The sequence below is a fragment of the Salmo trutta genome, chromosome 18 (genome assembly GCF_901001165.1).
Source record: "Salmo trutta chromosome 18, fSalTru1.1, whole genome shotgun sequence".
Classification (NCBI taxonomy): domain Eukaryota; kingdom Metazoa; phylum Chordata; class Actinopteri; order Salmoniformes; family Salmonidae; genus Salmo; species Salmo trutta.
The window spans coordinates 12,247,351-12,309,056 of record NC_042974.1 but is presented as its reverse complement, the minus strand read 5'-3'; the positions used below and the strand labels follow the sequence as shown (position 1 = coordinate 12,309,056).

The 61,706-nt window shown below is 41.4% G+C and overlaps 2 protein-coding genes across 3 annotated transcripts; one reads left to right on the top strand and one right to left on the bottom strand.

The window, feature by feature from the left end:
* Positions 1 to 18,615: 18,615 nt before the first annotated feature.
* On the bottom strand, positions 18,616 to 33,295 carry LOC115152837 (cation channel sperm-associated protein subunit epsilon). Of its 2 annotated transcripts, XM_029697704.1 has the most exons (22): positions 33,020 to 33,294; positions 32,781 to 32,829; positions 32,410 to 32,483; positions 32,191 to 32,254; positions 31,993 to 32,078; positions 31,879 to 31,903; positions 31,698 to 31,775; positions 31,503 to 31,603; positions 30,926 to 31,421; positions 30,274 to 30,742; positions 23,984 to 24,423; positions 23,722 to 23,780; positions 23,541 to 23,619; positions 23,399 to 23,451; positions 23,102 to 23,155; positions 22,989 to 23,022; positions 22,688 to 22,767; positions 22,471 to 22,570; positions 22,245 to 22,325; positions 21,980 to 22,137; positions 19,131 to 19,184; positions 18,616 to 19,010 (listed from the first exon to the last, which is right to left on the bottom strand). In XM_029697704.1, the coding sequence occupies exons 1-22, from the start codon at positions 33,088 to 33,090 to the stop codon at positions 18,875 to 18,877; spliced, it is 2,841 nt and encodes a 946-aa protein (XP_029553564.1). In that variant the 5' UTR covers positions 33,091 to 33,294; the 3' UTR covers positions 18,616 to 18,874. The 2 variants fall into 2 exon arrangements, with proteins under 2 accessions (XP_029553564.1, XP_029553565.1); XM_029697705.1 differs by lacking the exons at positions 18,616 to 19,010; positions 21,980 to 22,137 and having other exon boundaries at positions 33,020 to 33,295.
* A 533-nt stretch (positions 33,296 to 33,828) lies between these two features.
* On the top strand, positions 33,829 to 54,172 carry LOC115152838 (adenylosuccinate synthetase isozyme 2). Its single transcript, XM_029697706.1, has 13 exons — positions 33,829 to 34,134; positions 40,041 to 40,143; positions 43,610 to 43,678; positions 43,778 to 43,828; positions 46,485 to 46,551; positions 47,858 to 47,965; positions 48,081 to 48,162; positions 48,265 to 48,391; positions 50,588 to 50,742; positions 51,171 to 51,295; positions 51,463 to 51,560; positions 52,645 to 52,794; positions 52,945 to 54,172. The coding sequence occupies exons 1-13, from the start codon at positions 33,943 to 33,945 to the stop codon at positions 52,995 to 52,997; spliced, it is 1,380 nt and encodes a 459-aa protein (XP_029553566.1). The 5' UTR covers positions 33,829 to 33,942; the 3' UTR covers positions 52,998 to 54,172.
* The last annotated feature ends 7,534 nt before the right edge of the window (positions 54,173 to 61,706 follow it).

Here is a 61,706-nt window from a genome sequence, read left to right as displayed (position 1 = left end):
AACCACCTACTGGGTTGTGCTCAGTAGGGCACACCAAAGCAAAAATCTGTGTTCTTATTGGACAAGTTCAGGTTCCAGTAGCTCCCTGTTTCAAAACGTTTTCTCCCTCCAGAACACAACCCTGGTCTCTGTGTGGCTGGCTCCTCTGCTGTGGCGTGCTGGCTGTGCTGTAGTGGTGTGTCATTGCTGACTACCTCAATGCCTCTGACCCAGTCTACTCTACTCCCACCACATGCTCTGCTGCTCGTGCAGCCCGCCCAAGGCCCCCGGAGGCCTCCACAGACCTCATTTCCTTTTGTCTGCTCTGAGCAACAAGCACATAGTGTGTGTGGAGAGAGAGAGTGATCCCCCCCAAAGAAAGGGAGTTTTAGCTGTATGATATTGTTTTTCCTGAAGCGAGCTCAGAGTTAGCCAAGTTAATAGGCTAATAAAAAGTTAAATAGCACCCCAAAAGACAATTTCCCAAAGCAGCAGTTAAGGCCAGTCTCTCTCTTCCAATTAGATACAGCAGCCTGATCTGTGTCAATGAAGACAGGGAATCCTCAATCTAAACTCAGCAAAAAAAGAAGCATGCCTTTTTCAGGACCCTGTCTTTCACAGATAATTCATAAAAATCCAAATAACTTCACAGATCTTCATTGTAAAGGATTTAAACACCGTTTCCCATGCTTGTTCAACAATTAATGAACATGCACCTGTGGAACGGTCATTAAGACACTAACAGCTTACAGACGGTAGGCAATTAAGGTCACAGTTATGAAAACTTAGGACACTAAAGAGGCCTTTCTACTGACACTGAAAAACACCAAAAGAAAGATGCCCAGTGTCCCTGCTCATCTGCGTGAACGTGCCTTAGGCATGCTGCAAAGAGGCATGAGGACTGCAGATGTGGCCAGGGCAATAAATTGCAATGTCCGTACTGTGAGACGCCTAAGACAACGCTACAGGGAGACAGGACGGACAACTGATCGTTCTCGCAGTTGCAGACCACGTGTAACAACACCTGCACAGGATCGGTACATTCAAACCTCACACCTGCGGGACAGGTATAGGATGGCAACAACAACTGCCCGAGTTATACCAGGAAGGCACAATCCCTCCATCAGTGCTTAGACCAGGGGTGTCAAACTCATTTTAGCTCAGGGGCCACATGGAGGAAAATCTATTCCCAAGTGGGCCGGACCGGTAAAATCATGATAGATATATTATATATATATATATATATATATTATATATAATTTAAAAACAACAACTTCAGACTATTAATCATAAAACACCTCAAGTTTATTTGAAAATTGTAAAGAAAAAGAACACACAAACACACAATGCCTCAGTGATTCACAGAAGTATATCACAGATCACAGAACTATATCAGGGTGTCTCATGCAGCACTTTAAGTGGGGTTGCATAGTTTATTTGACTCCTAATACCTGGCATCTTTTAGCTTTCACCAGCGCATCAATATCAGGCGTCACATCCTGAGTGGCAGCCAACTTCAGGATGTGATTCAAGTGCTTGTGCGTGAGCCTTGAGCGCAGCTTTGTTTTATTTATGCTCATTACAGAGAAAACTTTCTCACAAAGATATGTGGTTCCAAACATGCACAACAGTTTTGCAGCGAGGGCTGTCAAGTTGGGGTAACCTGGCAAGAGATTCTGATAAAATGTGTCCAAGCCAGCTGCAGCAAATTTGCTCTTCATATCCGAGTCACACTGCAAGTCTATTATTTCAAGTTGGATACTGACGGGCAGATCAGAGGGATTCACGGTGAATGGCGAGCAAAAAACGTTGAAGTCTTTCTCCAGTTCACCAAAAATCTGAAAGCGTTGCTCAAACTCCCGTAACAGTCCCGTTATTTTATCTTTGAACCGCTTCATGTCTGCCACGTGTTGGGTCGCGCACACATTTTTCAGACAGGGGAAGTGAGCTGCATCACCACCGGCGAGTTGCGTCTCCCACAATGACAGCTTCAACTTGAAAGAACGTATGCTGTCATAATACTGCGTGACGACTTTGTTGCGCCCTTGCAGCTGTTTGTTCAAGTTATTCAGGTGCTCTGTAACATCCACCATAAATGCAAGGCCCTGCATCCATTCTGCGGAATGAAATTCTAACACTGGTTTGCCCTTTTCTTCCATGAACTGTTCAATTTCTTCTCGTAAATCAAAGAAACGCCTAAGCACAGCACCTCGGCTTAACCATCTTACCTCAGTGTGGTATGGCAGGCCATAGATGTGGTCTTTCTCTCTGAGAAGGCTGTCAAACTGACGGTGATTCAGGCTTCTGGATCGGATGAAATTAACAGTCATGACGTTATCCATCTTTAATGACTTGCAACACAAAGCCTCCTGGTGCAAAATACATTGAAAAGTCCAAAAATCACGTCCTCCATTTGCAGATTGCACTTTCTCTCTGAACTTTGTCACAACGCCTGCTTTTTTCCCGATCATTGAGGGCGCACCATCTATAGCCAGGCTGACAGCGCGGGACCAGTCCACTCCGACCCTGTCCAGCGCGCCAACAAGTGCGGTGAAAATATCAGCTGCTGTCATTGTATCTGTCATCGGCACCAACTCCACGAACTCCTCGGTGACGGTCAATGTGTCATCAACTCCGCGGATGAAAATGGCCAGTTGTGCAACATCTGTAATGTCCGTGCTTTCATCAATTGCAACTGAAAACCCAATAAAATGACTTTACTTTTTGCTTCAACTGGCTGTCCAAATCCACTGAAAGATCGGAAATCCTGTCTGCAACTGTGTTTCTTGTCAGGCTGATATTTGCAAAAGCCTGGCGCTTTTCAGGGCACACAATCTCCGCTGCCTTCATAATGAATGTTTTTATAAATTCACCCTCACTAAATGGTTTTGAAGCCACTGCGATTTCATTAGCAATGAGGTAGCTAGCTTTCACTGCAGCGTCACTGATGTCTCGGCTGTGAGTAAACACAGACTGCTGTTTCTTCAGACCCGCCAACAGTTCATTCACCTTCTCTCTTCTCCGCTGTCCTTGAAAGTTGTCATATTTGTCGGCATGAAGACTCACATAGTGGCGACGAAGGTTATACTCTTTCAGCACTGCAACATGCTGTGAACACACCAAACATACAGCTTTCCCATTCAATTCCGTGAATAAATAGGAGGATGACCATTTTTCTTGGAACACTCTGCGTCCACTTTTCTCTTTTTTGACAGAGACATATTGGGGCAATGAGGGTGCCAAAGCACATAATGTTAAAAGTAGAAGCCGTAATAAATATCGCGGGCAAAACAAAGTAGCTCATCCGGACTGGCTGCACTTGCTTGACCTACTTGCTCTGCTCCGGTACAAACAGTTTGCTTGCTTAACACAATTGCTATTGCGCCATCTAGTGGATGCAATTGGAACAGCAGTTTCTTTTATTGAAAAATTGCAGCTCATTTTTATACTTTACAAAATCATCTTGCGGGCCGGATTAAACCCCTTTGCGGGCCTGATCCGGCCCGCGGGCCGGACGTTTGACACCCCTGGCTTAGACTGTCCACAATAGGCTGAGAGAGTCTGGACTAAGGGCTTATAGGCTTGTTGTAAGGCAGGTCCGCAACAACGTTGCCTATGGGCATAAACCCACCGTCGCTGGACCAGACAGAACTGGCAAAAAGTGCTCTTCACTGACGAGTCGCGGTTTTGTCTCACCAGGGGTGATGGTCGGATTCGCGTTTATCGTCGAAGGAATGAGCGTTGCACCGAGGCCTGTACTCTGGAGCGGGATTGATTTGGAGGTGGAGGGTCCATCAGGGTCTGGGGCGGTGTGTCACAGGATCATCGGACTGAGCTTGTTGTCATTCAGGCAATCTCAACTCTGTGTATTACAGGGAAGACCTCCTCCTCCCTCATGTGGTACCCTTCCTGCAGGCTCATCCTGACATGACCCTCCAGCATGACAATGCCACCAGCCATACTGCTCGTTCTGTGCGTGATTTCCTGCAAGACAGGAATGTCAGTGTTCTGCTTTGGACAGCGAAGAGCCTGGATCTCAATCCCATTGAGCACGTCTGAGACCTGTTGGATCGGAGGGTGAGGGCTAGGGCCATTCCCCCCAGAAATGTCCAGGAACTTGCAGGTGCCTTGGTGGAAGAGTGGGGTAACATCTCACAGCAAGAACTGGCAAATCTGGTGCAGTCCATGAGGAGGAGATGCTGCAGTACTTAATGCAGCTGGTTGCCACACAAGATACTTACTGTTACTTTTTGACCCCCCCCCTTTGTTCAGGGACACATTATTCCATTTCTGTTAGTCACATGTCTGTGGAACTTGTTCAGTTTATGTCTCAGTTGTTGAATTTTGTTATGTTCATACAAATATTTACACATGTTAAGTTTGCTGAAAATAAATGCAGTTGACAGTGAGAGGATGTTTCTTTTTTTGCTTTGTTTACATGAACAGACAGACCAACAATATCATCACCATATTAAATGATTCCCAATGGTACATTCCTGTTTGTAGCACAGGATATTCAAATCTATTAGACTACCCAGGGTCTCCTGTTTTAATGTACCAAGTTTACTGCAGTGACGACTGCAGACGGAGGGAGAAAAAAGGCTATTTGAAAGAAAAGATACCATTTTAGAGGGTGTTCTCTCCTACTTACACATATTTTCGCCATTCCCTCATGAGCACTTGAAAAGCAACATTGCGATGCACTGATGACCAAATGCGTAAACAGAGGCACTCATGAAACTAACCAGCAGTGAGCAATTATACAATGCTATGTTTTCATACATAAGTTTACATTGCAAAACCCTCAAGATTTGGTTCAACTTGAGAACAACAATATTTATGTTATGCTTGACATCATTTGTTATGTAAATTGAGTACAGGCTCATTTGAAGTGCTAGTATTATCGCTGATCTGCAATCTTCATTGTAAATTATCTCTGTGACATTAGAATAATCTGATGTTACCCTTTGTGCTATCTCCTAATTTCCACCGTTGCTGAAGTAGACAGACATGAATAGTGATACCGGATGCAGGTCGACTCAGTCACTGCCTGGTAGGGATGAATATTTTCCCGAATATGTACTAAGTTTCAATACGGGGAATAATTCATATTTATCCTGAGTCCCAGAAAACATGCCCATTGGGGGCACAGGGACACGTACCCCCTCAGATTAAAAAATATATATTTTTTTTTTTACATTTTTGTCATTTCTCTGTAATACTACTAGCCACCTAGCAAGTTTATGAAGTTGGCTTTAGCTATCCCAGATAGGTTCACAAAATCTTTCCCAAAATCTCTCCCAATATCTACCAAGAAGCTATTTCAGACCATCAATGAAGCTTGTCTAACTATCTTACCTGCATGCCTGCTGGCAAGGTTGGTAGACTTTAGAAAAGCAGGCAATTAATAAATGTACTGAATAAGACATCTTCAATCTTTTACCCAGATAGCAGAGAAGTATATTTAGTTTCTTAAAAAAAAAAGAACCACCAGTTAGGAGGATAGAGACAGCTCAAGAGATATGCAGTAAAATAAACATTTTAGACAGAATTAAGCATAATGATTATGGCTCTAGATTGCAGGGAAAAGGTGTTTGAAAAATGGCAAATTTTCGATTTTACAGATGGGCCTAGCCCCACTCTGGATCATCCCCAAACCATCATCACTTACTTTGTGCCCCCTAAGATTTTGGGGTGCATCACGCCCCTGCCGGGAAATACCGAAACAATTGGAAGTTCACTGTGCCAGGGTTCTCCCCAAATAAGGGGGGGCACTGCACCACCTTGTTGGCTGTGGCACCATGTAAAGATTTCATAGCAATTAATATGATATTTAGTAAAGATAGTTACTCTGTGATCGCCATTGACATTGTTGTGAATTGCGAAACAGGCCGATCATAAATTCAGAGCAATATCATGTTTCTCAATTAATTCAGCACATTTCAGCAGTACGCCATCTCGACACCGAGCGCGCTCAGGACGCACCCCGTGTAAAGCGTTGTCGAATCATAAAAACAAACAAAAGTCAAATTGACCAAAGTTGCTAAGCTTGCTAGACCTGCTAACCCCCAACGAATGACAGAATATCTCCTATATTTGGCAGAATGTTGTTGATTACACAAATAGCAGATCAGCAAATGAATAACAGGGAGATGAAGAGTGGAAATATCTTAACGGGGACCAACTCCGTAAAAAATAAAATCCATATCTACTCTCATACCATTTTTTAGTATGAGAAGGTCTCATATAGGCAGCAAGTACGAGAAAGCTCAAAGAAGCGAGGAAAAGGCTATAGCGGTATTTTGACATGCATAGGCGAGAGACGTTGCTTTAATAATGCAACCTATGGATTACAGAATAAAATTAGGAATTGTCATGCGAGACAGGATTCAGGATTTTGCGTTTCAGTGGTATTGGGACTGGATAGGAAAATAGCCTAGGATCTAGGCTAAAGGGAGAATCTTCTCTTTGAGAAAGTGTACAACTAGGCATTTGGTTTGAATAGGGTGAACAACTAGACATCTCAGTACATCAGTATAGTGTTCTTCCCCAAAACAGCAAAGACTTGAGGTGACGTCACACACACACAAAAACGAACCTAACGTAGCAGGTGTAAAATAAAAGCCTTAAGAGGCGGGTCCCCACATCCGGTTTTCAAGGGGAAATTAAGCTAGGTTGAAGATACCGTATCTGAGCTCCTGCTGAGGGTGTAAAAAACAGGAAAATAGCCTACAACCACCACAACTAAATAGGAAATGTGTAGTGCGTTAGATGCTGTGGTCAGTCAGCCTTGCCCACTGAAATACAGATGAACGCTAATGTTTCCCTTTGCATTTCTCACAATTCCCACAGCAGAAATCAGATGACTGAAAGAGCAATTGAGTTCTCCACTTCTACCCACAACCCAAATTGAATCTAACAGCTATTGTCCTGGCCTGAAAGGTGAAAATGAAACAAAGTAACTTCTACTGCCAACTATGTAAAAATAGCCTACAGTATAATGTCAACAACAAAAAAACATTGCAGCTTGCAGGTAGAAAATGTCCTTCTAAAAAAAGTATCCTATAAATCACAATGGCAAATTTTACAGTCCCCATTATTTTTTCCCGTAAACTGACGTCCCCATAGAATTTAGTACAGCCATGGTGTTATGGAGCTGTCTCGGAAGAGCTGTCCGTCTATAAACAGAAAGGCAGCTTACCCCTCTCCCTCGGTTGCCTCTGTACCGGATACAGCCTCTTGCGACGTTCATTTATCTCCCGGTGAAATTGGTCATTGAGACCAAATTTGGTCCCTTTCAGCTCCCTTCCTCTGCTTTTGATCAGCTCCTTTTGTTGAGTGTTCAAATATTTGCAATGATCAGTCGGGGACCCTTGGTCTTTCCACTCCGAGCACCAAGTCTGTGCACTCAGTGGAAAGCCAACTTGTTTACAGTCTCAAGAGGAAGTTTCAAGGCGGATTGCACAAACTCTGATTGCCCCTTCTGGATTATTGGATGCATCTTCAGGAATCCCAGAAAATGTTAGATTTTGACACGTGCTTCGGGTTTTATATCTAGTAGCGACTCCCTCATCCCCCTGTTTTCCCTGAGCATACAATCCATATTGGAATCGTTGCTTTCAAAGGCAGTTTGGAACTCGGTAGTGAGTGTTGCAACGTTGCTCCTACACGTTTCCACTTCAGTTGACGGGGAAGCTCTAGCAGGGCAGAAAATTGACGAACTGACTTGTTGGAAAGGTGGCATCCTATGACTGTGCCACATTGAAAGTCACTGAGCTCTTCAGTAAGGCCATTCTACTGCCAATGTTTGTCTATGGAGATTGCATGGCGGTGTGCTTGATTTTATACAATTGAAATAGCCAAATCCACTCATTTGAAGGGGTGACCACATAGACATATATACACACACACCTCAAATACCTTGTACCCCTGCACATTGATGTGGTACTGGTACTCCCGGTATATAGCTCCACATTGATGTGGTACTGGTACTTCCTGTATATAGCTCCACATTGGTCTGGTACTGGTACTCCCTGTATATAGCTGCACATTGATCTGGTACTGGTACTCCCTGTATATAGCTCCACATTGATCTGGTACTGGTACTCCCTGTATATAGCTCCACATTGATGTGGTACTGGTACTTCCTGTATATAGCTCCACATTGGTCTGGTATTGGTACTCCCTGTATATAGCTGCACATTGATCTGGTACTGGTACTCCCTGTATATAGCTCCACATTGATCTGGTACTGGTACTCCCTGTATATAGCTCCACATTGGTCTGGTACTGGTATTCCCTGTATATAGCTCCACATTGGTCTGGTACTGGTACTCCCTGTATATAGCTCCACATTGGTCTGGTATTGGTACTCCCTGTATATAGCTCCACATTGGTCTGGTACTGGTACTCCCTGTATATAGCTCCACATTGATGTGGTACTGGTACTTCCTGTATATAGCTCCACATTGGTCTGGTATTGGTACTCCCTGTATATAGCTCCACATTGGTCTGGTATTGGTACTCCCTGTATATAGCTCCACATTGGTCTGGTACTCCCTGTATATAGCTCCACATTGGTCTGGTATTGGTACTCCCTGTATATAGCTCCACATTGGTCTGGTACTCCCTGTATATAGCTGCACATTGATCTGGTACTCCATGTATATAGCTCCACATTGGTCTGGTATTGGTACTCCATGTATATAGCTTCATTCTTGTGCATTTTATTCCTCATGTTAACATTATTATTTATTCTGATGAACAGGGCCAGTCACAGCAGCAGGTTACGCTTCATCTCCAAATCCTTCAGTACTTTGTTTTGACACCAGAAGGTAAGTGCCTAGGTTTGGAGAGACCCACACTCTCATCCTGCACAGCTCCTAATATGGAAATTCAACTCAGGATGTTCATTCACAGGATAACCAGCCAACTTCATGGTACATTATTCAATGTCTTTCATTTGCATAAATGAGTGTTTTCAATCAATGTGCCATTTCTTTTTTTATAAACAAGTACAGAAATGGCATTTTTAAAGAAAATTGACGCCACTATTTCTACATATTTTCCTGTCCTTGAGAGGAAATGCACTTTTAGGTTCGACCTCCGAAGAATGACGATGGCTACTTATACATATTCACAAATTGGGTGTGGGAATTTACACGTGGAGTTGATAAACATCAACAAATAGGGCACTGACAGCTGTCAGTGTAGCCAGCTAACACGCTAACCTTATCTATAGTACATGTAGCTAGCTTGCCATCAAGCTAACCATATCTAGCTAGCTAATCTGTTGTTGCTGGGTTCTTTTTAAACTACAATGTATTCAACAGATTAGCCAGCTGGCTCTATGGCTGGTTCTGGATTTCTCATAAGCATTGATTTAGGGAAAACTTAGCCCAGTGATTTCCATCTGTGGCGATCTTTGACATCTATTGTTTTCTCCAAAGTTTTGGCATTGCATCGTCCATAAATTGCGGCCGCGAATCCACCATAGAAATAGTTCAAAAGAATAAGATGACGCTCCGGTAATATCAGTAACTATGGAAAGATAGCTGATGACTTTTTCTACATTGTAATGGACACTGCAACTTTTGGTAGGTAGGCTGCTGGCAGGCAATGAAGTGAAATGATAGGCCACAATTACTGCTCATGATCATGCACGCTGCAAATTACATGAAACTATAAGCAGTGAACTACACTGTAAAAAACGTTTTTGCGATTAAGTCAAAATAACTTATTTAATCTATTCAAGTCAACTAAATGTGCAAAATGTGTTGATTTGACAAATATTAAGTTGTCTTCAACTCAACAAAAGCTGTAAAAATGTAAAATCTAGTTCAGTTAGCAGAGAACAATTTGCTCAGTCAACTTTCAAATCAGAACTAATAAGTCAAATAAACTAAAACAAGATCCTAGTTGTGTTGACAAAAAATGACATGTTATATTAACTACAAGTCATTACATTGTCTTAACTTATAGAATCATGTTGAATCAGCTATGAACTATGTGTTCACTCAACATTCAAATTAGATCCACTAAGTCAAATGAACTAAATGAAAACAACAGTTGTCTTGACTTTAAATGTCAAGTCAAGATAACTACAAATCTGTACATTAAATCTGTACATTAACTTAATTTTGTAAGTTAAGTTAAATTGGCTAAGACCTATGTTTTCATTTAACTTTTAAGTCAGAACCAAGAAGTAAAATCAGTGGTCTGTGCATCTGCCTCCAGTGCACATGTACTGTTGTGTGGGTTTGAACTTCTTCATTACTGCCCTAATAGTGTACCTATTTTTTTAATAGTGGAAAACATTTTTTTTTTTTTTTTTTATTTGTGAGTGTTCTTGCCTTTCCACATTGTGATTGATGAAAAATGCATATTCCATGCTATTACCTTATTTTTATACCTAGTTAAAAAGGGAGCCATGGAAGGCCACAATACAGCTCCTTTTTCATCAGTAAGAATCCCTATGGGGTGCCAACAATTGTCATTTTGTTGATTGTTTTGTTTTAAATGGAATTTGATTAATGCAACTTTGCTGGAGTGATTTCCCCCATATTCCTTGCAGCCAATATATTCATTTTTTTGTCTGTGAGGGCAAAAGTCACATGCAATATCTAATTTCTGACACCAATGCAGCAAATGTTAAAGAATATGGAGCCACATAGCATGAACTGTGTCAATTGTATGGGCTATGGGTTCATATTGTCTTAGCTGAGGGTTACAGGTTTTTACTGCTTGGCCTTAGTTACACATTTAATAACCTGCATAATAGTACAAATGCTTCTATTTAGTATTGGGTTTTAAACCCTTCTTTTACCAAAATATGATTTAAAAACCTAAGAATATTCAATGATTAATTAGCCTACTCTTGCAAGTAGTAATGTTAGTATATACTTTGTTATTTACAATTGTTAGTTTGGGTGTAATGAGATGTTATGTTAAGCAAACCATGTTATAAAAATAAATTTTGCATTATAGCTTGAATCGATCAATTTCAGAATAATTTGTTAATAATTAACATATTAACTAAAGTAAATAAAGAATGTTTATGTACATTCTTTTTTAGATTCTTGGAAATCCAAAAGCATTATTCCTTCAATGGATGAAGTGGAACTGTAAGTATTGCAGATTTGACACATCAAATCAACGCATCCTTATTAGACATTACAAATTGAAGCATGGACATTATGCAAGAACCTCCCCATTACTATGTATGCATCAAGCCTGTCCGTGCACCTTTAAAACAGAAATGGCACTCAAGAAGCATTTGACTCAACACCAAAGAAATAAATGAAACAGTTACTGCTTGTATAAAATGTGACCTCTGTAATTTTTCTGAGCCCTCCTGACTGGGTAACTGTTGATGCAGCAATGATGACTACTTTCTCATTATAAAATTGAGTAAATTAATGTTTTTCCCTCATCAATCTGCACACAATACCCCATAATGACAAAGCGAAAACAGGTTTAATTTTTGTGAAAATGTTAGAAAAATATTAATAAAAAATACCTTATTTACATAAGTATTCAGACCCTTTGCTATGAGACTTGAAATGTAGCTCAGGTGCATCCTGGTTCCATTGATCATCCTTGAGATGTTTCTACATTGGATTCCACCTGTGGTCAATTCAATTGATTGGAAAATATATGGAAAGGCACACACCCGTCTATATAAGGTCCCACAGTTGACAGTGCATGTCAGAGCAAAAAGCAAGCCATGAGGTCGAAGGAATTGTCCGTAGAGCTCCAAGACAGGATTGTGTCAAGGCACAGATCTGGCGAAGGGTACAAACAAAATTCTGCAGAATTGAAGGTACCCAACAACAGTGGCCTCCATCATTCTTAAATGGAAGAAGTTCGGAACCATGAAGACTCTTTCTAGAGCTGGCTGCCAAACTGAGCAATCGGGGCAGAAGGGCCTTGGTCAGGGAGGTAACCAAGAACCCAATGGTCACTCTGACAGAGCTCCAGAGTTCTTCTGTGGAGATGGGAGAAACTTCCAGAAGGACAGCCATCTCTGCAGCACTCCACCAATCAGGCTTTTATGGTAGAGTGGCCAGATGGAAGCCACTCCTCAGTAAAAAGCACATGACAGCCCGCTTGGAGTTTACCAAAAGGCACCTAAAGACTCTCAGACCATGAGAAACAAGATTCTCTGGTCTGATGAAACCAAGATTGGACTCTTTGGCCTGAATGCCAAGTGTGCCATTCATGAATGCTGAATGGCACACATACACAATCCATGTCTCAATTGTCTTAAGACTTAAAAATCCTTCTTTAACCCGTCACCTCCCCTTCATCTACACCAGGGGTTCTTAAACTTTTTCAGCCTGGGACCCAAATGAGAAATTCTGTGTTTTCCTGGGACCCAAGCTTAGGAAAATATACAACTATACATAAATATTGGTACATTTCATTGCCCTTATGCCTAAAAGAAATGCAATATAGACAAACATAACAATAAAATATCCATATAAATATCTGTTAATGTTATTTTCCCCCATTAAAAATACATTCTTACATATGTCTAGGGTGGAACTGTTGATGTTAAAATACAATACATCATTTTCATTCCGAACTGGAATCAACAGATTGATCACATCACACAGATGAACAACTGAAAACACACGCAGGCTTTTTGATAGTACAACCCTAAATAACAGTACAGATTAAAAATAATGATCAGGCCTACTGTACCTCTGACTTTAGAATTATTGTTGAAAAAAGTATAGGTTGGAACTGTTGTTCTGAACTGGAATAAACTGATTGATCACAGCACACAGGTGTAGACCAGAAAACAAACACACACACACACACACACACCCAATGAGAGCATATCTATTTTCAGTGCTTTGTTTTTGATAGTGCAACACTGAGGTTATGCTCAGCCTTGAAACTGTTTGTGTACTTGTTTAAGTATGTCAGAGTTGAGAACCGTGACACGCATGTGGTGCCAGAACGTCTACTGCTTTCTCAGTCAGGCAGGAGACTGCTTCCTCCTGTAGATGAGCAACCCAGAACTGTGTGTTTGACTCAAAAAGCATCTTGCTTCAATCAGTTTATTCCAGTTAAGAATAAAAATGATTGTATTTTAACAGCAAAAGTTCCAACCTAGACTAGTTTTCAACAATCATTTATACAGTAAATGTAGTGGGCCTGATCACTTTTCATGTTAATCTGTACTGTTACTAGGGTTGCACTATTAGTAGCTTGCTTTGGCGAATGTTAGCTATTAGCTGTGTACAAGGCCAGGGGATTGTTTGAAAGAGAAACTCACATCTACTACTGAGAGTTAGTTCGTACTCCCTTATTTCTGCTTATCATCACCAACAATGCCTTGCTGACTTACTTTTCTGCTGTCTAAGCACTGTTTCCTGAGGGATTCTGCCCTGTTTTGAAAGAACTCCCTGGGTTTACCATCATATTAATTTGTTCGTTGAGACTCATTAGTAAGCACTTCCCCGCACAAAACACATTGTGCTCCTCGTTATAAGTTTGTATGAAAGAGAAAGAAACTCATCGCTGTATATACGTTTCATGACAATTGAGCTGTCAGAACTTGTGGCTAGCATGAGCCAATTTATGACAGCGGTGAGTGATGGTGAGTGATGGTGAGTGAGAATGACAAGTCAGTGGCAGAGCGCATCATCTGCTGCTGAACGACAGCGCTGCATCGTGTGTCGCGGAGTGATCTTCAAGAAAACTGCAGAAAAAAGATCCGGTAAACCGCGAAGCACAAGGGCATCTCCCTCACACTACCGCAGCTGCCAAACTGAGCAGAGACCGCTGCGCAAATGCACTTGGCCAAATCAATTCAAGTAATTCATGAAATAATTATACATTTACTCTGACACATACTTTGAAGCTGATCTATACTGACTGAACAGTGAAGTGGATTTAACAGGTGACATCAATAAGAGATCATTGCTTTCACCTGGCCAGTTGGTAATGGAAGGGGCAGGTGTTCCTAATGTTTTGTACACTGTGTGTATATAGATTTTTTTAATACAGACTAGTTAAAAGTGAAAATTGACAAATTATCCAATGGATTAAGCCCATTTTCTGTAAAAAAAAATATATATATATATACAATTGGTGCAAAAAAAATCATACGTTTGCACTCCATATTTTACTTGTATCCATGGCTCAGGGAATAAAGTGGACACAAGGCTGTTTGGCTCATCTCATTCAGGAAGCGGGATACATTTGCAGCGGTTTCTGATTAATAAACAATTAGCGGGTGATAACATTTAAATAAAACCCAGCCCAGAAGCATATGTTGAAAATAATTTGTACATGTCACAGGCAAAGTCACTGCATTCACACGGATTTGCACTTCAAGCCCAACTTGAAGTTCGGATGTCACTTCAAGCCCAACTAGTTATATCATTGACTAAAACGATTACCATTTATTGACTTAAATCGTTGTGCAACATCATGGGTAAACTCTGGCCAACGTATTTCAGGTCGAAAAAGTGGATTTCTATTAATGTGGACGTTTAAATTGTTTGGTCAGCCTTAGTAACGTTAGGATTTATCCCACACTTAGATTACTAGCTAAGTGTAGGATAAGTGTAGGATAACCACTGCTGATCCAGCCAGGGTCCTATGAGCGTCCCACTCTCCCCCATGACCGAGGTAAAGAGAGTTTTATGTTGGATATTCGACAGATATTCACGCTTTCAAACCACTTGAGCCAGACTCCAAATAAGTGTCAAGATGTTGGAAAAATTGTGCACAACATTGCACAGGTCTAATTTTCACGATTTGGACATTCATTCACTTTCCAAAGCTAATAAACATGTGTAAATGTGTGCAGCATTTGGTATTCCTAATTGAATGTTAGGGAGCGTAAACAAAGTACAAACCTTTTTTTACATTCAAATTTTATTAGCTCCTGGGTCGTGAGACCTACTTGACTCAAACAAGGTTCAGAATGTCCACTGACCACCCTTCTATATTGCACACCCTTCAGTTTGTTCATTTTCATCTCACATGTTTTTATATACATTTTTAAAACTTTCACATTTCAATAGCTCCTTGGTCATGTTACCTACTGACTTCAAACAAGGTTCAGAATGTCCAGTCAGTGGGCCTACACATTGCACACCCTTTAGTTTGTCCATTTTCATCTCGATTTTACATGAATTTTTATTTATTTAAAATGTCAATAGCTCCTTGGTCATGTGACCTATTGACTTCAAACAAGGTCCAGAATGTCCACTGACTACCCTTATATAATGCACACCCTTTAGTTTGTCCATTTTCATCTCACTCGATTTTACATTATTTTTTTTCTTTCTTCGAGGCACTCAATGTCTTTAGACACGTGTGTGCTTTTCAAATCACAACTAAAAGTAATCTTGTGGATGAATCACAAAAGCATTTAGATGAGAGTATTATGAAGTCAGAGAAAGTGGAGGACATGATGAGAGATGAGTTATGAAGAAAGTGCAATGTCAGCAAAAAAGAAAACATGTGGACAATCTTCCTTCACACGTGAATTCATGTCAGTTCTTAAACATTTGCAGAGTCTTCTGGAGGAAAATTGGTTTTTCTGCCCTGGGATAATCGATGTTCTAATGGACACTTACATGGCCATTTTCCCCCTATGGAGTGGGATACTGCTGGGTGACCTTACAAGATATTGTAATGTGACCAACACAACATCGCAATCAGTGAAATCACAGGACACCAACTGCTATGTGGAACAGTGGTTCTGGATAATGAAGCATTCCATTTTGCAAAAGAAGAAATTCCTCCATCCAGCTGAATTCATTTTGAAAATGCATGCCACCCTCCAAGGAAGGTAAAGGGAGCACATAATAAAACATGATCTGCCAGAATCCCTGTTCACTAAATCCTCCTACCGCAACAAGTCGTTGGACCAGGAAGAGGAGCAGTGGGCCAAGAGACAAAGAAAATACTCACCTCACAAATCCAAGTCAAAGTATTTCCAGCCCCCAGACAATTACCTGAGCCAAAGAAGAAGGGCAAAAAGAAACCAGCAGGGAAGGCAAACCACAAGAAATATGAGAGCAGGGATGAGGAAACATCACTCCAACACAACGAGGCTGCAGGCCAGGTATGTTTTTTTTTTATGTTAAAAGATTGTGATAGTTTGTTTTCAGTTCATGTTTAAGCAAACAATAACTCTTCTAAATGTGTTTAATTTGCATATTGCAGGTCACAGCTCTGTGGCGAAACAATTGCGAGGTGGTGGTTGCTGTTGTGAGGTCTACAGACAAAAGTCCTCTTTCCTTCTCCATCAATCAGTGTTTAAAACTGCAGCCCCACAAATGGCTTGTGGGTGAGGTAATAAATACCAGTCATAACATGACAATAATAACAATGCTGTCATTGATTTCTTGAATGTGAACCAGAACCACTGGGAGTTCATTGTGAGTAAAATCCTTTTTCCAAAATTGATTTAGGTACATTTTTGTGAAGAGGTATGAGGATTGTGATATGGGTGATTTAATAGTAAAATAATTTAAGGGCTCTATACATTTCTATATTTCTTCCCCAGTATCTGCATGAACCATTGACTCTGCTGGACAGAAAGAGAAGGAGGAATTGGAACACGCTGCATTCAAATTCAGGTGTTAGTTATTCCATTGTACTGGATCTAATACATATTAGCATTTTACATACATTCATAAGTGTTATAATTTTTTATGACAAACAGTGAAAAACTCTTGGCTGCTAGCTCTGTCACTTTCAGACATGTGCAGAGCAGACTGAAGGGGGAAGAGTAGCTCTTGACTTGAACTAGAGGTTATGCAATATGGGTATATATCTACTGCACGCTTCTTAGGTGTGCAATTGACATGACCAAGGAGCTATTGAAATTTAAAACTATGAAAAATGTACATTACACCACATGATTTCACAGTACACAAACAAGTGTGCAATATATAAGGCTAGTCTGCGGACATTCTAAAGTTTGAGTCCAGTAGGTCACATGACCAAATTTGGAAAAGTTAATTTAAAAACATGTGAGATGAAAATGGACAAACTAAAGGGTGTGCAATGTGTAGGCCCACTGAGTGGACATTCTGAACCTTGTTTGAAGTCAGTAGGTTACAGGACCAAGGAGCTATTGAAATGTTTAAGTTAGAAAAATTAATGTAACCTCGAGTGAGATGAAAATGGACAAACTAAAGGGTGTGCAATATATAAGGGTAGTCAGTGTACATTCTGAACCTTGTTTTAAGTGAGGTCACATGACCAAGGAGTTATTGAAAGTTTAAAGTTTGAAAAAGTCATGTAAAAACGTGTGAGATGAAAAATTGACAAACAAAAGGGTGTGCAATGTGTAGGCCCACTGAGTGTACTTTCTGAACCTTGTTTGAAGTCAGTAGGTCATATGACCAAAGAGCTATTGAAATTCAAAAATGTAAATAAATAATTGAAAATAGTGTGAGTTGTAAATCGACAAAATGTTGTCACTATGTTGACGGTCCCCAACAGTTGATGGACGCAAGGAAACCTACAGGCGAATATTCGTCGAATATCCAACCTGGAACTCCCTTTACCTCGGTTTCCCCATAACAGTCAGACCCTCGGCTAGCTTTTTGTTTCCCGCCGACAGGCAGATCATGATTTGGCCAGAATACAAAACAGACGCAGCCGGAGACATCCTGACCTTGGCTGTTAGCCCAGTTAAACCCTTAATTTTGGGGTTAACATTTCCATAGCCATACATCAGCAATAGTTCGGGGCTCTTCCAATGCTCCATCCATCCTCCGCTTCAGACAAGAGTCTTGTTAGCTACAGTTAGCTACAAGCTGTATACCTAGCTCGCTTTAAAGCTAACGTTCGGTATTTAATTGACGACCTGTCGTTAGGAATACGTTAGCTGCGAGTTGCTATATTTTGGTTAGTGTTCTTACATTTAAGCAATTTAAATGGAACATTAACTTACCATATCATAAACGTTCAAAATGATCATCTCGTTTGCCATCAGGAATTTCTTCGGGTCCTGATGCACTTTCGCCAGTTTCTTTCCGATCCACACACTCTTAACTAGTTATTTTTACTTATTTGTTGCACTTGTTTTATCTAGTTAGCTAGCTTGCTAACTACTAGGTTAATAGTACAAACAGGCAAATTATACCTTCAGTTCAGCAAGTAGTCCCGCATCCGAAAACGTTGTGCAATTTTCTCCATAAGTAAACAGCTGTGCAAGGCAGTCGGCTGGCTGGCAATATAGCTACAGTACTGACTGGAGACAGTTTGCAATGAAATAAGAGTTGTTAGCGAGCGTGAATCTTTTCTGCGTGAAATTGCCATTCAAACATCAAAATGAAATATCTTCTAATAACTATTTTCTAAGTTGAATAGTATATTCCCACAAAAATATCAAACTGAAAATGTACACAATTCTCAGATAACGGGTGGCCACTGTTGTGCTGTAGTGAAGCGCTTTGTACCGATACATCGACAGTCGTTTAATCAACCTGGAAATCGCTGCTTTCGCAGCTATCAATTAATCAACCTAACATTTATAAATACAAAATTTTATGATGCCTCTGAGAAACGTCATCAAATAGCTATTGCTTTAAACAATCCATCTAATCTAGCAAAAGAGTAATGACAACTGAAGGTTAGACATAACTACCCAGCTTTGGTTTATATTCTCCTTGGTTTATTACAGTTTTTGAAAGAGCACCAAGAAATCAAGACAAAAAGTTCAAAGTTAAACATTACTTTTGGGATTGGTTCTTAAACATCTTATTTCAATTCCATTAACTGCAGAGACATGTTGGAGACAGTAACAATCTATAAAATACATGACTGAAAGATGCATAACTGACGTTAAACATATAATCACAAACAGTAAGATTTAAATAAAACCACTTTTAAATGAAAGTATTTTAATTACCTATTCATATTTATGCCTTTTGGTTGCCAGCAGATTCCTGAAAATAGTCACATATCGACAGTAACTGTAGCCCAGTATGCAGAGTGAGAAAATTGTAAAAACAATGGCCACATATGTAGTTAGATGCTGATACTTCCTGAAATGAAAAAGAATGCAAAGATATTTGGTGCGCAATTGATCTAGAACATGTAAGCAATGCTGAAAAGCAATATGTCAGGTTATTTATCATGGCCATTTTCTCTGCCCCATAACTTACGGAATTGTAATGCCATAGGTCTGGACTGCAAACACAGCATGAAGGTCACAGAAGCTAAGAAGAGAAAATAGATGGAAGCTATTGAAGGCAGTATTCCATTTTATTTTAATCTTTGATATAGAAAAATACAATTTAACAGGACCTGCTGAAAAGCACCGATAGTATATCGCCATGAGGTTGAAATGTGTTTGACAGCTGCCACGTTGTGGCCGCCACCTGTTACTACAAGACATTATCAGCAGGGACCAATGACTTTCTAGGCATGGACACATGTAAGGCACACAAACAAGTCCACTCAACAATGTCATCTAAATAACATTTCTGAGGTGTATGCTACAAAGCAGCATCAATGACTTAGCCAGCTTACTTGCAAAAATATTCTGAAATAACAAAGTTTATTTGAAAGATAAGCTTGAAATGTGATTGATCTAATCGACTCAACAACCAAAAACATATCTAAGATTCCAACACCATCATTAAGTTTGCCGACAACACGACGGTGGTAGGCCTGATCACCAATGACGGCGAGGCAGCCTATAGGGAGGATGTCAGAGACCTGGCAGTGTGGTGCCAGGACACTCTTCCTAAACTGGTGCAAGACAAAGGAGATGATTGTGGACTACAGAAAACTGAGGGCCGAACACGCCCACATTTACATCGACGGGGCTGTAGTGGAGCGGGTCGAGAGTTTCAAGTTCTTCAGTGTCCACATCACTAAGGATCTATCATGGTCCAAACACACCAGCAGTTGTTAAGATGTCACGACAATGCCTCTTCCCTCTCAGGAGGCTGAAAAGATTTGGCATGGGCCCGCAGATCCTCAAAAAGTTCTACAGCTGCACCATTGAGAGCATCTTGACTGGCTGCATCAACGCTTGGTATGGCAACTGCTCGGCATCCGACCGCAAGGCGCTACAGAGGGTACTGCGTATGCCCCAGTACCTCACTAGGGCCAAACTCCCTGCCATGCAGGACCTCTATACACTGACCCCCTTTATTATTTATCTTCATTATTTTGCACTGGCTCGATGCAGTCACTCAACTCTACCCAAACACTCACATACTACACTGACACTCCAACACACACACATGCATATTGACGCCACACTCACATAAGACACTTTCACAAACACTGCTGCTACTCAGTTCATTCTACACTGAACTAAAATAAACTCAACATGTAAAGTGTTGTTTCACAAGCTGAAATAAAAGATCCCAGAAATGTTCCATACTCACAAAAAGCTTACTTCTCTCAAATGTTGGCACAAAGTTGTTTACATCCGTTAGTGAGAATTTCTCCTTTGCAAAGATAATCCATCCACCTGACAGGTGGGGCATATCAAGAAGCTGATTAAACATGATCATTACACAGGTGCACCTTGTGCTGGGGACAATAACAGGCCATTCTAAAATGTAGTTTTGTCACACAACACAATGTCAAGATGTCAAGTTGAGGGAGCGTACAATTGGCATGCTGACTGCAGCAATGTCCACCAGAGCTGTTGCCAGAATTGAATGTTCAATGTTCTACCATAAGTTGAAAATGTCCCAGTTCTTCCATGGCCTGCATACTAGCCAAACATGTCACCCATTGAGCATGTTTGGGATGCTCTGGATCGTTGTGTATGACACCGTGTTCCATTTCCCGCCAATATCCAGCAACTTCGCACAGTCATTGAAGAGGAGTGGGACAACTTTCCAAAGGCCACAAACCAATAGCCTGATCAACTCTAGATGGAGATGTGTTGTGCACCAGATACTGACAGATTTTCTGATCCACGTCCCTACTTTTTTTTTAAGGTCTCTGTGACCAACAGATGCATATCTGTATTCCCAGTCATGTGAAATCCAGTGTTTCGGGCATAATGAATTTATTTAAATTGACAGATTTCCTTGAACTGTAACTCAGTAAAATCTTTGAAATTGCTGGATGTTGCGTTTATATTTTTGTCAGTGTATATTCTGATTGCCTAGTCACTTTTACCCCTACACACATGTACATACTGTATTACCTTGTACCCCTGCACATTGACTCAGTCCTGGTACTCCTTGTATATAGCCTTGTTATTGTGTTACTATTTCCTTCTTTATTAAGCAAATATTTGTCTTACTTTTTAACTCTGCATTGTTGGGAATGGGCTCGTAAGTAAGAATTATACTGTAAAGTCTAAACCTGGTTGTATTTGGAGCGTGTGACCAATAAAATTTGATTTGTGTGCGTTTGTTTCGGTTCAAAGGTGATGGAGTAAGTTATTTGTTCTGCAACCACTGGGGGGTCCCAATAAAACCACAGGACAGTGGCAGGGTTGGGATGCATTCCACAAATGAAATTCTCTCGCCCTGTAAATTCAATTTAATTAAATTCAAATTCCAGGTCAGTCTTTGAATTCAGAGATCATTAAATTCCTCTCAATTCCAATGTCAGGTAAATTCCCAAAATTCGATCCCCAATTCAACATTATCCCCCAACAATTGCACAAATTATAATTCAATTCCCTCAGGGTTTCAGGCTGATCATGCCACCATTCAGCCTAGCTATACTGGAAATATATAAATACAATTTGAAATTATATTTTTTAAATCCCGCAGTCAACTTTTGATACTAAGTCCATTAATTCCATTGACTGGGAAATGTACAAATATCAAATTCCAATTCAATAGATTAAATGTTTTTATAATACTAATTCAAACAGTCCAAACAGTCTAATTCCAATTCCATAACTTGAAGGTTGTTGACATTTCGAATTGAATTCAACATAAATTCTCCACTTGATGAGTGAATTCAAGAATTTAATTGGAATTTCAAATTAAATTGGAATTGACCCCAACCCTGGACAGTGGTCATTCACCTGTAATTGGGGTCCAGTATCTTGACATTAAACACATAGGTAGCACTGTCCACCTGGGAAAACGTCAGAAAGTTTTTGGAGCTTCTGTTCATTATTTCATAAGGCTGGTCCAGGTTCCCCAACTTGCCAGGGCTGACCTTAAAACAAGTCCTGTAGTTCTGGAACGGGGATAAGAAGAATCTACATTTATAGAACAATGTTTCTGGCAGGTAGAAATGTATACAGATCATGAGAACTACAGTATATAAAGAGTACAGCTCTGTACCTCCGGACCCCAGGCCTCCTCCAGGCTTTTCCCCCCAGTCAGCATGGAAAACCAGGTCTGAGATTCACGGAGACAGGCAACCTGAAGGAGCCCCAGTGAGCATACCGGTAAGGAAAATTCAAACCCACCCCACACACACACACACACACACACACACACACACACACACACACACACACACACACACTCCAAGTTCACTTATTTGATAAAGAAGTATAAACTGTACCTGGCGCATGGTTGCATTAAAAGAATAGTCCTTCCGACCAAATCTGTCCCATACTATGAAGTTGGCGTCGACGTTCCTAACATAGTTGTCTCCATCATACCTGATTACATAAAAAAAAAAAAAATGTAATCACGCATAGAAATATGTGAACCAATAAGAATTCCTCTGATAGTTTTAGTCATTCCTGTTAATGTATCATTTTCTTTTTTTGACTTACAGGTCAATGCTTGGGAGAAATTGATTTTTATAGTGCGTTTTGAGTAGACATCCAAATTTCTCCCAGTCGTAATGCACAACCTATAACAATAATAAATGCATAATCAATGATGAAGGCAATTTAACTTACTTTAAACATCACATTTAACTACAACACTAAAATGTCAGCATTTTAATACTCAAACTATTTCCATTTCTAGCCTCAGGTGCAATACTAGCTACAGTAGTTTCGGTACATATCTATACTAGCAAACAGGAACATGTACTGTGTATTTCTGACAACCGCAAACTAAATTACTTACTATATCGCCTTGTTGTGGATCTCTGAGTACAGACCTAAGATGAAAGAGAATGTTTGAATGCAGAGAACTGATACTAATAGGATACAATACAGTCTCTCAACATCCTTGATTACCTTAAAATGGTGTAGTTGGTGAGGCTGTGCATCTCACAAGGCATTCCCCAAGGCCTGGAAATAACAAGAAGGCATCACTACAATGTGGTCCTTTGTAGCTCAGTGGGTAGAGCATGGCGCTTGTGACGCCAGGATAGTGGGTTTGATTCCCGGGATTACCCATACGTAAAATGCATGCATGACTGTAAGTCACTTTGGGTAAAAGCATGAACATTTATCAGTTAAAGAATAGATCAGTCCACCGTCACCCTAACTCTGTCTAGAGAATATAAATCTTACAGAATAGTTTCCACTTACCTAGCAACACGGATATGTCTGTTTGGTGGGCAGCCAACATTAAAATGGGATATCTGTCAACAATATGAGAGTTGGTAAATAACAATGTGCTACAGTAAAATATAGATGCAGTAACTGTTGAATAGGTTTGAAAAATTATTACCCGACTCATTGGCAAATTACAAGTGTTGCCAATCTGGTTGGGTACTAGTTCCAGGGTAACAATACCACTTGTTTTTTTCCTGTGAGGTAAATTAACAGTTTACGTGAATATATTCCCAAAACTGATAAATTAAGCCTTTGAATGAACATCAATCACAAATTGACAAACAAAATGGACTGACGTCAAATGTGTATAACTCGTTGCATCACTGTAATCCACTTTCTGGCTGATTATAAATGTCTGAAAAATAAAATAAAAGCATCAAATAAGTCTTTAGAAATGTAGTCATGGTAACTCGTCATGTATCCGTTTCACTGAGCATTAGCAAAGTTTAGCAGAAGAACAAAACATGCTACAAATCGGTGGACAGGAAATCTGTAAAGAGCAACACTGTATCGCTCCAGTTTCTGGGAATGACATAATCAATACAGTAACAGCCTCACCGTGTTCACTGTGTCCACACTGTTCACACCCTCAAAGTGAGACTTCTGCTCAATATAAAGCAGGTCCGCATTGTTGCTGAGGAACTTCACGTGCACACCTTTTCCCTCTGGGTAGACTATCTGAGCCCACAGAACCATCTGGTCTCCCTTATCCATGTTATAGGAAATGGTGTTCATACTGTGCTCAAAGGAGATGAAGGGACAGTCATGGTAGCTGCCCTTCATGGCGCTCTTAGTCTCCATCACCATGGGGTACTTCTGGACGTGCAGCCCCTCAGGTGTCAGGGTGAGCATGTTGATCTGCTCTTTCTGGTTGAGGTAGAGGACCATGCGACTGTCCGGCTCCATCCACTTGTGCAAGCGCACCACCTCGTGCATGCCCACTTTACAGTAGAACAGGATATTGTTCTCCATCTTCACCAGCATGTTCCAGGAGTGATCTGAGGCAGAAATTAAAAGATGCACACCAATAAACCTTTTTAGGAAAAAAAAGGTGCTATCTAGAACGTAAACGGGTTCTTCGGATGTCCCCATAGGAGAACCCTTTGAAGAACCCTTGTGGTTCCAGGTAGAACCCTTTTGGTTTCAAGTAGAACTGTTTTTTGGGTTCCATGTAGAAGCCTTTCCAAACGAATGAAATCTTCTTCTAATTCTCTGCTATTCAAATCTGAAATAATATCAGAATTATCTGGTACCGATCAAACGTTACAGCTGTTTAAGTAACCGCATCAACAAAATGTACTCACATTTTTATAAACAACTGAACTTTTGACCACTTTCCCAATAGGTTTGACAAAAAGTGAGAGGGGATGAAATCTTCATCTACTTCTCTGCTATTCAAATCTGTCAGCGGAACAAAAATATCTGCAACGTATCTCATGATACAGTTGTTTTAGTAACTGGGGTTTTTCCTAGCCACCGTGCTTCTACACCTGCATTGCTTGCTGTTTGGGGTTTTAGGCTGGGTTTCTGTACAGCACTTTGAGATATCAGCTGATGTAAGAAGGACTTTATAAATACATTTGATTAACACGTTTTCCAAACTGCCACCGTTTTGACCACTTCCAACAAGTCAGACAAAAATGTAGAGGGTATGAAATCTTCCTCTACTTCTCTGCTATTGACATCTGGCGTATGAAAAAAATATATCTTATACCAATAAAAAATGGCAGGTGTTTGTAGTTTAGAGTGACAAAAAAGAAGCTAGATAACGTCAGTTAACAACTCTGTTATGTCTCATCATTGAGTACGTTTCCATGCACAGCAATAATTTGATATTAAACTGATTACGGCAGTAGGCAGATTATGCAATAGTCATGTAAACACTTTACTCTGCTTATCTATATGGGCGTAAGGTCAAAATCGAAGTAAGCATGCGCTGATTAAAACTGGTTCTGAGCAATCATTCGAATTATTAGGACATGTAAACACCTTAAGCGGCATTCCAGCTGTGTATTTGATCTGCCAATGTGCTAGCACAAGCCCAGCGAGCCTCCCTCTTTAGTGTGAGTAAGTTCAGAACAACTGAATGTACACTACCGTTCAAAAGTTTGGGGTCACTTAGAAATGTCCTTGTTTTTGAAAGAAAAGCACATTTTTTGTCCATTAAAATAACATCAAATTTAACATAAATAGTGTAGACATTGTTAATGTTGGAAATGACTATTGTAGCTGGAAACGGCAGATTTTTTTAATGGAATATCTACATAGGCGTACAGAGGCCCATTATCAGCAATCATCACTCCTGTGTTCCAATGGCACGTTGTGTTAGAGGCATTAGGTAGCCTGTAGATTCTTATAAATTTGACAATCCACAATAATCTCATTATTGAGTACATGTAACCGTACTCATTGAGCATCTCAAACAGAACTGTTGCTATGGATACTCACACAAAGGTAGATAAAGGTTACAGCTGTTTGTCAAGAGTTTAGTGACGAAAAGCAGGTACTGTAGCTAACATCAGCTAAGAGCACTCTCGTATCGCATCATTGAGCAGCACAAATCGAGCCGTTGCAATGGATACCAATGCATTCAATTGCAAAAAAGGCCCATAGACTAGAATGTTAAAAATACAAAAATTCTAGACCCATCTCCTCTTTCACCGCTCAAGCTATTAACTCCAAATCTACGGTGATATGTTTAGACGGACCCTACTTAGATTGCTTGTTGTCAAAAGATTTTTGATACTATATATCATTTTTTAACTATAACCATTAATGTGCATAAATTAAGGTAGGTTTGAATGAGAAGCATATGAATACAGAGGTAGCAATTCAAAATGGTCCTGCATTGGCCAATTAAGCTACAAGACCAACTTTAAAACATTCAGGCTATCAAATTCTTTAATACATTTATAAACTATAACTAAATAAATGTGCATACATTTGTATACAAGAAGTCAACAGTAATTCTTGAACCGTTCAAGTTAGGGACACCAAGCCAACTTTCACAGGTTCAGGTTATCCTAACGTCAAATTCTTTACACATTTTATCAACTGTAACTATATACAGTGCATTTGGAAAGTATTCAAACCCCTTAACTTTTTCATTTTTTGTTACGTTACAGCCGTATTATAACATTTATTAAATTAATGTTGTTTTCCTCATCAATCTACCCCATAATGACAATGCGATACCACACAGTGGCCTCCATCAATCTTAAATGGAAGAAGTTTGAAATCACAAAGACTCTTCCTACAGCTTGCCGCCCGGCCAAACTGAGCAATCGGGGGAGAAGGGCCTTGGTCAGGGAGGTGACTAAGAACCCGATTGTCATTCTGACAGCTTCAGAGTTCTCCCATTGGGAATGGGAGAAACTCTCCAAATACAGGTGTGCCAAGCTTGTAGCTTCATACCCAAGAAGACTCAAGGCTGTAATCGCTGGCAAAGGTGCTTCAACAAAGAACTGAGTAAAGGGTCTGAATACTTATGTAAATGTAATATTTCAGTTATTATTTTTATTTGCTGTTTTTGCTTTGTCATTATGGGCTATTGTGTGTAGATTGATGAGGGAAAAACGGTTTAATCAATTTTAGAATAAGGCTGTAACGTAACAAAATGTGGAAAAAGTCAAGGGGTCTGAATACTTTCCGAATGCACTGTACATTTGCATTAAATAACACCAACAGTAGGTAGCCTAGTGGTTAGAGCTTTGGGCTCCCCGAGCTGACAAGGTAAACAATCTGTTGCCCCTGAGCAAGGCAGTTAACCCGCTGTTCCTCGGGCGTGGGGATGTCAATTTAAGGCAGCCTCCCACACCTCTCTGATTCAGAAGGGTTGTGTTAAATGCGGAAGACACATTTTAGTCGAAGGCATTCAATTGTACAACTGACTAGGTATCCCTCTTTCCCTAACTCTTGAACCATTCAACCAAAAGACACCAAACCAACTTTCATATGTTCAGGCTATCCTAACTTTTTATCTACCTACTTTTTCAACTATAACCAGTTCCCACCTTTACTACTGCAGACACTACCACTACTATAACGTTTTTCAAAACTTAACATAGTTTAAAACGGCTTTGCTTTAATTAAATAGTAAAGTAAAAAACGTCTACCATTACCACAAAAATATTTTTAAAGAAGTAACGCAAGTTCCAGCAATTGTACTACATGTACAATTACCATCTAGTTATTATTATTATTATTCTGCACGCTACTCATCTTATGTCACGCTTACTCCCGCTCCCCCTCTCCAGTGCTCGACATCGCCGTTCTACTAACCACCGGTCCTGGCAACCATCATTACGCACACCTGCTCCCCATCATTACGCAAACCTGGACTTCATCATCGCCTTGATTATATTCACATTCCGTACACTTCTCATGTTTTGTTTATCTGCATTCTTCATTATTAAACTCGCCTTCTGCACCTGCTTCCTGACTCCCGGCATATATGTGACATCTTATACAGTTTAAACTAAAAACGCTGTTCAAACTTCAAAACTTGTAAAATGGTCTGGAATAGTGCTTTCATTTAATGTTTTGATATCTTTTACAATCTTTATTCACTGTAATGGGACTTTTTTCAACATTCTAAAGCTCCCCATTGTGACATCATGACTTCCAACATTCATTGTAAACAATGTGACTTTTGACACAAATCAGCTACTTTGACCACTTACCGAACAAGTTAACTAAACTACTTGGTCTACTTCTCTGCTAATCAAATCTGGAATCGGAACAGAAATATCTTGTACAGAGCTAACGATACAACTGTTTTAGTAACCGCATCAACAACTTTGTCTAATCGTTTTCAAACAACTGCCGTTTTGATCACTTTCTCAACTAGTTAGACAAAAAGTTAGAGGGTAGGACATCTTGGTCTACTTCTGTGCTATTCAAATCTGGAAATATGAGCAGAAATATCTACTACCAATCAAGAGGTACTGCTGTTTTAGTAACCACATCAACTATTTTAGCTAACTTCCCAGTGTTGAACAGTAGTGGGGACTCGACTCCAAAAGAATCCTGGAGTCGGGGCGCAGAGGAGCTTTGGAACGCTGCCAGAAGGAGCAGGCGGATCACCACCGCAGTGAGGCTCCCGTGTTTCATCCTGGTGATCGCGTCTGGCTCTCCACCAGGAACCTCTCGCTCCGCCTGTCCTGGAGTCGTTCACTACTGTTGAATTAACTACCATGGAACTTAATCAGAACTTTCAAATGATAACAATGGGAGAGCATATTCTAAGCATGACACAATGAGTAAACAGTAACTTTTGACTCAAATCGGCAACCTTCACTTTTCCCGACAACGCATCGTAGACAAAAAATGAGAGGGTATGACACCTTGGTCTACTTCTGATGTTCAAATCTGAAATCTAAACAGCCATAACTACTACCAATAACTACCCCCCCCACACCATCCATATTCCTTTATCACACCAATCAGTCCAACTTAACCTCCTTTCATCCCTCCTTTCACTAGTTCTTCCACAACCACAAAAACACTTGTAAAGAGCTAAAGCAAGCCCCACCAATTTTTCTTCATGGAAAATTACCATCTATACTGAATAAAAACATAAACGCAACATGTTAAGTGTTGGTCCCATGTTTCATGAGCTGAAATAAAGATCCCAGAAATGTTCCATATGCACAAAAAGGTTATTTCTCGAATATGTTCCGTACAAAAATCCGTTAGTGAGCATTTCCCCTTTGCCATGATAATCGTTCTACCTGATAGGTGTGGCATATCAAGAAGCTGATTAAACAGCATGATCATTACACAAGTGCACCTTGTGCTAGGAACAATAAAAGGCCACTCTAAAATGTGCAGTTTTGTCACACAACACAATGCACACGCGCACGTTTTGAGTAAGGGTGCAATTGGAATCTTCTACAGGAATGTCCACCAGAGCTGTTGCCAGAGAATTAAATGTTAATTTCTCTACCATAAGCCGCCTCCAGCCTCATGTCATGTCAAACTCTTTACGTTCTGACGGAGGTCAATCATTGTTAATGGAGCTGTCCGCAACGATACGTTGGAGATGCCGCACTAGGCTGCAGTGCGTTCTGTGTACCGCATGCGTTCAATATTTTTAACTCGAGCGTTGCTTTACCGTGCGGTGGTACAAACAGAAGTTCATAAACAGTCAAGCCAGTAGGCTAGCTATCTAATTACAAAGCTAACCCCTTTGCTAGACAGCTTAGCTAAGAAATTGCCAGCACCTAGCTTCCACTTTCCAGCAAATTATTTCACATTCAACTGACCAAGGAATCCAATAATATTGGCAATGTGTCTCCATTCTGCATTTTTAGCATGGAGGTCCCGGTAGCAATCGGCGCTTTGGTCAAACAGGGCAGGGAACCCAGAGACAGCGAAAATGACCTTCTCCATGCTGCAAACCATTCTGCAGTCTTGCGAAGCACATGTGCGTCAAGTTCCAGTTCCAGCAAATATCCAGCAACTTCGCGCAGCCATTGAAGAGGAGTGGGACAACATTCCACAGGTCACAATCTATGCGAAGGAGATGTGTTGCGCTGCATGAGGCAAATGGTGGTCATACCAGATACTGACTGGTTTTCTGATCCACGCCCCTACCTTTTCTTAAATCATCTGTGACCAACAGATGCATATTTGTACACCCAGGCATGTGAAATCCATAGATTAGGGCCTGGTTAATTAATTTTAATTGACTGATTTCCTTATATGAACAAACTCAGTCAAATCTTTGAAATTGTTGCATTTATATTTTTGTTTAGTGTAGTTTAAGTAAATAAAAATTATACAACTTAGTCCAATAGAATCACAGCAGGTCTTTGAATTGACCAAAAAGATTCAGGAGATCTTACCCAAGGCCACTTGGTGAATCTTACTGCCAAAGGCTGCAGCACTGAGATGTGATGCGTTGAAGGGTCTGATCTCGCCCCACTCATTGTCATTGTGAAAGCTATAGAGGATGGTGTCTTTGTTCCACAGCAGCAGGGATGCATCGGCTGATTCCAGGAAGCGCATTTCAAATGGACCTTTAGGGATGTCCTTCAGCTTAAACTTGGTCATGAATGTGCTGGTTATCCAACTAGGGACCAGTTCGTTGTAACTGGTGAGGAAGTTGCGTGGGATAGCGCCTGGGACGGAGTACATCACCAGAGTGGCCAGGGAGGCCGGGTGGGAACCGAATGATGCTGTTAAATAGGTGACTCTTGGAGGAACCTTCAACACAATTTTTAGGAAATTCTCCCTACCCGGGTTTTTAAATTTCTTTGGGCCCACAAGCAACAAATTGTCTTGCCACACAATTAAAGAGCTCAGTTCCACATCCTGAAAACGCAGAAGAAAATGCATTGAGAAATAATATATGACTTTTGTCTTATTTGGACTAAACCCAAGTTATTTACAAGTGATTAAATGTGGAGATGGAAGGACTACACCTTTGATCTTCATAATTACTTTGATATTCACATTTAATCACATTGAATCCCTTTGGGAGGAGCCGATGCTTACCTGAACAGGGTAGTTACTAGCGCAGCACGTTCTTTGATAGAGGCCCATCACTCCACTCGTGGGAAGTTGAGGATGTTCTGTCAGCACACGATCCTGGTTGTCCCTCCAGTAGAGGGCGCCATCTATTCTAAATATGATGCCGTCCTCAAGAAGAGCAGCTTGGTCCACAGTGAAATATCCCCCGGGAGGGACAGGCAACATTCCTGGGTCCACCTTCAGCTCCTCAGAGGTGAGGAAAGCATTCTTGGTTATGAGGGCGCCTGTGTCGGAGAGGAGCAGGCCGCGGTAGAGCTCACAGGTGCCCCACACCAGGGATAAAGGGCTTCCTGGGGCCAGACGCAAAGACACCTCCCTCTCCCCATTGGGCTCTGCGGGTTCTGGCCAGTAGAATGTGTGCTGACCGTCTATGACAAAGCGATGTTGGAAACTGATTGGCTGACCATAAATGTGAAAATCGTTGAATCTTTCATCACCAGGGATGACTGCTTCCCAGTACCTATGGTAGAGGGTATATATTGTGTATTATTGGTACGTCAGAATTAGTTTTTTATGATATGGCTTAGGGTGGTATGCTTACCCATCTTTCTGGAAATGCCCCAGGTGTGTCTGCTTAGATTTTAACTTGATCACTGGGTACTGTCCGTTATTGTAGAAGTGCTTAGTGATATATCTGGATTGCTGAGGGACAAGAATGCAACTGAAAATCATAAGTACAATTTAGATACTTTTTATGAATTTCTGACAGAGATGACGATGCCAGAACTGGTCTCACCGTTGAGGGTACAAGTGCAGTGTTGTTAATTTCAGCAGGGTCTGCTTGCTCTGGATCAATGATCCACATTCTCACTTTCTGAAATAAAAACAGACATCATTAACTTTTTCAGCAATGTAAATTGTCTTCCTGCTAAGCTGCCATTTATTACTAAAGCTTTGTGTTGTAAAATACATTTTACCTTGGAGCTTGTTTCTGCTGAACCTCTAAAGGAGAACAATTTAAAACAGCCATTATTAAACACACAAAAAAGCTAGAATCCATATTCCACAAAATACAGAGAATAGTATTTTACCTGTCAATAGGCACTACAGCATACCAGATAAAACTGAAAAATGAATCGCTGATGAAAAGATATCGTGCCTCTTCTTCCTCTGGTGACTGTTCAAATCATGCAATACAATGTATTACAAATAAATAACAATTTAAACATTAAGGCTTTTTGATGGTATATTTTTTGTTAACATTCAGTTCAAATGAAGAAGGTACTTACAGACACCAATGGCTTTACCATTTGGAAACCAGGAGAAGTGCATTTCATGATGGCATTTGGGGAGCTAAGTGGAGTTCACAATAAAAACAATAGTGCCAGACAGAAGTCAAGGCAATGAAGGCATCCTTTAAAACCCATGAGGAACTGTAAACTATTGTTCAATAATTACATACACTACATCTGCCAAATGGTGACTGTCCCATCATATTTTTCCTTTACCTTTTGTTGTTGACATTACAACACTCTGGATACTCCCATTCAACAAAGTCTGATCCATCATACTTGAGGAAAACCTAAATATAAAACTTGCTTTAAACACACTGAAGTCTGAGTAGCTATTACAACATTATATTTGGGGTTATAATATGAAAAGAGTGTGTAACTAATTTGATATATTTAACAATAATCAATGGGAAATTGAACAGTAGGAAATATATATTCCTTCCAAGCATATGCATATTCTTCCCATGCACCTGAATTGTTTTAATTGCTAGTGTGCTAGTGGAACCAATCTAGTAATATCCTGGTGGCTATAGTTAGCCAGCATTAGCTAGTGTCTTTGCTAATAGTTAGAAGTTAAGAGTACTTACCGCATTTTGTAGTGTAAATAAGTTTTCATCCTCCAAAATATTATTGTATCTGTAAAATAAATTAATAGATTATATTTACATGAACACATTATTAACTACTTGATACTCCCTTTTGTAAGCTTAGTTAGCTTGCTAAAAAGATACGAAGAGGCTACGTAAACTTGCTAATAACGTTCGCCCATGTTATCTAGCTGGATCATTTCTTTTGGCCAGAATGGGTAGTTAGATAGTTTAATTACCTCCATACTCCAACGATTAATTCGATTTTCAGAAGTACAAGGAAAGACAGAAATAAAGGTAACCCCCTCATCCTGTCTAGCTTAATATTTAGCCACTTGCTAGCTCACAGAGGCGGATAAAAGAATTTGGCTCGCTCTTTTTTGGGCGTTTGTGGCTGCGTTCCAGACAGCCAACTCATTTTGGGTGCGTTCGTAAATTCACGCAGAATAAAACAGATGGATTTACAAATACACAACACCCGTCGAATATGACCGGTGTCAGTTAACGTTGGGGGAAAAAACGGTATGAAATTATTGCCAGCATCAGTTACAATCTCCAACCCTACTCATCGGCCAGAGCGCGTCCGGTGTGAACGCTCATCAGCGCTCTAGATTTACAAACGGACAATCTGACAACGCTCAGAATTTACTAACGCCGAGAGAGCACTCTGCGCGCACTCTGGCACTCCAGAGGGAATTTACAAACACACCATATTATGCAGTCACGTGATGGAGTTTATGGAACGTTAGAAATCATTCTGTATTTGTGCAGATCTGAGACCAATCATGTATGTATCGGATATCTACCAAATAGAAAAAATATAGTGATGGGCATTCAGTCTTTTCGGGGAGCCTGATATTTTTTCTCTGTTCACCTAAAAGAGACGTTAATTTGGCTCACAAACAGTATGGCCCCCACATATTCCAAACGACAAACCAAAGGTTGTTGTCCGGTGTTATGCTGTTTGTACGCTTGTGGATGTCGTGTCGGGGACAACGCAGGGCCGGAGCATTAATCCAATCCCCTCACACTCTGGCTGTTGTTGTCGATTAATGGAGCTAGTGGGCGTGTCGGGTTTAAAATAAACTATTTCAGATCGCGCGCAGGACTAGTTTGCAACCACTACTGCCAAAGCAGAATTGCAGCGAATAACGAGACGGACATGTCGGAAGGCCGGAGAAAAGATGCTGCGCAAAACGGTGCAGCCCATAGCACTAGTACAGAGCCACACGTGGCCAGACCAAATGTTGGCAACAGGGTGACTGTAGTGCTAGGGGCTCAATGGGGCGACGAGGGCAAAGGGAAAGTTGTGGACCTACTCGCTCAGGACGCCGATATTGTTTGCAGATGCCAGGTAAATTACAGAGCCACGTTACCGTCTATGAATGGAATGGGCTAAACGTATGCTAGCTAATAAGCTAGCTGAAGGACATATAATTGTAAATAATATAGCTAACATTACCTAGCTAGCAATATAACTAAGCTAACAAGTTAGCGAGCCAAGGTTGTGACAGTCAGTGTGTTGCAAAAAAAAAAAATAGCCCCCAAGGCTGAATTGTTGTGCCAAAGATTCTTATCCATCTCTGGTTCTGTGTTTTAACTAACGTTAGCTAAATCTGTATTTGTTGTAATTACAAAACTAACTAGCCAACAGTAGCTCGAACTTGTGTGTCTGTGCCAACTTGCTTCGCTAGTTAGCCGCCTAAGCTAGTGTTGGCTGGTTAGTTAGCTAAATCTGTTTTTGTTGTAATTGGGTGATTCTCACAATCTTGGTTTCAAAGATTTCAAACAATCTTAAATGATTGCATCAACAATTTTCCCTTTTAGGCATTAATAACAAGGTCTGGAGTGTTTGACCATTAATTTAAAAACATTTACTGACAAATTAACACCTTTATCAACATATTTTCCAAAACAAGTCCTTAAATTTCTACCAATGGTCTGAATGTCAAGACCAACAGGAAAGCTAATACATTTATTTTAAATGGATTATTAACGGTCATGCACAGTTACTTGAAACTCTGAAATAAAATATATTTCTAAAATAACATTATTTGATTATGACTGATCTCATTACCGCAACACCTTCCACAATCTACAACCTAATATTTTTTATATTTCATTGAACCCGACATGTATTTCAAAATTGTGGCAAGCCTGCATTTAAAGTAAACTTACTGTTTTTACTTATATTAAATTAAAATGATCACCTGTTGTGGTAATGATACATAGGTTTTTGAAATTAGGTTGATTTCGGTAATGAGAATAAGTATATTAAGACTGGGGTATGGTTAATAACTTTTAATGTAGGAAATAAATGAGATAATATTGCCACAATCATGGATTCAAGTTCAATCAATTTAATTTTGCAGTGCTTCAAAAGTACATAGGCTAAGAACGCATACAAAAACATTAGAACAGCACATGTCACTACACACACACAGGCCTGTTCAGTGTCCCTTGGGATGATGTTTCTATGACCCCAAGCTGGTGTAGCTTTATCTTAAAGCCAAAGTTTTCATGCATTTGCAAGCACATGTTTGTGACTCTTCGCTGGCCAATCCAAAATGGCTTAAGTTTAAAGAATTGAGCCTTGGAAAGGTTGTGCCTTGGATTCTCAGACAAAAATCTTCTATGAAGTTTTGCCATGGTGTCCGTTAAGGCTCTCTTATGGAATATCTGCCCATTTTTCAACATTTCTCTGGATTTCCCATTTTATTGATTTCCCATCTTGAAGGTACTGGCAGATGTGTTGCTTCATTCAAAATCAAACTTTATTTATGATGGACATCCCTAAAAGTCCCTTTGAAATGCGCTTCCTGGAATCAGCTGACTGTGGAACAAAGAGACCATCCTCTACAGCTTTCACTATGACGAGTGGGGTGAGATCAGACCCTTATGCGTCACACCTCAGTGCTGCAAGACCTACTGTGATTCAATTGAACTAAGTTGTAGCCATTTTTCTATTTAAACTACACTGAACAAAAATATAAACCCAACATGCAACAATTTCGAAGATATTATGGAGTTACAGTTCTTATAAGGAAATCCGTCAATTGAAATAAGTTAATTAGCCCCTAATCTATGGATTTCATGACTGGGCAGGGATGCATCCATAGGTGGGTCTGGGAGGGCATAGACCCACCCACTTGGCAACCAGGCCCAGCCAATCAGAACATGTTTTTTCCCCCACAAAAAGGCTTTATTACAGACAGAAATACTCTTCAATACCCCTCAGACGATCCCACAGGTGAAGAAGCCGGATGTGAAGGTCCTGGGCTGGCGTGGTTACACGTGGTCTGCAGTTGTGAGGCCGGTTGGAGGTACTGCCAAATTCTCTAAAACGACATGGTAGAGAAATTAACATTAAATTCTCTGGTGGACATTTCTGCAGTCAGGGTAACTATTTATAATTATTATAATTGAAATTATTAGTCAGTGCCTTAACAAGTAGCTTACCGATTGCAAGGTGCAGCCTGTGTCTAAAACATTTGAGTCTGATCCAGCCATTCAACACAATGGCCTTCACCAGGTTTGCACCGTTATCGTTAGGCACACTAGCAGCTCCTCATTCAGTCCCCAGGCGGTTAAAGCTTCTCTCAACCCCTGAGCGACGTTTTCTCTCCAGTGATCTCCGTGACCTAGCCTATGATGTTTGCAAGCACCGACCTTTCAGTTAACTCCTCATCAATAAAGTGTACTGTCAAACTACTGTTCGGCTCTGTTCTACTGCCAATGGTCTGTTGTAGTTACCTAATAATCAACAAGTGTGTTCTGTTTCAACTTCTCCCTTTTCTGAAACTGTGTTGGGATGGCGACTTGGGAGATATAATGTGCGAGATGGAATCTGGTATCTCTTGTCCAGCTCATGTGTTTGGCTATGTGATAGATGGGTCAAATAAAATTTTATTTTCCACATGCAGCAAATACAACTGGTGTGGACTTGACTGTGAAATGCTTGCTTATGAGCCCTCCCCAACGATGCAGGGTTTAAAAATACAATAAAGCGAGAAATAAAATTACACAAGAATGGAGTTATACCCTGACTGTACAAAGCAATAAAACCTCTACGTGATCGGTGTCCCTCCACCGGGACGGTTGAGCTAATGTGATTAGCATGATGTTGTAAGTGCCAAGAACATGTCTTATATGGGCATGAAGCTTAGATAAAGAATTTAACTGCACTGTCCAATTTACAGTAGCTATTACAGTGAAAAAATACCATGCTGTTTGAAGAGTGCACAACAAACTTATGGCAACTGGTTTGATACATTCACCTCTGAAGGTAAATGTACTTACATTCAGTAATCTTGCTCTGATTTGTCATTCTCAGGGTCCCAGAGATAAAATGTAGCATAGTTTTGGTTGATGAAATACATTTTTATATTCAAATGTAGGAACTGGGTTCTAATTTTTGAACACCCATCACTATCTTTTACCAGATCTAATGTTATATTCTCCTACATTAATTTCACATTTCCACAAACTTCCACAAAGTGTTTTTAAAAATTTATTTCCTTTCAAATTGTATCAAGAATATGCATATCCTTACTTGAGGTCCTGGGCTACAGGCAGTTGGATTTGGGTATGTCATTTTAGGTGCAAATTGAAAGGGTCTGATCCTTGAGGTTAAGAACGCCTTCCTAATATTGAGTTGTAACCTTTGGCCCTCAGAATGGCCTCAATTCGTCGGGGCATGGACTCGACAAGGTGTCGAAAGCGTTCCTTGATACACACAGGAAACTGTTGAGTGTGAACTGGGCAACATGGCAGTTCTTGACACAAACCAGTGCGCCTGGCACCTACTACCGTACCCCGTTAAAAGGCACTTAAATGTTTTGTATTGCCTATTCACCCTCTGAATTACACACATACACAATCCATGTCTCAAAGGTTAATGAAGGATTTTTTTTTATCCGTCTCCTGTCCTTCATCTACACTGGTTTTGGAGTGGATTTAACAAGTGATATCAATAGGGGATCAAAGACTTACCAGGTGAAAGCTGTCATTGAAAGTGCATGTTTTGTGCATGCAGGGAGTACCAGATCAATGTGCAGGGTTGAGGTAGATATGCACATGAAGGCAGGGTAAAGTGACTAGACATCAGGATAAATCATATGGTATTTGAGGTAGATGCAGTGCATTTGGAAAGTATTCAGACCCGTTGCCTTTTTCCACATTTTGTTAGGTTACAGCGATTTCTAAAATTGATTGATTAGAGGAAAAACAACTTCATCTACACACAATACCCCCATAATAACAAAGCAAAAACAGGTTTATAGACATTTTTTGCAAATTTATAAAACAAACGCCACATTTACATAAGTATTCAGGCTCTTTACTCAGTTCTTTGTTGACGTGCCTTTGGTAGCAATTAGCTTTGGTAGCTTGGCACACCTGTATTTGGGGAGTTTCTCCCATACTTCTCTGCAGTCCTCCCTCTCAGGCTCTGTCAGGTTGGATGGGGAGCTGCACAGCTATTTTCAGGTCTCGTCAGAGATGTTCAAGTCCGGGCTCTGGCTGGGCCACTCAAGGATAGTCAGACTTGTCCCGAACCCACTCCTGTGTTGTCTTGGCTGTGTGCTTAGGGTTGTTGCCCTGCTAGACTGAGGTCCAGAGCGCTCTGGAGCAGGTTTTCGTCAAGGACCTCTGTACTTTGCTCTGTTCATCTTTGCCTCAATCCTGACTAGTCTCCCAGTCCCTGCCGCTGACAAACAGCCCCACTGCACAATGCTGCCACCACTATGCTTCACTATAGGGATGGTGCCAGGTTTCCTCCAGATATGACACTTGGCATTCAGGCCAAAGAGTTCAATCTTGGTTTCATCAGACCAGAGAATCTTGTTTCTCAATGTCAGAGTCTTTAGGTGCCTTTTGGCAAACTCCCAAGCGGGATGTCATGTGCCTTTTACCGAGGAGTAGCTTCCGTCTGGCCACTGTACCATAAAGGCCTGATTGGTGGTCCTTTTGGAAGGTTCTCCCTTCTCCACAGAGGAGCTCTGTCAGTGACCATCTGGTTCTTGGTCACCTCCCTGACCAAGGCCCTTCTCCCCCGATTGCCCAGTTTGACTGGGGGTCCAGCTCTAGGAAGAGTCTTGGTGGTTTGAAACGTCTTCCATTTAAGAATGGAGGCCACTGTTCTTCAGGACCTTCAATGCTGCAGAAATGTTTTGGTACCCTTCCCCAATCAGTTTAATTTACCACAGGGGTACTCTAATCAAGTTGTAGAATCATCTCAAGGATGATTAATGAAAACAGGAAGTGCCTGAGTTCAATTTTGAGTGTCATAGCAAAGGGTCTGAATACTTTTATGTAAATAAGGTATTCATTTTATTTGTAATACATTTGCAAAAAATTCTACACCTGTTTTTCGCTTGATGAGGAAAAACAAATTTTCTTTATTTTACTTTTCCTTCGATCTCATCGCTGCAACTTTCCAACGGGCTCGAGAGGCGAGTAATGCTTCCTCAAACATGACCCACCAAACCTTGCTTCTCCCCCCGTATGCCAAGTGAAGCCCCCCGGCCAAACCCTCCCCAACCCGGATGATGCTGGTCCAATTGTGCACCGCCCTATGGGGTCACGGCCGGTTGTGACACAGCCTGGGATTGAACCCGGGTCTGTAGTGACGCCTCAAGCAATGCAGTGCCTTAGACTGCTGCGCAAATCGGGAGGCCCTATTTAATCCATTTTAGGGTAAGGTTGTAATGTAACTGGAAAATTTAAGGGTTTGGAATACATTCCGAATGCACTGCATGTTCTATTTAGAGGCCAATTGACTAGAAGTAATGTAACATGGAAATATGGCAGTGTGGGAACCCTATAAAGGTGTGTAGTAATTTAACCTTTTTGTTTTTGACAATTCCTTCTCGCTGATATGAAAGATACTTTTGTTATGTTTCTGAAACCCTACCGTAAGTGATGCATGTTAACGTTTAGAGCACGCATCGGGGCTCTTAGCATCTTCTGGCCAGGGGAGTTTTATTATCGTCAATAGGCGCTAGGTTGTCTGTCTATGAATGGGCTCTTCTGATATCTGTGTCAGAGTTCCAGGGTCAGAGACTAGAGGCCAAACCACATCTGTGTTCAAAAGAACATACTGTACAAATATGGGGGAAAGTTTGACGTGCTTCTGCTGTATGTCCAATATTGAGTTGTGAAAAGCAAGGCTATAGCCTTTCACATTGCTTGTGGTGGTTTTTGTTTCATAATGTTGGATGTCTTGTCTCTCTGACTCTCCCTCTGTGTCCCTCTCTGCAGGGTGGTAACAATGCAGGACACACGGTGGTGGTGGACTCTGTGGAGTATGACTTCCACCTTCTACCCAGCGGCATTATCAACCCTAAGGTCACTGCTTTCATTGGTGAGTAGAACTCAGCCTCTGGTCCCTTATTTACTGGACTGAGGACTGAACAGGAAAAATTGCTGATTTCACAATAAGAATTGAGCTATGAAGAAATGCTAATGGTTTACTATGGTCAGTTCTCTAGTCTTTGGTTCATACAGCTTTCTGTTTATTGAATCTCCTGTGCAGTTTCCATCCACACACTTTCGTACGCAAGCAGATAAAATGAATGACTTCTCCTCTCTAAATCTCTCCAATCTGTATTATATTCTAATATTTCCAGTTTTGCCTGACGCCACACAGTGATTGACTTGACTGGGAGCCACCTCGCAGGCTAACAGTGCTACAGATCACATTTTATCTGCAGTAACATTTCGCAAATGGGCTGACTGTTTAGTCCAATGGTCACCAACCGGTCGATCACGATCGACTTGTCAATCATGATAAACCAACGATAAAGCCTTGTGTTCCTATTCGTTTTTTTACATATATATATATTTTTTTATTAGTCTCGGGCTGTTGAAGGTAGGTGCAGCCAATTCAGCAGGGCAGGCAAACTGTTGCCATTTCATGTGTCTGAAAATACAAACTCTGCCTTCCCGGTGGGCCTGGAGAGGAAATCAAGTGCACTATGCGACCGCTGGCCAATCAGATAGCTCAGATGACTGAGTCTGCAGTAACGTAGCAGGCATTAAAGAAAGCTACGACAAAATTGATACTGTGAGATTTCAAAATGTTTAAATCCATGACTAGAGGGAGACTCAACGAATACAGCAAAGGGCTGCTGTTTATATGAGTGAGTTCCAGTCGTTTCTCAGTTCTGTCAACACTTTGTATTCATCACTTTTTCATCACTGTTCTTCCTATTTCCACTCAGCGCTACAAGCAGTGCAGCAGTAATGAATGAGTAGGAAAGTGTATTGATAGGCTTGCATTGTTATTATTAGTGGTGGGGGTCTTTATTTATATTGAGGAATATTTCACTCTTGTTAGGTTCTAATTTTGAGTAAATAACTCAGACACTAGGGAAGCTTAACCAAGTTTAATTCTTCCCAAAAGGTCGATACAGCTGTGACTCTGATACAGCTGTGACTCTGATACAGCTGTGACTCTGACATGGCTTCCCCCATGGTGGTATTCATACCACCATTCATATCATTCTTGCTAAGCAGGGAACTAAGTGATATGAGCCTTCAATGGTTTCTCCCCTTATCAGTACTGTTACATGCATTTATTTTCCCTGCACTCAACCCCTCCAAAACTTCATTAGTTACAAAAGACATGAGGGGTGTCATAATGTTCCTATACTTTTGAGTATAACAATGTTCCAAGTTTAACCCCGAATCCAACACTCTGTTCATAGGCGTAACAACATGAATTTGTGCATGAGGCAGAAATAATGCGCTTTAACTCGAGTTTCACCATCAGCTGGAAGACGGTGTCCCTTTTTGGTCAGTGTCAGTGGAGGGATGTTGAGAGACGGACCCTTAGTCTGCTGCTCTCTCCCTCCGCTGAGACTGACCATCAGATGCAGGCACCATCAGCCCAGTAAAATAAAATGCCAATTATTTAAATTTATGCTCACTCGGCTGTGCCTCACAAGTAAAACAACAATGGATCTATTACCAGTGTGATCATATAGGCTACTTCAAATTTTGAAATATATATTTTTTTAAATGTCCCGAACAACAATGCATTGGCAGGTAAATTCAAGCAAAGCCAGTATGTGGTGATACGCTAGCGTCCCACTCGCCAACAGCCAGTGAAATAGCAGAGCGCCAAATTCAAAACAACAAAAATCTCATAATTCAAATTTCTCACAAATATTATACACCATTTTAAAGATAAGATTCTCGTTAATCCAACCACAGTGTCTGATTTCAAAAAGGCTTTACGGCGAAAGCATAACATTAGATTATGTTAGGACCGCACCTAGACAAGAAAAACCACACAGCCATTCTCCAAGCAAGGAGAGGCGTCACAAAAACCAGAAATGGAGCTAAAATGAATCACTAACCTTTGATCTTCATCAGATGGCACTCATAGGACTTCATGTTACACAATACATGTATGTTTTGCTCGATAAAGTTCATATTTATATCCAAAAAAACAATTTTTACGTTGGCGTGAAATGTTTTGCCTCCAAACCTCCGGTGAATGAGCACATCAATTTACAGAAATACTCATCATAAACTTTGATGATAAAAGATACAAGTGTTATGCACAGAATTATAGATAAACTTCTCCTTAATGCAACCGCTATGTCAGATTTCAAAAAAGCTTTACGGCGAAAGCACACTTTGCAATAATCTGAGTACAGCGCTCAGAAACCAAAACAAGCCATACACAGACCCGCCATATTGTGAAGTCAACAGAAGTCAGAAATAGCATTATAAATATTCACTTACCTTTGATCTTCATCGGAATGCACTCCCAGGAATCCCAGTTCCACAAATGTTCACTAAAGTTCATCTCTATGTCCAAATACCTCCATTTTGTTCGCGCGTTACGTTCACTATTCCAAATGCAGAAGGCACGCGCACTAAAGTCCAGACAAAAAGTCTAAAAAGTTATTACAGTTTGTAGAAACATGTCAAACGATGTGTAGAATCAATCTTTAGGATGTTTTTATCATAAATATTCCAACCGGACAATTCCTTTGTCTTCATAAAGGAAAGAGAACTGTGCTCATGGCCGCGTGCGTAAAAAATAATGGCAGACACCTGACTCAATCAGCTCTTATTATCTTCCCATTCACAGTAGAAGCCTGAAACGACGTCCTAAAGACGGTTGACATCTAGTGGAAGCCTTAGGAAGTGCAATATGACCCCATTTACACTATATTGGATAGGCAATCAATTGAAAAACTACAAACCTCAGATTTCCACACTTCCTGCTTGGATTTTTCTCAGGTTTTTGCCTGCCATATGAGTTCTGTTATTCTCAGACACCATTCAAACAGTTTTAGAAACTTCAGTTTTCTATCCAAATCTACTAATTATATGCATATTCTAGCTTTTGGGCCTGAGTAGCAGGCAGTTGACTCTGGGCACGCTTTTCATCCGGATGTGAAATACTGCCCCCTACCCCAAAGAAGTTAACCACGACTCGTCAGCAGTTCAACATATAGAATGTTAAGTGAATCAATTCTTAACTTGCACACTGTCTTCTATTGCTCTCTAGTTGAACTCTACAGGAAGGCTTTCAGAGGGCAAAAAAAGAATCCAGAGCAGTGTTTGCCATGAGAAAAAGTCATCTTGAATAAGACTTTCTATGTGCAGAAAAGGTTATGGCATTCTCTTCATTTGATTAATGTGTGTCCTTCATGATTGCTCAGTGGAAGAGCAGACCTGTTTTTCTAAGATCAACTTTTATTGACTAAGTACGTGTATTTAGCTCTTTAGTACTTTTGTTCACTTCCCTGTTTGGTTACTGATGCGTTACTTTCTCCACATCTTCCATGTTGCCTGTGTCTGTTCTGCAGGTAATGGGGTAGTGATCCACCTGCCTGGCCTCTTTGAGGAGGCTGAGAAGAATGTGCGCAAAGGCAAAAGTGAGTATGAAGGCACCTTTTACTCCGATGCCTAGAAGATTGCCATATTGCTTAAAGGGGCTACTGTCAGATGTCGTGTGTGTGTGTGTGTGTGTTCAGGTCTGGTGGGCTGGGACAAGAGGCTGATCATTTCAGACCGAGCACACATTGGTAAGCCCTGCCTCAGGCTTTTCTATATATATATTTATATTTATTTATTTTATTTATTTAACTAGGCTAGTCAGTTAACAAATTCTTATTTACAATGACTGCCTACCCCGGCCAAACATGGACAATGCTGGGCCAATTGTGCGCTGCCCTATGGGACTCCCGAACACGGCCGGATGTGATGCAGCCTGGATTCGAACCAGGTGGACCCACACACGGTGACGCCTCTTGCACTGAGATGCAGTGTCTTAGACCACTGCGCCACTCGGGAGCCCCATACTCTATACTAGGAGTGTCAAACTAATGTTGTCCCGGGGGCCGCATTCTGTCTTCAACGACGTTTGGAGGACTGGACTGAATGTGTTATTTCCTTGCTGTCAATTTGCCCCCAAAGATTCCATGGCATCATTTTGGGAATTTTCTATGCTCCTAACTGCCTAGCTTTCATTTCAGTGAATTATTAGCTAGACACAGTTAAGAAACTGTATGAATGTAGGTCCATCATTTCTACAGAGATTTGGTTTTAGTCACTTTAAAGTATCTTGAGTTTTGTTCCACTTGCTGGCCTGGATTGTTCCCCTCACTGTATGTTTGACACCCCTGCTCTATACTCTATACTCTACTATATAGAATGTTACAGGACTACAGTTCATGGGAATAATGAGTCAGCTTTCTCTTTTCCATCAATGTTTTTATTTTCATCATAAATGCATTCCAGTTGTCACATTTTGAAAAGCAGAGCTTATCATACTTTATCCCATAGGGGACGGCACACAATTGGCCCAGCGCTGTCCGGGTTTGGCCGGGGTAGGCTGTCATTGTAAATAACAATTTGTTCTTATCTGACTTGCCTAGTTACTTTAAAAAAAAATTAAAAAATGTAATCAAAAGTTGGGCTCTTAGTTAGTGAATACCACTGCCAGGGTCTGTGCAAAGCTGGTGCCCAGAAGAGATCCAAAAATGCTGTGTGACTTGGAGGCTTTCATGGAGAACATGTTTCTGTTATTTGGGGGGGGGGGGGGGGGGGTGAAGGTGGCCAATTGATTAGCTTAGCTGTTTAAGGAACTTTTTGTATTTTGTACATTTACATCTGCGTCATTTAGCAGATTCTCTTATCCAGAGTGACTTAGTGCATTCTTAAGATGGCTAGGTGGGACAACCACATGTCACAGTCATAGTAAGTAGATTTTTTCCTCAAAGTAGCTATAAGGAGGGGTTGATTTGACCTAAGATGCACTCTGAAGGACCTGTTTTTAAGTCAAATGTTACATAAATCTTAAACAGTTTTTTGTTGTTGTGAAAAGCAGAATGACTTGGACTCCTTTTATTAGGCTACATTATTCTGTCTCCCCCCCCCCCCAGCCCAACCTTGGTCCATTTTAGAAAAGGGAGATTTGTTTTTTACACAGAAATTACTGTGAATTGTTTGTTGTGTTATCTGTCCTTTGGGACTGTTTGGTTAACCTTTAAGTGGTAAACTCTACTCCACTAGACTTGTTGTGCAGAGAGCCTTTTAGATGTTTTGTCTGCGTGCTCAGTGTCGAAGTGCCAAACTGTCCAGTCGGCGCAGCGAGAAATTCCCAAAAAAGGACACTACTTATAAACCACTTTTGCTCAGTAGTGCCTCAGCAAGGCAGCTTTAGGGACTATAGGGCCCTATAAAATCTGATGCGGAGAATGTGGATGGAATCATGGAATTCAGACAAAACAGATTTCAACAAAATTCTGAAATACATAGTAGGGAATCAACTAAATGTATTGAACATGTCTTAGTTTGCCCAAGTGTATCATAAGACATGAACAAAATGAATCAGTGATTTGTGTATCTTGCAACTTTCTGAAGAGCCCATGAGAATTTCTTGTCTATGTGCAGTGGGCTTGTCTACCACGTTGTGTAGCCGTTTGCGATGATGTTAATGAAGTCTTCTGGTAGCTGGAAAGGCTTTCCTAAAAACCTTCTCAATTAAATATTAACTACAAAGTAGCCTATGCTTACCTGGCAGAATGATATCATTATTATTTGCATCCATCCAGTAAATATTTGTTTTGCAAACTCTACCATCACATGTGCGCTACTAAAAACACCCCTAAAAACAGCCTCTTGCTGGTGCACACTGGAATTAAAGGGTAACTAAGCAAAAAAAAGGTTTTCTCTCAGACCTCAAAAGTAATCTCCTGATGTGGTTTAAGCATTGCTGTGTACTTAGAAAAACAACTAATTTGGATTTCTATCAAAAAAGTGAGTTTTGAGAGCGGAAAACCTGAAACTAAATGGAGAAAATGCAGATTTTATAAGATACTGTAGTCCCAAAAGTGGCCTTGCTAAGGCTCTACTAAGCAAAAAAATTGAGTCGGGCAAAAGAAATCTGATTTTATAGGGCCCCTGTGAGAAAGAGGGGTCAGTTCTGACTGGAAGAGAGCAACAGACACTACTGCTCACTTCCCTTCATGGATTTAAACATGAAGGATTGGTGTAAGAACTATTGTGGATTCTCCAACCAATCCAATGCTTTTAAATGGGTGTCGAGTGCACAAGGGACCACTTCCGGGGAGAAAAGGGAGATAATTGGGATACTACGCTAGGTTTTAGTGAGGAGCAGAGAAGTGGGGGCGAGGTGACTAGGATTGTGAGTTTGCCCTTCTCTACCTCCTCCCACAGTGTTTGATTTCCATCAAGCGGTCGACGGTGTGCAAGAGCAGCAGAGACAAGAGCAAGCGGGCAAGAAGTAAGAACCCTGCCGCCTGTCATTCTCCTGGTTTATGGCTCAGTAATGGTTCAGCTTGCAGCAGTGCTGTAAAACAGAATTTTGGGGGGTTGAATGTGTAGTTTATTAGCCCTTCCATGCGTCCAGCCTTGTAAGATGAAACAACCGTAACTGACTCCAGCTTGAAGCAGAGCTGAAAAATAAAGATTCCCTTTCTACGGCGGATACGCAGTATAAACCTTTTCAGCATAAAGTCTAGCTAGCATAAGTACTGGAACAACCTCGACTGACTGAAGTCTCCAAAGATGTCAAATATGAAATATCCCAACTGTGTTCTCTGCACCGGTGTTGTGGAGCAGTTTTAACAGTTTTGCCTTGTGCGTTCTGCCTGAAAAGAAGTGGCTGTGATTTAGCCAAGTTTTTCCCTCATACTGTGTAGTCTGGGGTTTATTCCATATTCAGGAATAGCAAACAAATCCTACACTGTAATGTAGCTATTGCAGGTTCCTGTTTGTTACCAGTTAGTCATGGAGCTATTGCAGGTTACTACTGTTACCTGTGATGGAGACACCCAATCTGGTTCTGAGAAGAGGTTAGGAAGGACAGCTTAGACACAGGACAGCACTCTGATATACAGGGCATTTTAAGCTTTTGTTCAGGATCAAAATAAGCACACTGTCCTGATTTTTGAATTCTTGTGTAAAACAGTCTGCAGTGTTTGAACTTGCTCAACAGCTATGTATTGTACCAGTTTCCTCCCATGGGTAGTAAAGGGCAACTCATTATAGGCTTATATCACCAGTTATGGTGTTGAAATTCCACAAGGCTTTACAACTTCACTCTTACCTCAGAGGCAGAGAACAGAGAGACAGAGGCTTAGATTAGATCTCCTGCAGTAACAGCATGACTTGTTCCAGGAGTCTCATGGTGGACCTGACCTGTGTTATTTTGCCGTCTTGCTGGAGGGGTTAGTACTCATGATACCCTGTCTCCGCTCCAGAAGACCACTTATATCCTCACTGATAAGGTCTTTCTCACATGAGAAGTCATCCCTACATCAGACCAGGGATGTTACGTCACCAGACATCCCCTAGCAGCACCATGTGACTGTGATGATGCTCTCTAACCCTCACTGCAGCGCCATTGTTTCAGTCAGCAGCAAGCGACGTTCCAGCCCCATAAACAATCCTTAGAATAGTAGCTTCTTCCCTATAACTCCATCACGCCTGACCTTACACAGTCACATACAAATGCATGTTGAAGGACCGGTGCGTGTGGTTGATGTCGAGGCAGTGACTCTGTATTGTTCCCTGTATTCCTCACCCAGCCTCGGAACAACGAAAAAGGGAATTGGCCCGGTGTACTCAGCCAAAGCAGCCCGCATTGGCCTCCGGATATGTGACCTCATGTCTGACTTCACGCAGTTCTCTGAAAGGTGAGGGTGTGGCCTTGTCCTCATATGGCCAATAATGGCTATCCTCCTGTTATTCAGAGTACAACTAGCTCTGGTAAGATTAAAATGGAATTGTATTGACGTCTATCCTCTGTAGATTTAAAGTCTTAGCCTCGCAGTATCAGTCTATGTACCCGACCCTGGTGATTGACATCGATGGAGAGTTGTCCAAGTTGAAGGTCAGATGCAGGTCCTCCATATCAGCTGAATAAACATATCACTGGATACATTATGTCCTTCCGACATTTCAGTGTGTGTGTGTGTGTGGTGTTCTTGTCCAGGATTACGTGGAGAAGTTAAAGCATATGGTGAAAGATGGCGTCTTCTACATGTACGAGGCCCTACATGGACCTCCCAAAAAGATCCTGGTAGAAGGAGCCAATGCTGCCCTCTTAGATATTGACTTTGGTGAGTATCCCCCACTATGTCATAATGTCAATTAACCCCTTTCACTGTGTCAATTGCCAACTAACCCCCATTGAACTGATCAAGCTAACAAACTGATGGTCTTCAAGAAGCCGGCTGGAAATTCAAGCCATTTTTACTGGTGAGTTAACTCTGAAACAGTTGTATCAGAGCTGTCATAAGGATTGGAACAACCTGTTCACTGCTCCAAACACCAGAGACCACTCTTATACCGTGCATGACTCTGAGCTATGCTGTCTAGTGTCACTTTAAGATATTTCTGTCACAAAGCATGCCATAGTCCATTAACACAACTGCTGAAGGAGAGGGTTGCTATGTACTGACGGTCACCATTTTCTTTTTCCTTGACACAATGGTAGTAGGTGAAAGTAGGAGGTATCATATGGCCTTGCTAATGTTATTTGCATAAAGGAGAATGTTTTTTGTTTTTGCACCTGTGCAGACATTTATGGGAGGGAATTCTCAACCCCTCTGATCTGAAAGGCCCATTAACCTGGACTGGAAAATCCACCTCTGTTTAAGCACACCTGACAGGAAGATTGTTTGCATGTCATGTTAAGACTGAAGCGTTTAGTTTCCTTTACTTGTATTACAAGCTATAGCACCAGTCAAAAGTTTGGACACCTACTCATTCAAGGGTTTTTATTTTTATTATTTTCTACATTGTAGAATAATAGTGGAGACATCAACTATGAAATAACACATGGAGTCGTGTAGTAACCAAAAAAGATTAAACAAATCAAATATATTTGAGATTCTTCAAATGGCCACCCTTTGCCTTGATGAAAGCTTTGCACACTCTTGGCATTCTCTCAACTAGCTTCATAAGGTAGTCACCTGGAATGCATTTCAATTAACAGTGCCTTGTGAATTTGTGGAATTTCTTTCCTTAATGCATTTGAGCCAATCAGTTGTGTTGTGACAAGGTAGGGGTGGTATACTGAAGACTATTTGGTAAAAGATCAAGACAATATTATGGCAAGAACAGCTCAAATAAGCAAAGAGAAATGACAGTCCATCATTAATTTAAGACATGAAGGTCAGTCAATCTGTAAAATGTCAAAAACCATCAAGCGCTATAATGAAACTGGCTCTCATGAGGACCGCCACAGGAAAGGAAGACCCAGAGTTACCTCTGCTGCAGAGGATATGTTCATTAGAGTTACCAGCCTCAGAAATTACAGCCCAAATAAATGCTTCATAGACTTCTAGTAACAAACACATCTCAACATCAACTGTTCAGAGGAGACTGTGCGAATCAGGCCTTCATGGTCGAATTGCTGCCAAGAAACCACTGCTAAAGCACACACACTAAGAAGAAAAGACTTGCTGGGCCAGGAAACACGTGCAACGGACATTAGTCCGGTGGAAATCTGTCCTTTGGTCCGATGAGTCCAAATTTGAGTTTTGGTTCCAACTGCCGTGTCTTTGTGAGATGTGAAGTAGGTGAACGGATGAGCTCTGCATGTGTGGCTCCCACCGTGAAGCATGGAGGAGGCGGTGTGGAGGTGCTTTGCTGGTGACACTGTCGGATTTATTTAGAATTCAAGGGACACTTAACCAGCATGGCTACCACAGCATTCTGCAGCGATACGCCATCCCATCTGGTTTGCACTTAGTCCCACTATCATTTGTTTTTCAACAGGATAATGACCCAACACACCTCCAGGCTGTGTAAGGGCTATTTGACCAAGAAGGAGAGTGATGGAGTGCTGCATCTGATGACCTGGCCTCCACAATCACCCGACCTCAACCCAGTTGGGATGAGTTGGACCGCAGCGTGAAGGAAAAGCAGCCAACAAGTGCTCCGCATATGTGGGAACTCCTTCAAGACTGTTGGCAAAGCATTCCAGGTGAAGCTGGTTGAGCGCATGCCAAGAGTGTGCAAAGCTGTCAAGGCAAAAAGGGTGGCTACTTTGAAGAATCTGAAATATAAAATATATTTTCGGTTTGTTTAACACTTGTTTTGGTTGCCTCATGTTTCCATATGTGTTATTTCAAAGTTTGGATGTCTTCACTATTCTGCAATGTAGACAAGACTGGTACTGTATGTTAATACAGTCATTGTGCTATGATAATCATCTGTAACTTGACTGCAGCACCAATGCATTGTCATGTCTTTTATCTGAGGGAGAAGGAAATAAGATGGTGTTTATCCTTTTGGTATGTTGGTTTCAGGAACCTACCCTTTCGTGACCTCCTCTAACTGCACAGTAGGCGGGGTGTGCACGGGCCTAGGCATGCCGCCTCAGAACGTGGGTGAGGTGTACGGCGTGGTCAAGGCCTACACCACCCGGGTTGGCATCGGAGCCTTTCCCTCTGAGCAGTTCAATGTAAGAATGTCAGCCTGTCTACCTTGAGGGAAGCCAGGCCTTAGTGCCTTTGACAGCTGCAGACTAGAGTCATATTGGTTCACATGGCTGTGTTTCCTGCTCTCTGTATCCAGTGTGAGTAGACTGTAGTGTCAATGTGGGGGGGTACGGCATAGTTGCTGATTGAGTCAACAGCGTTCTGAAATCCAGTGTGTATTCTGTGAACAGCAGAGGCATGCGACTGTGTGTCAACAGTTTTGGGAACGATATTTGGTTGTTAAACAGCTCCCTCTGGTGGAGCTTGTGAAATAATCCATACAATAACGGAACTACCAGTTTCTCCACCTGGACAGGACAGAGAATGGCGACATTTTAAAACTTGACATGGCCATGGTTTACTTTGTCAGCGATCTTAAAGTGATTCTTGAGTGTGTCTTTCCTTCTTGAAGGATGTTGGGGAGCTCCTGCAGACGAGGGGGAAAGAAGTGGGTGTGACCACGGGCCGTAAAAGGAGATGCGGTTGGCTGGACCTCGTGCTCATCAAATATGCCCACATGATTAACGGCTTCACTGCGTGAGTTCCCCCTCGCTTAACTCTGTACTGTCCATCACCACACCTCCCGCTTTTTACTTACGGTCTCAGTATACTTGAATAGACCTTATCAGCGTTGTACACATCCTGCATTTGGGTGTTGTTAACATGCCTGCTAACCTCCCATGTTCTGTTGTCCTCCCATTCAGCTTAGCTCTCACCAAGCTAGACATCTTGGATGTGCTCCCTGAGATCAAAGTTGGTGTGTCCTACTCTGTGGACGGTGAAAATATACCTCATTTTCCAGGTAGGCTGCTCCTTGTTAATGAGGATGAAGTGAACCAGATAAGGGAGCATATTATATTCTTAATTGCAGTATTCCCCCAAAAACAATGTGTTTTTTGTCACATACACTGGATAGGTGCAGTGAAATGTGTTTTACATGGTCAGCCATAGTAGTATTTAATAAGGATCCCCATTTCGTTCCTGCCAAATCAGCAGCTACTCTTCCTTGGGTCCAGCAACATTAAGGCAGTTAACACATTTAAAACATTACATTACACATTGTGTTCCCTCAGGCCACTACTCTACTATCACATCTACAATCACTGTGTGTAGAGTGCGTGTCTTATCATGTCTCTCTTCAGTCCCCGCTGTTCCATAAGGCGTATTCAAAAAATGTTTTTCAATCTGATTATGCTGCTTGCATCAGTTACCTGATGTGGAATAGAGTTCCATGTAGTCATGGCTCTATGTAGTACTGTGCACCTCCCATAGTCTACTCTGGACTTCGACATGTCAATACCTCTCACAAAAACAAGTAGTGATGAAGTCAATCTCTCCTCCACTTTGAGCCAGGAGAGATTGACATGCATATTATTGTTAGTTCTGTGTACATCCAAGGGCTAGCCATGCTGCCCTGTTCTGAGCCAATTGTAATTGTCCTTAGTCCCTCTTTGTGGCACCTGACCACACGACTGAACAGTAGTCTAAGTGCGACAAAACTAGGGCCTGTAGGACCTGCCTTGTTGATAGTGTTAAGAAGGCAGAGCTGTGCATTTATTATGGACATGCCTCTTCCCATCTTAGCTACTGTGTATCAATATGTTTTGACCATGACTGTTTACAATCCAGGGTTAATCCAAGCAGTTTAGTCTCCTCAACTTGCTTTATATATGGTGCTCCTGGAACAAATTAGGGTTAAGTGCCTTGCTCAAGAGCGCACAGACTGATTTTTCACCTTGTCAGCTCGGGTATTTGAACTAGTGACCTTTCGGTCCAACGCTCTAACCGCTAGGCTACCTGCCAATGCCCCGCTCAGCTGCCACCAAGTCTGATCTTAAGACGTTTATGGTAGCCAATGGCCTGACATTGTCCCCACCTCTCCCCAGCTAACCAGGAAGTCTTACAAAGTGTTGAGGTTCAGTATGCCACCCTGCCAGGTTGGAACAGTGACACCTCTGCCGTCAGAACGTTCGATGAGCTGCCAGAGAATGCCCAGAAATATGTCCGCTACATTGAGGAGCACCTTGGTGTGCCCGGTAAGAACCCCCCTCTCCTTAACACCTTGATGTCCAGTTGATGCAGATGTGGTGAAATGTCCATTTGTAGAGGTCATAGGTATGGACCATATCTGGGGACATTTGGTGTTTTATTGGTAAAGCTTTTCAATAACTCCTTTTCACCCGCAGTGAAATGGATTGGAGTCGGAAAATCTCGGGAGTCCATGATCCAGATCTTCTAAGAGCTTCTCCTCCAGACCAGACCCTCAGTCCCCTCTCCCTACCTCCAGATGGCTGCCTGGTTCCTGTGGCCTGGGAAGGTGGTCTATGCTACATGACACCCCCCCCCCCCCCCCCCTCATTGGAGACTCTTCCAAATTGCCTCTCTGGTTGTTAAGATGGAAGTACACTTCAGCTGCTTGCCAGCCTACATCTGTTACTCCCCATGTATGGTTTGTGAGAAAGCCCCCTCTTCTGGCCTTTCTGGATCTGCTCTTCTGCCACACTTGCACATGCACTACATACACACTCATATCCATTCAATATCCCCATATTCCAACCTCTGATCCAGATGTGACACACTGTCATTGACCCGTCTACAAGCCAATATCAGACTGTTCAGTATGACCACGTGTACAGTGCTGCAGTGGAACTTGGTTGATTCATTAACAGATGTTTTGTGGCTGTACTGTGATGAAATCACTTGTGCCAGTTTGTGTAGATGTATTCTTTATACCTAGCATGAGCCAACGAGCCCATGGCCATGAAACAGCCCTCTAGCAACTACAGATTCCATGTGTTCTGCATGGACAACGGTCCCTGACAATACCAGTCTCTGTATTCAAATTGGATAGTTGCAGAAAATGTAGAATCTGTTTGTTGTTACAAAGACCTTGTTCCCAGCAACATAGCTGGAACGAAGCCATTATGCAAGAAAATAGATTTAGGTTCCATTACAATCTTAAATGGGCCTTTTGGAGGCGTCGCAATCAAACAACCTCTCATTCATTTCCCCAGTTGACTAGAAATGTTGTCTCATTTCAAAGCAGTAAAAAGTTGTGCTACTAAACAGTGAGCAGTATAGGTCAGTTAGCATGTTGATGGGTCGTCTTGCTATCAAACTCCACATTTGAAATGACGCATGAATGCAATCCTAAATTTAAGCTCCAACGCGAACACGATGTAGATATGCTGAACTCCAGTCTCAGGATTTCTACACGATCATATCAGTGTATATTTTCTTCTAGGACTAGGTATGGTTGATTCTGTTCTGCTACTGTTAGACGTGTGGGTGTTTCTGCAGATGTAGTGTATTAGACAGCAGATTGTCTCCTGACTCAGTAACATGTTTCCCGTTAGTTCTATTTCAATCACTCATATAAAATCTAAATATTTCAAATTAAAGACATTAAATGATCTTGCCTGTTTACGTATGGATTGAATATGTAAACCTCAATGGCTCGATTATGAAATTAAAAATAGTTACGAGGAGAGGCGTGTTCAAGTTCAAACTTGTTCATGAGGTGCCTATTCGTGTAGAAATGGGAAACTGCTCAAACATTAGTTTGCCTTTGTGTCTGCAGGTCTCTACAGAGATGGGTGTAGACTGCTGTGAAAGAAGGGCTTTCTGCATTGGTGGTGGAGTGCTTTCTCTTTTTTATATATGGACATGTCAGACCCCTTCCCTTTTTCCACAGGAAAGGGGTCTTTTGTTACAGCCTTATTCTAAAATGGATTAAATTCGACAACAAAAAATCCTCATCAATCTACACACAATACCCCATAATGACTACGTGAAAACAGGTTTTTAGAAATGTTTGCACATTTATACAAAAATAAATACCATATCTACCTACATAAGTGTTCAGACCCTTTGCTATGAGACTCCAAATTGAGTTCCGGTGCATCCTGTTTCTATTGATCGTCCTTGATGTTTATACAACTTGATTGGAGTCCACCTGTAGTAAATTCAATTGATTGGACATGATTTGAAAGGCACACACCTGTCTATGTAAGGTCCCACAGTTGTCAGTGCAAAAACCAAGCCATGAGGTTGAAGGAATTGTCCGTAGAGCTCAAGACAGGATTGTGTCGAGGCACAGATTTGCAGCATTGACGGTCCCCAAGAACAGTGGCCTCCATTGTTCTTAAATGGAATAAGTTTGGAAACCACCAAGACTCTTCCTAGAGCTGGCTGCCCATCAGGGGAGAAGGGCCTTGGTCAGGGAGGTGACCGAGAATCCGATGGTCACTCTGACAGAGCTCCAGAGTTTCTCTGTGGAGATGGGCGAACCTTCCAGAAGGACAACCATCTCTGCAGCACTCCAGGCCTTTCTGGTAGAGTAGCCAAGCGGAAGCCACTCCTCAGTAAAATTCACATAACCACCCGCACCTAAAGGACTCAGACCATGAGAAACAAGATTATCTGGTCTGGTGAAACCAAAATTGAACTCTTTGGCCTGAATGCCAAGCGTCACGTCTGGAGGAACCCTGGCACCATCCCTAGGGTGAAGCGTGGTGGCAGCATCGTGCTGTGATGTTTTCAGCAGCAGGGAGTGGGAGACTAGTCAGGATCAAGGGAAAGCTGAATGGAGCAAAGTATAGATATATCCTTGATTAACGCGTGCTCAGGACCTCAGACTGGGGTGAAGGTTCACCTTCCGACAGTACAACAACCCTAAGCTCACAGCCAAGACAACGCAGGAGTGGCTTCGGGACAAGTCTCAATATCCTTGAGTGGCCTGGACTTGAACCAGATCAAACATCTCTGGCGAGACCTAAAAATAACTGCAACGACCCTCCCCGTCCAACCTAACAGAGCTTGAGAGGATCTGCAGAGAAGAATGGGAGAAACTCTCCAGATACAGGTGCCAACCTTGTAGCGTCATACCCAAGAAGACTTGAGGCTGTAATCGCTGCCAAAGGTGCTTCAACAAAGTACTGAGTAAAGGGTCTGAATACTTATGTAAATATAATATTTACAATTCAAAACCTGTTGCTTTGTCATTATGGGGCATTGTGTAGCTTGATGGGGGGGGGGGGGGGGACTATTAATCTGTTTTTAGATTAGGGCTTTAAAGTAACAATGTCAAGTTAAGGCGTCTGAATGCTTTCCGGATGCACTGTTACTGTGTCAGGTACATTCTTACATCACTGTTTTCAGTAGAGCAAGTCTCTGCTAGGCTTACGTTCACTGGTAGTCTGTTTCATTGTTCCATGTGGATTTTAAGATATCAGAGACTGTTGTTTTAGTGGCCTTACATGTTAACCTGGGCCTTGTCTGAATACCTCTGACATACAGCTTTCTTTTCTACCTTGAGGCTTGTTTGGAAATTAATGGATCGGTCAAAAGATGGTTACGCCAAAGCTTTCACCTACACTACAGTGATGTCCTCAAGGAAAGAAGGGTGTATTTTAAAAATAGTTAAAACAGGGTCCAGGTAGTGTCTTGAAGGTGGCTTAGTATTGCGTTCTCTATCCCACCACATCAGCTCAACATGGCATGCTTAACATTGTTGTTTGAGTGGGATCCAAACAACTTTGTCAGTTAATTAGGCTTTGAGGAGCAATGTGTAAAATGAATTGACAACAAGCCTCCTTTAGCCAAAAACATGTGTAGGGTGCAAAAGGAGTTTTTGATGCTTTGAGACAAAGGGATGAAATCCTTCTCTAAATTAAGAGAAATGTGGATCCAGGTGAAAAATCCAGATTTTGTTCAATGTTTGCTGTACAGTGTGTTTTCTTCCCAGCACTACCTTCCAAAGTCACTAAACTCAGTAATAATTTTAATTAGTGCCATTTTTAAAGAAACATTCATTGGCTTGATGACTAGGTTTTAATCTAACTCCAATTTTTAACCTGTTCATTTGAACATTGCACATGTAATCACATTTGGTCTTTTGTTTTGAAACTATTTATCTACTTTCAGTTCTGCAATGTGTTGCTGCTTTGTTAACTCTATAAGTGTGTGTGTGTGTGTGTGTGTGTGTGTGTGTGTGTGTGTGTATATATATGAAATCCAATACCATATGATCATCTTATTGTAGCTCGGTGTTCAATATGCTTTTTTTGGGCTGTGGAGTTTTATCAAATGTCGTTTGTACAGTACTTGTCTTACATTTTTTTAATTACAGAGTAATTTCAATATTTAACAATTGTTAATACAACCCTAGAACAAGATTCCAACTAATAAATTAAACATGAGAAATATATCAGTATTTTATTTTTTTACATTTCAAATTCATCCATGTCTGTTCTAGAGGGGTCAAATGTTTTCTGTTTCTCAACTGTCTTTGAGTAGCTTAACTCTCATGGCACCCCCCCACCACCATGGTCAGAATCTGCCAAGCTATCTTAAGACAACTACACTAATTGTTAGAATTGCCTGTACTTCATTACATGGCCACCAGAGGGAGATGTTTACCTTTTGAATACTCTCATTTGTACCACTAGGAATACACGATACTGGCAGAGAATTTAAAATACTACACTGAACAAAAAGATACATGCATTAATTTATAAGAATTGACTGTTAGTTTATATAAGGAAATCAGTCAAATAAATACATTTGATCTTTATGGATTTCACATGACTGGGAAAACAAATGATTCTGTTGATCAGACTGTTTGTGGCCTATGAATGTTGTCCCACAATGGCTGTGTGAAGTTGCTGGATATTGGCATAAACTGGAACACACTGCTGTACATGTTGATCCAGAGCTTCCCAAACATGCTCAATGGGTGACATATCTGGTGAGTATGCAGACCACGGAAGAATTGGGACATTTTCAGCTTCCAGGAACTGTGTACAGATCCTTGCAACATGGAGCCGGGCATTATCATGCTGAAACATGAGATGATGGCGACGGATTAATGGCACAACAATGGGCCTCAGGATCTCATGGTATCTGCATTCAAAGCTTATTCCTGCCCGTACCATACCGACACCATGGTGCACTCGGTTCATAACATTGACATCAGAAAACCGCTGGCCCACACGCGCCATATACGCTGTCTGCCATCTGCCCAGTACAGTTGAAATAGTAATTCATCCGTGACGAGCACACTTCTCAAGCGTGCCAGTGACCATCGAAGGTGAGAATTTGTCCACTAAAGGTGGTTCAAGACCCTGGTGAGGACGACGAGCATGCAGTCGAGCTTCCCTGAGACTGTTTCTGACATTTGTGCAGAAAATCTTAGGTTTTGCAAACCCACAGCTTCACGAGCTGTCTGGGTGGCTCGTTTGACTGTCCCGCAGGTGAGGAAAATGGATGTGGAGGTCCTGAGCTGGCGTGGTTACACGTGGTCTGCGGTTGTGAGGCTGATTGGACGTACTGCCAAATTCTCTGGTGAAATGAACATTAAATTCTCTGGCAACAGCTCTGGTGTACATTCCTGCAGGCAGCATGCCAATTGCATGGCCCCTCAACTTGAGATATCTGTGGCATGGTTGTGATAACTACACATTTTAGTGGGCTTTTGTCTCCAGCACAAGGTGCACCTGTGTAATGATCATGCTGTTTAATCAGCTTCTTGATATGCCACACCTGTCAAGTGGATGGGTTATCTTGGAAATGAGAAATGCTCACTAACGGGGATGAAAACAAATTTGTGCACAGAATTTGAGAAGCTTTTATGGACATTTCTGGGATCTTTTATTTTAAAGTTGTGTTTACAATGCATTTGGAAAGTATTCAGACCCCTTGAATTTTTCCACATTATGTTACATCCTTTTTCTAAAACGGATTAAATAGTTTTTTCCCCCTCATCAATCTACACACAATACCCAATAATGACAAAACAAATTTATAAAAAAATATATTAAATGGCATTTACATAAGTGTTCAGGACCTTTACTCAGTACTTTGTTGAAGCACCTTTGGCAGTGATTACAGCTTCGAGTCTTCTTGGGTATGATGCTACAAGGTTGGCGCCTGTATTTGGAGAGTTTCTCCCATTCTTCCCTGCAGATCCTCTTAAGCCCTGTCAGGTTGGATGGATGGGAGCGTTGCTGCACAGCTATTTTCAGGTCTCTCCAGAGATGTTCGATCAGGTTCAAGTCCGGGCTCTAGCTGGGCCACTCAGGGACATTGAGACTTGTCCCGAAGCCACTCCTGCGTTGTCTTGGCTGTGTGCTTAAGGTCGGTGTTGTATTGGAAGGTGAACCTGGAGTCTGGAGGTCCTGAGTGCTCTGGAGCAGGTTTTCATCAAGGATCTCTCTGTACTTTGCTGCGTTCATTTTTGCCTTGATCTTGACTAGTCTCCCAGTCCCTGCCACTGAAAAACATGCCCACAGCATGATGCTGCCACCACCGTGCTTCACCGTAGGGATGGTGCCAGGTTTCCTCCAGATGAGACGCTTGGCATTTAGCCCAAATAGTTCAATCTTGGTTTCATCAGACCAGATAATCTTGTTTCTCATGGTCTCAGAGTATTGACGTGCCTTTTGGCAAACTCCAAGTGGACTGACATGTACTTTTTTTTTTTTCTTTTTTTTTACTGAGGGGTGGTTTCCGTCTGGCCACTTTACCATAAAGGCCTGATTGGTGGAGTGCTGCAGAGATGGTTGTCCTCCCATCTCCACAGAGGAACTCTGGAGCTCTGTCAGCGTGACCATCAGATTCTTGGTCCCCTCCCTGACCAAGGCCCTTCTCCCCTGATTGTTCCGTTTGGCCAGGCGGCCAACTAGGAAGAGTCTTGGTGGTTCCAAACTTTTTCCATTTAAGAATGATGGAGGCCGCTGTGTTCTTGTGGACCGTCAATGCTGCAGAAATATTTTGGTACCCATCCCCAGATCTATGCCTTGACACAATCCTGTCTCGGAGCTCTACGGACAATTATTTCGACCTAATGGCTTGGTTTTTGCACTGTCAACTGTGGGACCTCATACAGACAGGTGTTTGCCTTTCCAGATAATGTCCAATCAATTGAATTTACCACAGGTGTACTCCAAGTTGTACAAACATCTCAATGGTCACAGAAAACAGAATGCACCTGAGCTCAATCTCGAGTCTCATAGCAAAGGGTCTGAATACTTATGCAAATAAGGTATTTCTGATTTATTTGTTATTTGAAAAAGATTTAGCCTGTTTTTTGCTTTGTCATTATTGGGTGTTGTGTGTGGATTGCTGAGAATGTTTTATTTATTTAATCCAGTTTAGAATAAGGTTGTAATGTGAAAGTCAAGGGGTCTGAATACTTTCTGAAGGCACTTTTTTGTCCAGTGTATTTATTCGACCTTATGACTCCTGGCTCATTTCCCTTGTTTTGCCCAACTTACTCTGATAGTTGACATCTAAGTAAAACCACATTTATTCCAGTCATGGTTGACGCTGAAGGATGATGAAACTCAACCATTGTTTGGGATTCCAGGGAAATGGATAACAGCTGATCATTGCCCACAAATATACTAAATGTCACTTGACAAGCATGTATGTATCCCCTTCATAAAACAAGCAGCTGGATTGTGTGAGCAGTCACAGGTAGACCACATCACACAGTGGCCTGGCCCTGGCTGTTGCTTCTCTTTCCGGTTTGGATGATAAGTATTTGCGTCTAACCTCAGTGTGCGGCCACTGTCCAGGGCTCTCCACTTTGTTTGCCCTTCATATTTAAATCCTCTTGTATGGCCTCTGTTTGCCAGCGACCACTGTATTATACTAGAGGGGAAAGGAAATTCTATAGACATCCAAATAAGTGCTACAGGAACCAAGGCATGCCTTTCACCTGCAGCCTGGACACAAAGGACACGATAGAAGCATTGGGGATGTACTGTTCAGTAGACAGCTCCTACTTGAATGTGGTTTGAGGTTATGACCTCCACACTTTGGACTACATCCATTCCCACCACATCCCCTTGATGTAAAAAGCCCATCCAGGAGCAGGGTTGGAGTAACTGATTACATGAAAAAAAACGAATCAGTTACGTTAGCAGCTAAAATATTGTCATCAGATTACAGATACTTTTGAAAAACTAGATGATTACTTATTTAATTACTTTTAAATTCAGAAAGGATGTTGGCTAAATGTTTAAGTTTGTTTCACCTGAGCAAGTCTGACCTCAAGTCAGAGACCACTATGATCAAATCAAAGTTTATTGGTTGCGTACACAGATTTGCAGATGTTATCGCAGGTGCATGGAAATGCTTGTGTTTCTAGCTCCAACAGTGCTGTAACACTTAACATGACTAGAATACAATATACAGTGCCTTCGGAAAGTATTCAGACCCCTTGACTTTTTCCACATTTTGTTACATTACAGCCTATTCTAAATTTGATTAAATTAAGAAAAATCCTCAGCAATCTACACACAATACCCCACAATGACAAAGTGAAAACAGGTTTTTAGACATTTTTGCAAATTTATAAAAATGTAAGAACAGAAATACCTTATTTACATAAGTATTCAGAACCTTTGCTATGAGACTCGAGATTGAGCTCAGGTGCATCTTGTTTCCATTGATCATCCTTGAGATGTTTTTACAACTTGATTGGAGTTTACCTGTGGTAAATTCAATTGATTAGACATGATTTGGAAAGGCACACACCTGTCTATATAAGGTCCCACAGTTGACAGTGCAAGTCAGAGCAAAAGCCAAGCCATTAGGTTGAAGGAATTGTCCATAGTGCTCGTGTGTCAAGGCACAGATCTGGGGAAGGGTACCAAAACATTTATGCAGCATTGAAGGTCCCCAAGAACACAGGGGCCTCCATCATTCTTAAATGGAAGAAGTTTGGAACCAGCAAGACTCTTCCTAGAGCTGGCCGACCGGCTAAACTGGGCAATTGGGGGAGAAGGGCCTTGGTCAGGGAGGTGAACAAGAACCCAATGGCCACTCTGACAGAGCTCCCGGATTTTCTCTGTGGAGATGGGAGAACCTTCCAGAAGGACAACCATCTCTGCAGCACTCCACCAATCAGACCTTTATGGTAAAGTGGCCAGACGGAAGCCAC

Bases quoted from the DNA above. Each gene is read 5' to 3' on its own strand.
- LOC115152837 (XM_029697704.1), bottom strand. From the start codon at position 33,090: ATGAGGGGGTTACCTTTATTTCTGTCTTTCCTTGTACTTCTGAAAATC. The intron at 22,138-22,244 runs GTACAGAGCTGT...TCCCCGTTCCAG, and splicing joins AGGAGGCCTGGGGTCCGGAG to AACTACAGGACTTGTTTTAA. The intron at 19,011-19,130 runs GTAAGTTATGGG...TTTTCATTTCAG, and splicing joins ACCTATGGCATTACAATTCC to GAAGTATCAGCATCTAACTA.
- LOC115152838 (XM_029697706.1), top strand. From the start codon at position 33,943: ATGTCGGAAGGCCGGAGAAAAGATGCTGCGCAAAACGGTGCAGCCCAT. The intron at 48,163-48,264 runs GTCAGATGCAGG...GTTCTTGTCCAG, and splicing joins GAGAGTTGTCCAAGTTGAAG to GATTACGTGGAGAAGTTAAA. The intron at 48,392-50,587 runs GTGAGTATCCCC...TGTTGGTTTCAG, and splicing joins CCTCTTAGATATTGACTTTG to GAACCTACCCTTTCGTGACC.